The sequence below is a fragment of the Loxodonta africana genome, chromosome 14, assembly GCF_030014295.1.
Source record: "Loxodonta africana isolate mLoxAfr1 chromosome 14, mLoxAfr1.hap2, whole genome shotgun sequence".
NCBI lineage: Eukaryota > Metazoa > Chordata > Mammalia > Proboscidea > Elephantidae > Loxodonta > Loxodonta africana.
The window spans coordinates 36,178,487-36,250,575 of record NC_087355.1 but is presented as its reverse complement, the minus strand read 5'-3'; the positions used below and the strand labels follow the sequence as shown (position 1 = coordinate 36,250,575).

General features: G+C 37.2%; 1 protein-coding gene across 2 annotated transcripts; it reads right to left on the bottom strand.

Annotated features, from left to right (window-relative positions):
• Positions 1 to 26,308: 26,308 nt before the first annotated feature.
• LRRCC1 (leucine rich repeat and coiled-coil centrosomal protein 1) lies at positions 26,309 to 65,242 on the bottom strand. 2 transcript variants are annotated; one of them, XM_010588379.3, is made up of 19 exons: positions 65,057 to 65,242; positions 62,101 to 62,306; positions 61,753 to 61,818; positions 56,995 to 57,162; positions 54,157 to 54,332; positions 53,854 to 54,063; positions 47,258 to 47,451; positions 45,917 to 46,064; positions 44,372 to 44,520; positions 39,690 to 39,894; positions 39,007 to 39,146; positions 37,904 to 38,105; positions 37,176 to 37,361; positions 36,268 to 36,442; positions 35,090 to 35,253; positions 30,896 to 31,104; positions 30,671 to 30,808; positions 29,085 to 29,220; positions 26,309 to 26,504 (listed from the first exon to the last, which is right to left on the bottom strand). In XM_010588379.3, the coding sequence occupies exons 1-19, from the start codon at positions 65,143 to 65,145 to the stop codon at positions 26,382 to 26,384; spliced, it is 3,084 nt and encodes a 1,027-aa protein (XP_010586681.2). In that variant the 5' UTR covers positions 65,146 to 65,242; the 3' UTR covers positions 26,309 to 26,381. The 2 variants fall into 2 exon arrangements, with proteins under 2 accessions (XP_010586681.2, XP_064123950.1); XM_064267880.1 differs by lacking the exons at positions 47,258 to 47,451; positions 53,854 to 54,063; positions 54,157 to 54,332; ... (2 more) ...; positions 62,101 to 62,306; positions 65,057 to 65,242 and adding an exon at positions 46,820 to 47,177.
• Positions 65,243 to 72,089: the final 6,847 nt, after the last annotated feature.

Below are 72,089 nucleotides of genomic sequence, written 5' to 3'. Positions count from 1 at the left end.
TTAAAGATAACTATCTTGGTAATTTGGGGTAGATTTTTTTTACTTTAGTTTTTAAAGGTTTTCTAGAGACCAGTTATAATACTTTTAATGACATTAATAGGTCATTTGAAAGTTTGTTTTTTACTTTTTTGTGTGTTTTTCACAGTGACTTTTTCATCTGTTTAAATTAGCTGGAATTTGCAGCCATTTCAGCTAACCTTAAAAATCTTATGTCTGTATAAGGAGTTAAAAATCACTTACACCAGTGCTTCCCAAGCTTTAAAGGGGGAGAAAAGATTGCCTTCGTTGTTTATTTAAAATGCAGATTATTGAGCCTAAATCTCGGAAATCATTTCAGCATTTGACCTAAGAATTTGACCTGGGAGCCTGCATTTCCCCACACAGCTTCAGGTAATTCCCAAGTGTGAAGTCACTCTTTGAGAAACAATGAATTACACATAATAAAAAAAAAAAAAAGAAAGAAAGAAAAATACATGCTTTACCCTAAAAACCACTGATAATGCAAGATCTTTTTTTAATATTGCTGAATTTTTATGGCTTTGTAGCTTAATTTATGCTAATGAAATTATTTAAGAAGTTTGATTTAAAAAAAAAAAACAAACTACCAATAATCTTTTAAGAAAATACATTGGTCCATGTATTGTAATCTCAAAGCCCCAGTTCTGCAGTGGTTGTTAAAGCGATAGACTGCTAACCAAAAGTTTGACTGTTTGAAACCACCATTGGCTCAGCAGGAGAAAGATGTGACAGTCTGCTTACGTAAAGATTTACAGTTTGGGAAATCCTATGGGTTTGCCATGAGTTGGAATCAAATCGATGGTAGTGTGTTGGTGGATTGATTGTGATATGTTAATTTGACTTCAATTTCTTCATCCTTTTGGCTATAAAGAAGACAACTATGAAAAGGCTATCAATTGACCACACCAGTCTTTTTGCCATTTCTGCAAAGGCCTAAGAATTCTTTCCATCAAAAGTCAGGGCTTATATACCAACAAGATGTAGGTAAGATTTTTTGGACTATAAGTAACCCAATTCAGTAAAATTTAAGGAGCTGTGGTGGTGCAGTGGTTAAGTGCTCAGCCACAGTGGCTAAGTGCTCAGCTAGGCTGCTGAAAGTTCAGCGATTCAAACCCACCAGCCACTCTGTGGGAGAAAAACGTGGCAGTCAGCTTCCATAAAGATGGGGTCACCATGAGTCAGAGTCAACTTGAGGGCAACTAGCAACAACAATGGAGTAATAAATGCATGATAGTAATCTTTGGTTAAATTCAGTTTAATTACACTGAATTAATTAGATACTACTGTATATATAATATATATAGTGGTTAAGTGCAATGGCTGCTAACCAAAAGGTCGGCAGTTCAAATCTCCAGGCGCTCCTCGGAAACTCTATGGGGCAGTTCTACTCTGTCCTATCGGGTCACTATGAGTCAGAATCAACTTGACGGCAGTGTGTTTTTTGTTGTTATCTATTATATCATTTATATGTTCCTGTTTATATTTTATCATTATGCATTTTGGAAGTGCAGCTGCTTAGCCAGCTCAGGACTAGGAGGGGAGGATGTAAATATCTTGAAACTGATAGAATAATTTATTAGTCCATGGAGTGTCCAATATTGGTAGAATTTTACATATGTGATTTTTACAGATGTCTAGGATTGATTTAAAATATGTACAATTGTGGCAAGACTTCATCTCACTTTCTTTGGACATATTATCAAGAGGGACCAGTCTCTGGAGAAGGACATCATGATTGTTAAAGTAGAGGGTCAGCGAAAAAGAAGAAGACCCTCAACAAGATGGATTGTCACAGTGAATGCAACAGTGGGCTCGAGCATAACAAGAGTTGTGAGGATGGTGCAGGACCAGGCAGTGTTTCATCCTGTTGGACATAGGTTCGCTATGAGTAGGAACTGATGCGATGGCATCTAACAACAACATAGTAGTAAAATATTTAAGAAAATCCAGCCAAATTTTATTTTGTTTCCTGATGATGATGCAATGGCTTTTAAATGTATTAGCATATTTAATGGCTGTGATCATTTGGAACTTTTAATTCTCAGGTCTCCTTTGAGTTAACAAACTTTCATCAAAAGCCTACCTCCCTTAGCTTTATTACCCCATTGTTTTGATCTGTTCTGAATTAGTGAAAATACAATTTGGCTTTCTATTTTTCCCTTCCAAACTTAACAACACACAAACATTTACCTTCTTCATTTTCTAGATAAAAAATATCTTAGTTTAAAAGGTGTTTTTCAAGCATTATTAATTCTCTTATTAGGAGAACATCATTCTTTGCCCATCCACAACCATAGGGTTTCCAAGGAGCGGCCGGTGGATTCGAACTACCGACCTTTTGGTTAGCAGTTGAGTTCCTAACCACTGCACCACAAGGGCTCCACAGAAAGAGTACATATATAGAAAAGATGGTATGATATTAAAAGAAACAAGTAATTGCCTCTAAAGCATCTTGAAGAGGGGTGTTGAGAATTCTAATTTTCATCTTCATTAATTTATTGTTTTTGATATATGTGGAGTCTGAACTGCAGTAGATGTAGAAACCATACATATCCAAATATAAAAACAAGAAACCCAAGTTTGCTGTAATAAAAACTTATCTAACTAGTATGAACTGGAAGCTTCCATCTACTTAAGACATGAACAGTCCTCTTTCTACTCTTGTAGGTAGAAAAGGGAAGGCAAATTTTGGTCAGACATTTACTGAAGCTGCATATCATTTTAACATTCTTGAAAAACCAAGTTGCTCGGCAACACTCCCACTGAAAACACTGGAGTGTTTCCACTGATAACGCCTTGGCTTTGAAATTTTAGCAAGGTAAAAACACTTATCATTAAACCGCCAAAGCATAAGATGACAGCTTGTCAAGATAATGAGCCATCTCGTCAAGATCTCCTAATCACCATACAGTGCTTCAGTTAAGAACAAAAACTTATACATAGTACACTCGGATGCAAAGCCTTTGGCAAATAAGACCCTATGTCAACTGAATGCTGAAAATATTTCAGTTTATCACCAAGAGAGAGTGATTCTAAGTCAAAAACTGTGCAGTCAAGAGATTATATCTTGCCAACACCATTGAACGCAAATCCCTGTGAAGTGCTAGGAAACCTATTTCTGAGAGTGAAAAAAAAAAGTTATCTGAGAATTGTCTGACCTTAACAAATGAAACATTTTATCTTGCTCTACTGTAATAAATAAACTACCTTCTTTTAAGAATATATTTATTTATATAATTGTATACTATAAAATACTTAAAAATTAAGACATTTATTTAGCAAGAATTCAGACTCATCAGTGGATATCTTCCAACTAAACTATGTTAGCTATATCCATTGCCAAGTGAAATAATACTTGCTCTTAGAATCTGAAAAACATACAGTGCAAAATAAAAAGATAGAAGCCAAACATATTATTACTGGAGTCTTTCCTCTGTCCCAGATCATCCAATAATTTGTCTTTTCTAAAGTGTGGTACACAGACCACTACTGGTATACAGGATGATTTTAGCTGATACATGGTAAAATGTTTTAATGTTTGCATGACTAATTTAACATGAATTAGAAAAAAAAGAAACATAAGAACAATTAAGCAGTCAATTTCATTTACATTGCTTTAAGTTGCAGCTAAATGAGGTATTTGATTTTGAAAGGTAAGTCAATTTTATGAAAATTAATAAATGAATAGCTTGGGTGGTATGAAGATACAGCAAAAACCATGAAGATGTTAATGAAGATGTTGTACAGATTTTTAATTACATCACGTTATTCAATGGCCATGATCAGTTGAAGTTTGGTAAACATTTATTTTTGTTATGAAAGGAATAAAAAAAAACATTTTATTCCTTTTTGCATCACAAAGAATTTGCTCTTAAAGTTCAGAATCATTTTGAGGGTTATATCAGCAAAAAGAGCAAGTATACAAATTTCATGATTTCAATAAAGTTTACAAAATAATTGGTGATGCATGACAGCATAACACTGAAAATAAGAAAGGCTTTCCAAGATTTGAAACTACAAACCAAGGCGCTCTTTACCACTGTTCAGAAGAAAATATGTGCCAATCAAGAAGCCCTCCAAAAGAGGTTTAAAAACAATGAAGTGATAAAGACAGATCCTCAAAGTCTCCCATCATGTGCTTATTTTTAATGAGCCATACCCTAAGAAAACAATCTAGAAGCAAGACAGGTGTATTATGAACAAATAGAGCACTATGTAGAGAAAAGTGAAAAATTGGCTACCAAAAATAAGACAATCCATTGAAAGCTATGGCAGGTACAAATATAAACTATGTTTGCAAAATAATGGGGCCTGGGGAGGGGTGGTGGAAGGAATCATACAACCATGAAAACCAAAACAAAACCACAGCCATTGAAACTCATAGCTACCCTATAGGGCTCCCCATAGAGTTTCCAAGGAGCACCTGGTAGATTCAAACTGCTGACCTTTTAGTTAGCAGCCATAGCTCTTAACCTCTGTGCCATCAGGGCTTACGCAGCCATGAAGTGTGTAAAAAGTATCTACTCTAGGCAATATTGCCAGGTTGTAATTGAAATCCTAAAAAGATTCAAAGACTTTTATGATATTAAACATAAGCCCCGAATTCTGAAGATTTGTAGAAGCAGCCATTTCTTTAGATTTAAATAAAAGAATATTCCAAGAGTTGGATTAAATGGGGGGAAAAAGTTAATTTCATTTATAAATCTCATGCTTACTTAGATCTATGTATATATTAGCAGTCTACAGAACCACCAAACCCGTTACCATCCAGTCGATTCTGACTCATAGTGACCCTATAGGACAGAGTAGACCTGCCCCATTAGGTTTCCAAGGAGAGCCGGTGGATTGAAACCGCCGACCTTTTGGTTAACAGCCGTAGCTTTTAACTACTATGCCACCAGGGTTTCCATGCACTTCTCAAAGAAGGCTAAATTCAGTCTATTTACAGATGTAACAGCTATACATCGTTTGAAAAAGAAACTGCGGTGGAGTCAATTCTGACTTATAGTAGAACTGCCCCATAGGTCTTCCAAGGCTATAATCTTTGCAGAAGCCGACTGCCTCATCTTTCTCCCGTGGAGTGACTGGTGGTTTCAAACCACTGACCCTTTGGTTAGCACTGCACCACCAGGGCTCTCTAGATTTCATTTAGCCCTTCCAAACCCTAGTAGGAGCCTGGTGGAAAACTCACAATTGCTCCCTGAGAAAGCCCAGTGCAGTAAGCGGAAAGACACTGATGCAGCACTGATGCTGTGAGAAAAGAATGTTTTGACTTAGAGATCCTCGGATCAGACACTACTGACTAATCCTCCTGTAATTCACTCTCAGTGTGTTTATCAAACCACAGAGAGGGTGCCTGCTATCAGAAAGTTTCTTATCATCTCTGCAAAGCCTGAGAATATTCTGAACAAGACCCTGAGGTAAGGGGCTGGGAAGTTTTTTTGGTGTAGCTTTTGTTCTGTGATTCTATGTAATAGGTGTTTGTATGCTTGGTTCAACAGATATTTGAAGGGACTGAGAGTAGGGTGAGAGATTTTATAAGGGCTCTAGGAAGAACAAGGATTAACTGACGTGAAGTAATTAGGGCAAACTGACTTCTACACCACGCTAGGGCAATAAATGTTAGAAATACCAGCCTGAATGGGCCATAACAAAAGGGCATAGTCAGACCTGAGACACTCTGAAACATTTGTCTTAGATATACTCCAGAGCAGGCACTTGGATGGACAAAAACAGTGGTAACACCCACATAATGGAATGTGTAATTAAGTATATTAATAAATGTGTTCATCTGCTATCTCCTTTTATCATTGTGTTTCGAGCCACAGTATTGGGCACATTAAATGAGGTCCCTTTCGCTCCCTCTCCCCACCAGTATTGTTAATGAGCAACAATACCATATCCCAAAAGGAAGTAAAGAAATGGAGGAGGTAATTGGGGACTGCCATTTGTATTTGCCATTCTATCCCTTTTAACCTTTGGGTGTGGCCAGCCCGTGAATCATTAGTTAGATGAGATATCAAGATTTACTGATAAAAATTCACCAATTGAATCAAGGCACCCTGGTGGTGCAGTGGTTAAGTGCTAAACTGCTAACCGAAAGAGCATTTTGAACCCGCCAGCAGCTCAGAAGGAGAAAGATGTGAAAGTAAAGATTTATACCTTGAAAACCCTATGGGGCAGTTCTACTCTGTCCTATAGGGTTGCTATGAGCGGGAATCGACTGCACAGCAGTGGGTTTTGTTTTTTGTGTGTGTGTGTAAACCTCGGCAACTTTAGTCTCCTGCCCCTACAAAATATGGGTTTTTACTCTTTGTCGCAGGCCTATTTACTGGGACTTATAATGATGATGAGATCAAACTATGGACATTACTTTTATCCCCTGCATTGATGAGGAGCCCTGGTGGTGCAGTGGTTAAGAGCCGGGCTGCTAACTGGAAGGTTAGCAAATCCTTTAGCCACTTCTTGGAAACGCTATGGGACAGTTCTACTCTGTCCTATAGGATTGCTATGAGTCAGAATGGATTCAGGGGCAATGGGTTTGGTTTATTTAAAAGCTAAAAACAACCCAAAACCCATTGCCGTTGAGTCGATTCTGATCCATAGTGACCCTATAGGACAGAGTAAAACTGCACCATAAGGTTTCCAAAGAGCAACTGGTAGATTTGAACTGCCGACCCTTTGGTTAGCAGCCATAGCACTTAACTGCTCTGCCACCAGGGTTTAAAAGTTACTAGGGTTTAATTAAGAGGAATAAGAAGGGTAACAGTTTCTCTTTATTCACTAATAAGTCAAAAAAAAAGTGGGGGGGATTGCGATGGTTAATTTTATCTGTCAGCTAGGCTACGGTGTCCAGTTGTTTGGTCAAACACCTGTCTAGTTGCTGTTATGAAGTACTTAAATATGAAGTACTTACATGCGATTAAATCAGTTGGCTCTAAGTAATACAGATTAACTTCTGTAATGTGGGTGGTCCTCAACCAAATATTTGAAGGCCTTAAAAGCAAAAGAAAGTTGCCTTGAGGTGTGTTCTGCCTCTACTCTATATATAGGTATTTTGCCAGAATACTCTTTTTTTTTTAATAATTTTTATTGAGCTTTAAGTGAACGTTTACAAATCAAGTCAGTCTGTCACACATAAGCTTATATAGACCTTACTCCATACTCCCACTTACTCTCCCCCTAATGAGTCAGCCCTTCCAGTCTCACCTTTCGTGACAATTTTGCCAGTTTCTAACCCTCTCTCTACCCTCCTATCTCCCCTCCAGACAGGAGATGCCAACACAGTCTCAAGTGTCCACCTGATACAAGTAGCTCACTCTTCATCAGCATCTCTCTCCTACCCACTGTCCAGTCCCTTTCATGTCTGATGAGTTGTCTTCGGGAATGGTTCCTGTCCTGGGCCAACAGAAGGTTTGGGGACCATGACCGCCGGGATTCCTCTAGTCTCAGTCAGACCATTAAGTCTGGTCTTTTTGTGAGAATTTGGGGTCTGCATCCCACTGATCTCCTGCTCCCTCAGGGGTTCTCTGTTGTGCTCCCTGTCAGGGCAGTCATCAGTTGTGGCCGGGCACCAACTAGTTCTTCTGGTCTCAGGATGATGTAAGTCTCTGGTTCATGTGGCCCTTTCTGTCTCTTGGGCTCATAGTTATCGTGTGACCTTGGTGTTCTTCATTCTCCTTTGATCCAGGTGGGTTGAGACCAATCGATGCATCATAGATGGCTGCCTGTTAGCATTTAACCCCAGATGCCACATTTCAAAGTGGGATGCAGAATGTTTTCATAATAATTTTGCCAATTGACTTAGAAGTCCCCTTAAGCCATAGTCCCCAAACCCCCACTCTTGCTCCGCTGACCTTTGAAGCATTCAGTTTATCCCAGAAACTTCTTTGCTTTTGGTCCAGTCCAGTTGAGCTGACCTTCCGTGTATTGAGTATTGTCCTTCCCTTTACCTAAAGTAGTTCTTATCTACTAATCAGTAAATAACACTTTCTCACCCTCCCTCCCTCCCCCCCTCATAACCACAAAAGTATGTGTTCTTCTCAGTTTATACTATTTCTCAAGATCTTATAATAGTGGCCTTATACAATATTTGTCCTTTTGCCTCTGACTAATTTCGCTCAGCATCACGCCTTCCAGGTTCCTCCATGTTATGAAATGTTTCACAGATTCCTCACTGTTCTTTATCGACGCGTAGTATTCCATTGTGTGAATATACCACAATTTATTTAACCATTCATCTGTTGATGGACACCTTGGTTGCTTCCAGCTTTTTGCTATTGTAAACAGAGCTGCAATAAACATGGGTGTGCATATATCTGTTCGTGTGAAGGATCTTATTTCTCTAGGGGTTTATTCCAAGGAGTGGGATTTCTGTGTTATATGGTAGTTCTATTTCTAACTTTTTAAGAAAACGCTAGATAGATTTCCAAAGTGGTTGTACCATTTGACATTCCCACCAGCAGTGTATAAGAGTTCCAATCTCTCCGCAGCCTCTCCAACATTTATTATTTTGTGTTTTTTGGATTAATGCCAGCCTTGTTGGAGTGAGATGGAATCTCATCGTAGTTTTAATTTGCATTTCTCTAATGGCTAATGATCGAGAGCATTTTCTCATGTATCTGTTAGCTGCTTGAATATCTTCTTTAGTGAAGTGCGTGTTCATATCCTTTGCCCACTTCTTGATTGGGTTGTTTGTCTTTTTGTGGTTGAGTTTTAACAGAATCATATAGATTTTAGAGATCAGGCACTGGTTGGAGATGTCATAGCTGAAAATTCTTTCCCAGTCTGTGGGTGGTCTTTTTACTCTTTTGGTGACGTCTTTAGATGAGCATAGGTGTTTGATTTTTAGGAGCTCCCAGTTATCTGGTTTCTCTTTGTCATTTTTGGTAATGTTTTGTATTCTGTTTATGCCTTGTATTAGGGCTCCTAATGTTGTCCCTATTTTTTCGTCCATGATCTTTATCATTTTAGTCTTTCTGTTTAGGTCTTTGATCCACTTGGAGTTAGTTTTTGTGCATGGTGTGAGGTATGGGTCCTGTTTCATTTTTTTGCAAATGGAAATCCAGTTATGCCAGCACCATTTGTTAAAAAGACTGTCTTTTCCTCAATTAACTGACACTGGGCCTTTGTCAAATATCAGCTGCTCATATGTGGATGGATTTATATCTGGGTTCTCAATTCTGTTCCATTGGTGTATGTGCCTGTTGTTGTACCAGTACCAGGCTGTTTTGACTACTGTGGCTGTATAATAGGTTCTAAAATCAGGTAGAGTGAGGCCTCCCACTGCTTCTTTTTCAGTAATACTTTACTTATCTGAGGCTTCTTTCCCTTCCATATGAAGTTGGTGATTTGTTTCTCCATCACATTAAAAAATGTCATTGGAATTTGGATCGGAAGTATGCATAGATGGCTTTTGGTAGAATAGACATTTTTACTATGTTAAGTCTTCCTATCCATGAGCAAGGTATGTTTTTCCACTTAAGTATATCCTTTTTAATTTCTTGTAGTAGAGCTTTGTAGTTTTCTTTGTATAGGTCTTTTACATCCTTGGTAAGATTTATTCCTAAGTATTTTATCTTCTTGGGGGCTACTGTGAATGGTATTGATTTGGTTATTTCCTCCTCGATGTTCTTTTTGTTGATGTAGAGGAATCCAAGTGATTTTTTTATGTTTATCTTATAACCTGAGACTCTGCCAAACTCTTATTTTAGTTTCAGTAGTTTTCTGGAGGATTCCTTAGGGTTTTCTGTGTATAAGATCATGCCATCTGCAAATAGAGATAATTTTACTTCCTCCTTGCCAATCCAGATGCCCTTTATTTCTTTGTCTAGCCTAATTGCTCTGGCTAGGACCTCTAGCACAATGTTGAATAACAGCGGTGATAAAGGGCATCCTGTCTGGTTCCCGTTCTCAAGGGAAATGCTTTCAGGCTCTCTCCATTTAGAATGATGTTGGCTGTTGGCTTTGCTTAGATGCCCTTTATTATGTTGAGGAATTTTCCTTCAATTCCTATTTTGCTGAGAGTTTTTATCATAAATGGGTGTTGGACTTTGTCAAATGCCTTTTCTGCATCAATTGATAAGATCATGTGGTTTTTGTTTTTTGTTTTATTTATATGGTGGATTACATTAATGGTTTTTCTAATATTAAACTAGCCTTGCATACCTGGTATAAATCCCACTTGGTCGTGGTGAATTATTTTTTTGATATGTTGTTGAATTCTATTGGCTAGAATTTTGTTGAGAATTTTTGCATCTATGTTCATGAGGAATATAGGTCTGTAAATTTCTTTTTTTGTTATGTCTTTACCTGGTTTTGGTATCAGTGATATGGTGGCTTCATAGAATGAGCTAGGCAGTATTCCGTCATTTTCTATGCTTTGAAATACCTTTAGTAGTAGGCCAGAATATTCTTAATATTCACTTTTCCCATTGCCTGACCTATGGATTTAGGGACACAATCCTACAGGAGTCTCCATCTTGTCACCTGATCTACTAATTTTGGACTTGCCAGCCTCTCACAATTGTGTGAGCCAATTCCTTGAAGTTAATCTCTCTCTCTCACTTATTATAATGTGTATTTCTTGTAGACAGCATATAGATGGATCTCAACTTTTTTTTTCTAATCTAGTCTGACAATCTCTGCCATTGACTGGCATGTTTAGATCAGGGGCAGCAAAATTCTTCTGCAAGGGGCCAGTTAGTATATATTTTAGGCTTTGCAGGGCAGTCTCTATTGCAACCACTTAACTTTGCTGTTGTAGCACGAAAGCCATCATAGATAATATGTAAATGATGGGTGTGTTCCAATAAAACTTTATTTACAAAAATAGGTGATAGGTGAAATTTGGCTGCAGACTGCAGTTGCCAACCCCTTTTTTAGACCATTCACATTTAATGTAATTATTAACGTTATTGGATTTGCATCTGGTATTTTGCATCTTTTGTACGCCTCAGATGTTTATATTCGTTTGTTCCTCCTTGTTATGGATTGAATTGCCTTTCCTAAGAAATTATGTTGAAGTCCAAAACCCCATACCTCGATATATGACCTTTTTTGGAAATAGGGATTTTCTTCTGTTACATTAAGGAGGCCATGCAGATTAGGGTGAGTTTTAAACCTAATTCCTTCTGAGTAGTGTCTTATAAAAAGGGAAAACAGATAGCAGGGACAGATACACAGGGGGAGATGCCATGTGAAGAAGAAGGCAGATTAGTCTACAAACCCAGGAATGTCAAGACATGCTGGCAGATACTAGAAGCCAAAAAAGACAAGGAACTTTTCCAAAGCCAACGCCCTAAATTCGGACTTCTAGTCTTCAGAACTATGCAAAAATAAATTGCTGGTCTTTAAAGCCAACATCTTGTGGTATTTTGTTGTTGTTGTTTTTATAATAGCACTAGCGAACTAAGATACTCCTTCACACACTTCTTTTATCTAAAATAGTTTTAGTGTACAATTTAATTCCACTGTTAATTGTTTTAATAACAACTTCATGGAGATATACTTCATAAACCATATAATCCACCTATTTAAAGTATACAATTATTTGTTTTTTAATATATTCATCACCCCAAAAAGATATCCTATATATATTAGCAGTTACTCCCTATTTCTCTTTAAACCTTAAGTCACTGGCGTCTACTCATCTTTCTATTCCCATGGATTTGCCTATTCTGGATATTTCATATAAATGGAATCATGCAATATGTGGTCTTTAGTTACCGGTTTCTTTCACTTAGCATGTTTGAAGGTTCATTCATGTTGTAGCATGTATCAGTGTTTTGTTTATTTTATTGGTGAATAATATTCCATTGTATGGGTATACTTCATTTTATTTATCTATTCATCAGTTGAGGACTTTTGGGTTGTTTCCACTTTTTGGCTATTATGAATAATATTGTTATGAAATTTTTTTCACGAGTTTTTCTGTCGACAAAGTTTTCATTTTTATTGGGCATGTACCTAGGAGTGAAACTCCTGGGCCATATGTTAACTCTATGTTTAACCTTTTCAGAAATTATCAGGCTGTTTTCCAAAATGGTTGAACAATTTTACATTCCCATCAGCAGCATATGAGTATTTTGATTTCTCCATTCTCACCAATACTTACCGTTGTTTGTCTTTTTTTTTTTTTTAATTTTATTGTGCTTTAGGTGAAAGTTAAATGTATCTCATTCAAAAAGTTATAAACAAATTGTTTTGTGTCATTGGTTGCAATTCCTGCAATGTGTCAGCACTCTCCCTCTTTCCACCCCAGCTTCCCTGTGTGCATTCATCCAGTTTTCCTGTCCCTTCCTGTTTCCTCATCTTTGCTTTTTGGCAGGTGTTGCGCATTTCATCTCTCATACTTGATTGAACTAAGAAGCATGTTCCTCACCTGTGTTATTGGTTTTTCTTTTTTTAGTAAACAAACAAACAAACAAAAACCTGTTGCCATCTAGTTGATTCCAACTCATAGGAACCCTATAGGACAGAGTAGAACCGCCCGATGGGGTTTCCAAGGTGCAGCTGGTGGATTCGAGCTGCCAACCTTTTTGGCTAGCAGACACAGCTCTTAACCACTGTCCCACGAGGGCTCACAGGCCTGTCTAATCTTTGGCTAAAAGGTAGACTTTGTGAGTGGCTTCAGTTCTGAGTTAGCAGGGTGTCTGGAGGCCGTAGTTTTGGGGGTTCCTCCAGTCTCTGTCAGACCATTATGTCTTTTTTTGTGTATGTGAACTTGAATTTTGTTCTACGTTTTTCTCTCACTCTGTCTAGGACCCTCTATTGTGATCCCTGTCAGAACAATTGGTGGCAATAGCCAGGCACCATCTAGTTCTTCTGGGCTCTGGCTGGTGGAGGCTATGGTTATTGTGGTCGTTTGTCTTTTTTAATATAGCCATCCTACTGGATGTGAAATGGTATCTCATTGTAGTTTTGATTTGCATTTCTGTCATGACTAATGATGTTGAGCATTTTTCATATACTTATTGGCCATTTGTATATCTTATCTGGAGACATGCCTATTCAGAACCTTTGCCATTTTTTTAAAATTGGGTTACTTGTCTTTTTATTGTTGAGTTGTAAGGGTTCTTTATTTTCTTGATACAAGTCCCTTATCAGACATAGAATTTGCAAAAATTTTCTCTCATTCTGCAGATGTCTTTTTACTTTCTTGATGGTGTCCTTTGAAGCTCAAAAGTCTTTAACTTTGTTGAATTTCCTTTTATCTATTTTTTCTTTGGCTGCTTCTGCTTTTGGTGTCATATCTAAGAAATCATTGCCTAACCCAAGGTCACAAGGATTTATATGTATGTTTTCTAAGAGATTTATGGTATAGATATTTAATAATTATAGATATTTGATCTATTCTGGGATAATTTTTATATATGGCATGAAGTATGTATACAACTTCATTCTTTTGCATGTGGACATTCAGTTTTTTCAGCAGCATTTGTTGAAGAGATTATTCTTTCCTTATTAAAGTGTCTTGACAGCCTAATCAAACAATAAGTGGCCATTGATTTATGGGTTTACTTCTGGACTCTCAATTCTATTTCATTGATCTATATATCTGCGCTTATACTAGTACCACACTGTCTTGATTACTGTAGCTTTGTAGTAAGTTTCTAAATCAAGAAGTATGAGTCCTCCAACTTTGTTCTTCTTTTTTTCAAGATTGTTCTGATTATTCTGAGTACCTTGAACTTCCATATGAATTTTAAAACCAGTTTGTCAATTTCTGCAAAGCCTGTTGGTATTTGGATAGAGATTTCATTGAATCTGTACATCAGTTTGGGAAGTATTGCTATCTTAACGATATTAAGGCTTTTGATCCATGAACATGGAATGTCAGTGTCTTTTCATTCATTTAAATCAGTTGCCGACAAGTTGACTTTGACTTACGGTGACCCCATATGTGTCAGAGTAGAATTGTGCTCCATAGGGTCTTCTTTCTTCTTTTTTATTTAATTTTATTTTTGGTGAAAATATACACAGCAAACCCTGCTCCTATTCCACAGTTTGTAGGCATAAGGATCAGTGACATTAGTTACACTCTTCACATTGTGTCAATATTTTCATTGTTACTGTTCTAATTGTTTCATGTCCATTTCCTTAATTTCCCTGACCCAGACTTTCTCATCTATGCTTTAAAATAGCTGTTGACTCTCTGGTCTTATGTACATATATATATTTTTAAATGCTTTACTCAAGGGTCACAGTCTTTATTCTTTGGGCTAAACTGTTGCTTGGTTTAAAGGTGACTTCAGAGGATAGTTTCAATTTAAAGTTTGAAAAGCAAGTCAAGGCCATGGTCCTGGGGACTCCTTCAGTCTCAATAGGTCCAGAAAGTCTGAATTCTTTAAGAATTTGAAGTTCTGGTGTACATTTTTCCCTCTTTTTATCAGGATTCATCTATTGTGTTCCTGATCAGAACATTCAGTAGTGGTTGCTGGGACCATCTAGTTCTTCTGGTCTCAAGGTAGAGGAGGCAGTGGTTCATGTAGACTATTAGCTCTGTATTCCAGTTCTTTCTCTGATTTTTGGGTTTCCTTTTTTCTCTTTTGTTCCAGATAAATAAAGACCAATAGTTTTATCTTAGATGGCTACTCATAAGCTTTTAAGACCCCAGACACTACTCACCATACTGGGAAGTAGGACATAAATTTTAAGAACTATTATGCCAATTGACTGCATTGTCCCATGAGACCATGACCCTAAGCCTCTCCAAACAAGTGAATCAATTCCATGTGGTGATTGGTTTTGTCTAATTAGTATCAGCATCTATAGCCCCACCCCCTTTTTTGGTTGTCATTGTTTGAAAACCATACATAGCCTAGCATTTGCCCATTCACCCCTTTTCTCTAGGTACAGTTTATAGACATCAGTTACATCAATCATGCCGTGCAAGCTTCACCCATATCCAGTGTTACCTTTCCCATTTCTATAAACAAAAAGTTACTCTGCCTAAGGAGTACTTCTCCCCCCGCCCTGGTAACCACTAATGAACATTAGTTTCTGTATATTTATGTCATTTAATATAAATGAGAACATACAATATTTGTTTTTTTGAGAATGACTTATTTTGCTTGACATAATGTCCTCTAGGTTCATCTATGTTGTGAGATGTTTCGGGGACCTAATTTTTCTTTATCATTGAGTAGTAATCCAGATTTTACTTATCCATTCATCCACTGATGGGCACTTAGATTGTTTCCATCTTTTTGCTGTTGTGAATAGTACTGTAACAAACATAAGTGTGCATCATAGTATTTTCATTGGCTGAATTTTCCAGAAGTAAATAGCCAGGTCTTTCTTCTGAGGGTCTGTGATTGTACTCAAACCTCCATCCTTTCAGCTAGCAGCTGAGCATGTTAACCATTTGCACTGCACAGGGACTCCTTCATTTATTTAGATCTTTAATTTCTTTTAACAATTTTTATAGTTTTAAGAGTGTAAGTGTGGCACCTGTTTTGTTAAATTTATCCTTATTTTATTATCTTTGATGCTATTACTAATGGAATTGTTTTCTTAATTTCATTTTCAGATTGTTCAATTTTCAAATACAGTAGATTTTTGTATATTGATCTCTTATCCTGCAACTTGCTGATCTTGCTTATTAGTTCTAATAGGTTTTTAGTGAAAGATACAGCTTCTCAGATTATTTACTTTAAATCTTAAAAAGGAAAGATATCACTTTGATGAGTAGGGTATGCCTGCCCCAAGCCATAGTATTTCCAACTCTCTCATATGCATGCAGAATCTAGACAACGAGAAAGGAGACTGAAGAAGAACTGATACATTTAAATTGTGGTGTTGCCAAAGAATACTGAATATACCATGGAATTCCAGAAGAACAAACAAACCAGTCTTGGAGAAAGTACAGCCAGAACACTCCTTAGAAGTGAGGATGGTGAGGCTTTGTCTTGCTTACTCTGGACATATCATCAGAAGTGACCAATTGCTGGAGAAGGACATCGTGCTAGATAAAGTAGAAGGTCAGTGAAAAAGGAGGAGACCTTCAAGGAGATGGATTGACACAGTAGCTGCAACAAACGGCTCAAACATACCAGTAATTGTGAGGATGGCACAGGAGCAGGCGATGCTCAATTCTATTATACATAAGGTTGCTATGAGTCAAAGCCAACTCAATGATAACTAACAACAATGGTGAAAGGTAGGTTATTGATCTGAGATATTTCTCCTTTAATGTAGTCATTCATAGCTATAAATTTCCCTCTAACAACTGTTTTAGCTGCATCCCATAAGTTTTGGTATATTGTCTTCATTTTTATTCAGTTGAATGAATTTTCTAATTTCCTTTGTGGTTTCCACTTAAATTGTTTATTTAGGACTGTATTGTTTAGTTTCCACATATTCGTGAATTCCCAAGTTCCTCTGTTTTTTTTTTTTTTTTTAATTTCACTCCATGGTGCTCAGAGAACATACTTTTTATTATTTCAATCCTTTTTAATTGAGGCATGTTTTATGGTCTAGCATATGATTTATTCTGTAGAATGTTCTGTATGCACTTGGGAAGAATGTGACAGTACCTGCTGTTGTTGGGCGGAGTTTCATAGATGTCTATTAGAACTAATGAGTTTATAGTGTTGAAGTCTTTTATTTTCTTGCTGATCATCTGCCTTGTTCTCATTACTGAGAGGTGAATACTGAAGTCTCTTTGTTGTTGTTATTAGGTGCCACCAAGTTGGTTCCTACTCACTGGGGCCCTAGGTACAACAGAACAAAACATTTCCCAGTACTGCACCATCCGCACAATCATTATACTTGAGCCCATTGTTGCAGGCACTATGTCAATCCATCAAGTTGAGGTTCTATTATTGTTAAATTACCTATTTATCCTGTCAAGTCTTTACTTTTTACTTTATGTATTTTGGTGCTCTGTTGTTAGATATATATGCTAATAATCGCTATAGTGTCCTGAAGGATTGACGCTTTTATCACTATATTTCTAATAAAAACTTTTTGTGGGGGTTTAAAGTTTATTTTGTCTGATACTAGTGTTGTCATGTAAACTTTTGTATGGTTGCTGTTTGATTGCTATGTCTTTTTCCATTCTTTTACTTTCAGCCTACAACCACTCCTCACTTATCAATATGGTTCTGTTCCAAAGACCAAGTAGTTAGGCAAAAATTGGTGTTATGTGAAAATGAAGGATGATCACATCAGATCACAGGATGGAGGATGACTACATCATTACACAACTGCCAAATCACATCATTACATGACTGCCAAACCAAGCTGATACACAAGCTTAACCATCACAGCATTACTCTCACCCCCACACCCTGGCATTCTTTACTCCAGCTATTCATCATTAATGTGCAAAATTGTAGAATAGTAGATTTTTTACTATTGTCCTAAATATGAAATATAGGATGAGATAGTCATATTTACTATTGTCATAAATATGAAATGTAGGATAAGGAGTAGGTGTATTTGCATATTTGAATGTAAAGTGTCTCCTGTGGATAACACATAGTTGGATCATGTTTTTGTATCTAGTCTATCTCTTTTGACTGTTTTAATGTATTCACATTGAACTTCTACCATTATATTTTTTGTTTTCTATATTCCTTGTATCTTTTTCCCCCTCTTTCTCCTTTCTTTTGTGTTAAGTGAATATTTTCTAGTGTAGCATTTTAATTCCTTTATTTTTTCACTATATTTTAGGAATTATTTTCTGAGTGATTTATTCTAGGGTTTATCACATGTATCCTTTCAGAATATACAACAGATTTATACTAAATCTCAGTGAGATACAGAAATGTTCCTGTTTCTCTTCTTTTTTTCTATTATTGCTGTACACATTATATCTACATGTTACAAGCCTAACTATACAGTGTTATAGTTACTATTTTATGTAATTTTATGTCTATTAAAGAGTTTGAGAAAAGGAGGGCAAATATACATAGAGTTTGTTACATTAACCTTTATATTTACCATTTCTCATTCTTTTTGTTGGTTTCTGTGGCTTCAAGGTACCGTATCTTGCCATTTCCTTATGTCCCTGGATGGCATAAACAGTTTGCGCTTGAGTACTAAGCAAAAGGTTGGCTGTTCAAACCCACCCAGTGGCACCATGAAAGAAAGGCCTGAGGATCTGCTTCCATAAAGATTACAGCCAAGAAAACCCAATGGAGCTCAGTTCTACTCTGTAATACATGGAGTTGCCATGAGTTGGAATCAACTTGACAGGAATGAGTTTGGTCTTTTTGTTTTGGTCATTTTTTTACTCCAATACGACTTTGCTCCCACTTACCTCCTTTTAATATATACTGTAAAATATATTCTATTTCTATATTTTATAGTCCCAATAATAAAATCATATACATATTGTTTTATATAATTACTTTTTAAATCATCTAAGACAAGAAAGGGAAAGAAATATGCATTTATACCCTCTTTTATGATTACATAATTACCTTTACCAGTGCTCTTTCTTTTTTCACATAGATTCAAGCTACTCTCTGGGGTTGCTTTTATTCTGAAGTGAACCAAGCCTAAATAACTTCCTTTAGCATCTTGTAAGGTGGGTCTCCACAGTTTTCACAATTGTTGTTTACCTGGGAATGCCATTATTTTGCCTTTCTTTTTTGAAAGATAGTTTTGCTGGATATAAGATTCTTGGTTGACAATTTTTTTCTTTGAGTGCTTTGAATATCACCTCACAGCCTTTTTGCCTGCATGGTTACTGAGAAATCAGCTGTTATTCTTTTTTTTTTTTAATATTTTTTCTTTTTTTTTGTGCTTGTGTGTTTGTGTGCTTTAGGTGAAAGTTTACAGAGCAAATTAGTTTCTCATTAAATAATTAGTGCACATATTGTTTTGTGACGTTGATTGGCAACCCTGCAACATGTCAACATTCTCCCCTTCTCAGCCTCGTGTTCCTCACTTCCATTCATTCAGCTTTCCTGGTTCCTCCTGGCTTCTCATCCTTGCCCCTGGGCTGCTGTGCCCATTTGGTCTGCTATACATGGTTCAACTCTGTGTGTTATTGTTTTATAAGCCTGTCTAATCTTTGACTGAAGGGTGAACCTCAGGGGTGACTTCAGTGCTGAGCTAAAAATGTGTCCAGGGGCCATACTCTCAGGAATTTCTCTAGTTTCTGTCAGATCAGTAAATCTGGTCTTTTGTGTGTGTGTGTGAATTAGAATTTTGTTCTACGTTTTTCTCCAGCTCTGTCCAGGACCCTCTATTGTGATCCCTGTCAGAACAGTTGGTGGTGGCAGCTGGACACCATCTAGTTGTGCTGGGCTCAGCCTGGTGGAAGCTGTGGTAGTGGTGGCCTATTAGTCCTTTAGACTGATCTTTCCCTTGTGTTTCTTAGGTTTTCTTTATTCTGCCTTGCTCCAGATGGGGTGGGACCAGTGAAGTATCTTAGATGGTTGCTCACAAGCTATTAAGATCCCAGAAGCTACTCACCAAAGTAGGATGTAGAACATTTTCTTTAAAAACTTTGTTATGTCAATTGAGCTAGATGTCCCCTGAGACCATGGTCCCTAGCCCTCAGCCCAGTAACTTGGTCCTACAGAGAGTTTGAATGAGTCTATGAAGCTTCCATAACTTTGCCTTGGTCAAATGGTGCTCACTTCCCCAGTATAGTGTATTGTCTTAACCTTCACGAAAGTTACCACTTATCTATTGTCTAGTGTTTTTCCCTCCTCTCCCTCATAACCATCAAAGATCGTTTCTTTCTATGTGTAAATCTTTTCATGAGTTTTTATAATAGTGGTCTCATACAGTGTTTGTCCTTTTGTGATTGACTTATTTCACTCAGCATAATGCCCTCCAGATTATCCGTGTTGTGAGATGTTTCCCAGATTGATCATTGTTCTTTTATTTTTGGATAGTATTCCACTATGTATATGTACCATAGCTTGTTTATCTATTCACTTGTTGATGGGCACTTAGGCTGTTTCCATCTTTTTGCTATTGTGAATAATGATGTGATGAAAATGGATGTGCACATGTCTATTCAAGTGATGGCTCTTATTTCTCTAGGATATATTCCAAAGAGTGTGATTGCTGGATTATATGGTCTTTTACTTCTAGTTTTTTAAGGAAGCACCATATTATTTTCCAAAATGGCTGTACCATTTTGCATTCCCACCAACAGTGCAGAAGAGTTCTAATCTCCCTGTAGCCTCTTCAACATTTATGACAGTAATGTCAGGGTGAGATAGTATCTCATTGTAGTTTTGATTTAGATTTCTCTAATGGCTAGTGATCACAAGCATTTCCTCATGTGTCTGTTAGCTGCCTGAATATCTTCTTTGGTGAAGTGTCTGTTCATATTCTTTGCCCATTTTTTAACTGGATTATTTGTATATTTGTGTTAGAGGTGTTGGATTTTCCTATAGATTTTAGAAATTAGGCCTTTGTCAGATATGTCATAGCCAAAATTTCTTTCCCAGTGTGTAGGTTCTCTTTTTAGTCTTTTGGTAAAGTCTTTTGAAGAGTTAGCTGTTAACTCTTATTGAGGATCCTTCATACATGACAGTTGCTTCTCTCTTGCTTTCAAGATTCTCTCATCTTTTTCTTTTGACAATTTGATGATAAAGTGTCCTGGTGTAGATCTCTTTGAGTTTATCTTGTTTGGAGTTTGTTGAGCTTCTTGGGTATGTAGGTTAATGTTTTCATCAAATTTGGGAATTTTAGAGCCATTATTTCTTCTGTTTTAATAAATTAATTTTCTCCTTTCTTTTCTCCTCCTGGTACTTTCATTCCACATATGTTGGTGTGCTTAACGAAATGTATCTTTCTCTGAGGTTCTGTTCAATTTTCTTCATTACATTTCCTTTCTGTTCTTGTATTACATAATCTATATCAACCTAGCTTCAGTTTCACTGATTTTCTTCTGCTAGTTCAAATGTGCTCTAGAACCCCTTTGACAAGTTTTTGTTTCAGTTATTCCACTTTTCGACTCCAGAATTTCCATTTGAAAAACAATAGCTATGTCCATTGATGTTTACTACTTGATGAGCATTGTCATCATAGCTTCCTTTACTTCTTTAATCATGTTTCCTTTAGTTTTTTGGACACATTTATGATGCTACTTTGGAATCTTTGTTTAATCATCATCTGAACCCTCTCACAGGCAGTTTTTACTGTCTGCTTTTTTCCCGTGTATGGGTCACACATTTCTTTGCATATTTTGTGATTTTTTGTAAAAACTGGACTTTTTAAGGAATATATTGTGACAGCTCTGGATACCGATTCCCCTCCCCTATCTCTGAAGCTTGTTTTTGTGTTTTTTGCTGGTTTGTTTAGTGGCTTGGCAAGTCTATTTCCACACAAGTGCAACGCCTCTAATGTCTCTCCTCTGAGGGCAGTGCCTTGAGAAATGGGGTCATATTGGGATGACTCTAGTTTTAGCAGGGATCTGTCTTCCCTGGTTTCAGTTGAACTGTCTTTCTTGTTTGACATCACACCCAGTTGTTAGGCTCCACTAATTGCCAGCTGCTTTGTTTTTGACAATACCCTGTGACACAAATTGCTCCAGTCTCATTCAGTTAAATTCAGGGTATAGTTTTTCAGGTTAGTCTTTGAGTTTCCTGACTCCATAAGGGCTCTTTGCTGTCTGGTAAACTAGCTGGCTGACAGTTTAGATTGTTGCTGTTATGGAGCTACAGTGCTCCTCTTGTTTTTCACCAAAAAATCTCCATTACCCTTGAGGATCCCCTTAGGCTTGCACTTCCCAACATTCTGTTTGAAAGAAAGCCAGTTCCTCTGAGGAGAGCTTCAGAGTTCTCCACTCTCTCCAACTCTGGTCCAAAATCTCTGAGCCAGAGGGCTGGTGACCCCGGTCTCTGGGAACATCTAGCTTAATTGGCGTAACACAGTTTATAAAGAAAATGTTCTACATCCTACTTTGGTGAGTAGTGTCTGGGTCTTAATAGCTTGTGAACAGCCATCTAAGATACTCCACTGGTCCCACCCCATCTGGAGCAAGGCAGAATGAAGAAAACTAAAGACACAAGGGAAAGGACTAATGGACCACAACTACTACAGCCTCTACCAGACTGAGCCCAGCATAAGTAGATGGTGCCCAGCTGCCACCACCGACTGCTCTGACAGGGATCACAATAGAGGGTCCTGGACAGAGCTGGAGAAAAAAATAGAAAATTCTAACTCACAAAAAAAGACCAGATTTATTGGTCTGGCAAACAGAAACTTGAGAAACACCTGAAGAGTATGGCCCCCAAACACTCTTTTAACTCAGTGCTGAGGTCACTTCTGAGGTTCACCCTTCAGCCAAAGATTAGCCAGGCCCATAAAACAAACAATACACATAGCTTAACCATGTATACCCTGTGTACAAGACTAAATGGGCACATTAGCCCAGAGGCAATGACCAGAAGGCAGGAGGGAACAGGAAGCTGGACGAACGGAAATGGGTAACTTAAGGTTGAGAAAGGGAGTGTGTTGACATGTCATGGGGTTGGCAACTGTCTTGGTTATCTAGTGCTGCTATAATAGAAGTAATACAAGCAGATGGTTTTAACAAAGAGAAACTTATTCTCTCACAGTCTAGGAGGCTAGAAGTCTGAATTCAGAGTGCTGGCGCAAGGCGAAGGCTTTCCCTGTGGCCTCTGGGGAAAAGGTCCTTGTATTCAATCTTCCCTTGGTCTAGGAGCTTCTCTGTGCCGTGACCCCAGGTCCAAAGAACACACTCTGCTCCTGCCACTACTTTCTTGTGGTATGAGGTCCCCATTTCTCTGCTTGCTTCTTTTATATCTCAAAAGAGACTGGTTAAAGACACAATCCAATCTTGTAGATTGAGCCCTGCTTCATTGACATAACTGCCTCTAATCCAATCTCATCAACATCATAGAGATAAAATTTACAACACATAAGAAAATCACATCAGATGTCAAAATGGTGGACAATCACACAATACTGGGAATCATGGCACAGAGAAGTTGACAGATATTTTGTGGGGGGACACAATTCAATCTATGATAGTAACCAATGTCACAGAACAATGTGTGTTGTTTAATTACAAACGAGTTTGCTTTGTAAACCTTCATCTAAAGCGCACACGCAGTCTCTGAGCCACTACTCAAGGCAGTCAGGAGGGACAGTAACCTCTGCTCTTCTAGGATTGCCTTTCTCAGTGTGGAACGTCTGCCTTATAAGCAAACTGGGGCAGGGGCAATTAGATTCCCAATATTTTTTGTCTCGCATACCTAGGTAAGAGTTTCTGCCCTATGAGTGGGGACTGGGTAGAGGAAATCCCCTCTCTTGGCTCCACTCACCAGAAATTTAACCTCTGCAACTCGAGTTGGAGGGGATGAGAAACGCTGGAAGCCTGCCCCTCCTAGTGAGATACTGTATCCCTTTGTTAAAAGCTGGGAAGAGAGGAAACCCCGTATTCTTGGCCATACTCACCTAGAGTGCAGCTTCCATTACGCTGAGCTGGGGGTGGCAGATTGGGTCATGACAAGTGTCGCAGGCTCTCGTTTTGCTTACAATACTTACATTTTCTTGAATAAATGTTGTTTTCATTTGATATATGCCCTTAAGACAATTTCCAGAGATTTTAAATGGTTTTTTATTATGTGCTTTTTACCTTTCATGGTTGTTTCACTGAGGAATGGATCTGCAGAGCTCTTTATACTGCCATTCCAGAAGAACTTCCTCTGTTCATTTTTTTTTGTGTGTGTGGTGAATATATATATAACAACATACCCCAATTCAATGATGTCTACGTGTACAATTCAGTTAATTCAGTGACATTGGTTGCATACTTCAAGTTGTACAACCAATCTCACTATCCTTTACCAAATCATTCCACCACCAGTGACATAAACTCAATGCCTTCTAAGCAAAACCCCTCTCCCCCCCCCCCCCGTAAGCACTAATAATCTTCGTTTTCTACATTCAGTATTTACTTATTTCATGTAAGTGAAACCATACGGTATTTGTCCTTTTGCGACTGACTTATTTTGCTCATCATGATGTTTGCAAGGTTCATCCATGGTGTACCATGCATCAGGACCTCATTTCTCTTTATGGCTGAGTAATATTCCTCTGTGTGTATATACCACATTTTGTTTATTCAATCACCTGTTGATGAACATTTTTGTTGTTTCCACCTTTCGGCTGTTGTGAAAATTGCTGCAATGAACATCGTGTACAGGTTCCTGTTTGCATTCCTGCCTTCACTTCTTCTAAGTATATACCTAGGATTGGGATTGCTGAGTCATATGGTAGCTGTATGTTCTACTTTTTGAAGAACCGCCAAACTGTTTTCCACAGAGGCTGTACCATTTTACATTCCCGCCAGCAATGGATGAAAGTTATGGTTTCACTATAACCTTGTCAACACTTACTGTTTTTCCTTTTGTGATCATTGCCATTCTAAAACGGGTGCTTCTGCATATTTTTTAATTTTTATTGTGCTTTAAGTGAAAAGTTTACAAATTCAGACTCTCATACAAAAATTTATAAACACCTTGCTATATACCCTTAATTGCTCTCCACTTAATGAGACAACACATTCCTTCCCTCCATTTCTTTTCACGTCCATTCAGCCAGCTTCTGACCCTCTATACCCTCTCATCTCCCCTTCAGACAGGAGATGCCAACATAGTCTCATGTGTCTACTTGATCCAAGAAGCTCGTTCTTTACCAGTATCATTATCTATCCTATTGTCTAGTCCAATCCCTGTCTGAAGAGTTGGCTTTAGGAATGGTTCCTGTCTTGGGCTAACAGAAGGTCTGGGGACCATGACCTCTGGGGTCATTCTAGTCTCAGACCATTAAATCCGGTCTTTTTATGAGAATTTGGGGTCTGCATCCCACTGCCCTCCTGCTCCCTCAGGTGTCCTTTGTTGTGTTCCCTGTCAGGACAGTCCTTGGTTGTAGCCAGGCACCATCTAGTTCTTCTGGTCTCAGGCTGATATAGTCTCTAGTTTATGCGGTCCTTTCTCTAGGGCTCATAATTACCTTGTGTCTTTAGTGTTCTTCATTCTCCTTTGCTCTGGATGGGCTGAGACCAACTGGTGCATTTTAGATTGCTCCTTGCTAGCATTTAAGACCCCAGATGCCACTCTCCAAAGTGGGATGCAGAGTTTTCTTAATAGATTTATTATGCCAATTGACTTAGATTTCCCCTGAAACCATGGTCCCAAACCGACGCCTCTGTTCATTTTTTATGATTTTTTTTTTATTTTGTTGGTGGTGGTTCTAAGGATTTCACTCTGTATCTTAATTTATGGTAGTTGTTTTACATTAATACTAAAAAAAAAAAAAAAAAAATTTAGTCCAGTAAAATACAGAAACTTTATTCCATTATAGAGCTGTATTTCCTTCCTCCAGCTTTATACTATTTTTGTCATACATTTTGTTGTAAATTTATCAACAGTATTATAATTGCTTTATATAACCTGTCTTCTACTTGAAAGAAAAAAAAAACACATGTATACAGTGTTCTATATTTATCTACATATTTACTATTTCTAATACTCTTTGTTTCTTCCAGTGAATCTAAGTTACTGTCTGCTGTCATTTCTGTTCAGCATTTAGGGCTCTTGTTAGCATTTTCTTTAAGGAAGGTTGGCTAGCAATAAATTTTCTGTCTTTGTTTACCTGAAAATGTTTTTATTTTGTGTTTAAAGAATAGTTTTGGTGGATGCAGAATTACTGGTTGATAGTTTCTAGCACCTCAAGTATGTCATTCCCTGCCTTCTGGCTGTTAATTATATTGTTTCTTTTCATGTGATGAATCATTTTGTTCTTGCTCCTTTCAAGATCTTCTCTTTAGGCAACAACATTTATAAAACTTTAAATGTAATGTTTAATGAAAGAGATCGTTATGAGTGATGTGGAAAAGGCTACTACATATACTTTAAGAATGCCATGTCTTTTATCATAAAGATCTCAAATACTTTTTGGCTACACTTATGTTCTAAGCACTTTAAAAGAAGAGAGCTACGTCAACTAAAGGACAACCAATAAATATACTTCGTTCTTCAACAACACAATAAAGAAACAACAGTGATTAAAATACTTTCCCTCATATAGTCAAAATACTAATCTTAATTTTCATTTACGTATTTATGGGCAAATGTGTAATTACCAAGTAATGCATAGCGCGAAAACAAGAAAAAGTGTCTTAAGTCTAGTTATTTTGAAAGATTTTTTTTCTAATACACATAATGATCAACAATTTATTATAAAAACCTGTATATACAATTAATAAATACCTGATCAAAAGTCTTTTAAAATATATCCAGAATGAAGTGTAAAAGAGACATTTCAAAGTCATAGCAGTTGCTACTGTTACAATATTTAATCATTTTTACAATAGGTTTGCTGGTCCATTTCAATAAGGTTTGTTCTCAAAACCATCAAAATTCTTGCTGAATTTCACTTAGAGCAGAAGCAAGTTGCTTAATTTTTTCTTCCATTGCTCTTCTGTTTCTGGTTGTTTCTTCCAGAAGCCCACGCATTTCTTCTTCAACTTGGTAAACCTAAATCGACATGCAAATTTCCATTTTAATTTCTTAAAGAATACGTGTTTTAAAAACGCATGCTGAAAGAAAAAGTGAAACATTTATTCTTACGCATTTTTCGAACTGTGGCATTCATTTAAAGCAAAGAAGTTTTAGTAAAACATAACTTGTTCAAAATACAGAATGTTTAATAGTATATGATTAATATATATTATCTATTTGGAGCTCAGAAGATTCTTATGAGAAATGTATGGCAATTTATTTTAACTCTATTTTAGAGCTTAGACAATCAAGGTACAGCAAAGGTTAGTATCTGTTCAAGGTTGTACAGCTTGTTATTAGTGCTGCGAGAATAGAAATCCAGTTTCTTCCCACTGTTTTATGTTGCTTGTGAATGTTGAGTCATGAGTTCAACATAAACACTCGTTCCTTACAGACTTTCAAAACTGAAATATCCTCCCACCCCAAAGAAATTCTCTCTTGAATGTAGTAGCTTCCATCTCTGCTGCATTTCTACACTTGCTGTTGGTGGTTATAAATTACCATCTTTTTGAGAGATCATTTTATCTTTTATCCATAACCTACATTTTTCTTGGATTCTCTGTATTTGGTGTTAACAATAACACTCCTGATACTACTACCAATATGACAATCCTTTTGTTTACTTTTTCTAATCCCTAATACAGACTTCCTAATCTTTATTTTTTTTTAGAGAACTAATCTTTCTCCTAATTTAAATTATCACGTCTATATATTTTTTTTTTATGTGATACCTTTTTTCCCTTTACACCAGATTATGACATTTAAACTCTGGTGCCATTTCTCCAACTCTCTCAACAGACACCCTCCTCTGCTGTTACTTCATATTGACCGGAGGTGCACAATGGAACTCAGTATTTTCCCTTTAGCGAAGGGCCTAATTTTATACTTTATTTAGTAGTAGCTGATATATGCTTGTTAAGCACTCAGTAAATTTTAGATAAAAAATCTGAAACACCTGCTGACTTGAAATAAAGAACCAGACATAGCTCCTTATTCACTGATTATTTCCAAAGAACTTATTCCCTTTTTGTCTTTACATAAACTCCCAAGGAGGCTAATGCTGCTTAATCATACAACTTTCATTGCAATTTCTATGTTATTGTTGTTATGCCATCTAGAAGACTCCAACTCATAGTGACTCCATGTGACAGAGGAGAACTGCCTCATAGGATTTGCAGGCTATAATCTTTAGGGAGGCCTGGTGGCACAGGTTAATCACTTGGCTGCTAACCAAAAGGTCGGTAGTTCGAACCCACCAGCTACTCCCTGGCAAAAAGGTGGTAGTTTGGTTCAGTAAAGATTACAGCCTTGGAAAACCTATGGGGCAGTTCTACTCTGCACTATAGGGCTGTCATGAGTCAGAATCGACTTGACAGCAATGGTGTTTTTTTTTTTTTTTTTTGGTTTAATCTTTACGGGAGCACATCACCAGGTCTCTTCTCCTGCACAGCCACTGGGTGAGTCTGAACCACCAATCTTTTGCTTCACAGCTGATTGCTTAACTGCTGTGCCACCAGGAATATTAATCTGCCTTTCCATTGTTGAACTTTTTTCAGTTGCTGGTTTCTAAATCTCCACTGTCTTACAGATGCCTTAGTTTCTTATTACCACTTCAAAATCAGGGAAAAATGGAAATTCACAACTGTTACAGCTAGCACATTTCAGCAGAAATCACATCAGAATCGTCTGTGGAGGTTTAAAATTACCTGGGTCTGATGCCAAACTTAGTGACTGAGTCTGAGGGTGAAGCTTGTGAATGTATATTATTATTAAAAAACTCTGTAGGTTATTCTGATATCTGTCTCTGACTTAGAACTACCCTAAATTCATTCCTTTGTCAATGATTTCAAAATGATAAAGTTGACAGTCTTCAATATTAATAACAAAGTACTCTTCAAAAACTTCTCAAGGTAGCAATGGATTGTGTTTATTAACAAATTCACATTCTCATCCTGCCTGCAGTAACCAAAGGGGCTTCCACCCATGAGACTGGTTAGGGATATGAGCAATTTTTATCCAGAGATTATGAAGCAAGCGCACAACAGGGTCAAACGTGATATTCTGATTACATTAGAATTATGTACAACTAACCTAAGTATTACCAACATCTTTACCTGGTTTCATGATAATTTTGGCAACCTTCTTCGTATCTACAGGCAGTCCCCAGGTTATAAGCGAGAGCTGTTCTAACTGTGCCTTTAAGTCAAATTTCTAAGTCGGTAACAGGTGCATACGGTTCTTATTTAGCCTTTGGTGCAAGAAAAGCTCTAAGTCTTTTCAGTGATTTAAAAGCTGCCCTGCAGCAAGTGAAGGTGATTGTGATGAAGACTTTGTTGTGAGTAGGGACTAGTTCAACAGCTTCAAAGCGAGGGCAAATTTACGTAACGTTAAAGGGCAAGTCTGGGCTGTCCATAAGTCAGATGTTGCTAACGTGGGGGCTGTCTTTATTTGATCATTCAATCATGCGGTCTTTTTCTTCAAAATTCTCAAAGATTCTATTTATTATAAATTTAATCCTGATTATCAAAACCAAAAGGCTACCCTTACTTATGTTACCTTTTCATTTGCAGACTCAATGCATTTCTGCTTTTCACTTGACAGTTGTAACATTTCAGCTTGATGAGCTACAACAATTGCATCAACTTGCTTTTTAAAGGCATCATCCATACTCTTAAGCTTTTCTAGTGCATTCCTTAAAAACAAGCAAACAAAACCATATGTGTGTATAAATTAGGATTTTTTTTTTCTTCTCAGATGGCAGCTCTTATATTCATACTTTAGTAGAAACATAATTCAATATTAAGAAAATAGCAAAGGGCTACCACAGGGTAGCTAAAGATAAAAGGAGTTCATCACCCAGAAGAATCTGTTAGACAGAAGCAGGACCAAGGCAAAGGAAACATCACTGGAAGCTTATTACGTTTTCATCCTTGGAAAATGAAGAGTGTCCTGTTGCCTCATTTGAGACTAAGGGTATAATTTTTAAGTGCCTTCATAGGTGATGACTAACAATCTTTTTTTCTCCATGTACTTGTAATGTGATAATAATTTGAGAAGTGTATATTGGGTGGACTTAAGTTTATGAACACGTATGTCTGACTTCCCTATTAACAAAATTCTATGTTAATAAACACATTAAATAGGACTCACAAAATTTTAGTGCTAAACTTATCTTAGAGGCAAAAATCCAATTCCTTTGTTTTGATTTGTTCTCTACATGTGAACTGATCATTAATGTATACTACCTATTATTCAAGGTGGCTTGGTTTTAGAAAATAATTGAACAGGTCTAGTTATCTAATTTATAAGCTAAAACCTGTATGTCACCTACAGTATTTTATGGAAACTATATTTGTATACAATACCAGCCAGGTACACATTTCCTTTCCCCTCTTTAGAGCTAGATCTTATCCTCAGCTTGTCCTGTTGTGCAGGCCAACAGCTATCTAGACATGCTCTAGCTTTGTCAGGGGCTAACTGTTCCTGGGAGTCAAGTGGCTTTCTCCTCTAAGCTCTACATAGAACATTCAAAAATATATTAGCTGTTTCCATTCAGAGAAAGTTTGAAAACAACAATAGTAGTAGTAATAAAAATAAAATACTCACATGGCACTTACTGTACTTTTACACAAATAACACGTGCCTTCTAAGTCTGTTTGCCAATCATGCCCTCCCCCTGTGAGGTATTTTCATAAATGCTGCTATGACATTTTCTACATGTTGCTGTAAAAAAAAATCAGCACAGTGTGCTTACAAAAATACCGTGCGGTAGGAGGGCACAGTCAGCAAACAATGTAGGAGCATGTTATTTGCATAAAAATATCATATATGGCCATATAACTCTCTCTCTACACAGACACATACATAAACACACAGTTTAAACCTCACATCAAACATTTAAGGTAGGAACTATCATTATCATTTTATAGATGAGGATTTAAAACATAGAGAGATTAATTTGTTAAATGATATCTTTGAGGCTGAGGCAATTTAATTTCTCATGCATGGAAATAAAACATTTGGCAAGTAACTACGTCCTACATATTTTTAGCCCTTTCTTCATTCTTTATACATACCTCATCCATCCTAATTCAGTGTTTATGTTTGAAGATATCTTACATCCTTTAGGATGTTATACTTACTTTTGTATTTCTATACTTTTGTCTCTTTCTTCTTTAAGTTTCCTTTCCTTGTTTTCAAATTTTTCTTTCACTTCTTTTACTTGTGTTTCAAGATGACTTAGAAGTTCTCCTTTATCATGCCACTTCTGATTAAGTGTACTAACATGAGAAGAAATAATTTTAAAAATAAAATTGGTTATAAGAAATAAGTGAGCTACATTTTATTTCTTAATAGGAAACTGATACCTGTAAGCATTTCTAATTTCTTCAAGTTCTTCTTCCTTTTCTTTTAACTGCTGTTTTAGTTTTCCTCTTCTTTCATTATGTTTTTCTAATTTCTCAATTACATCATCCAGTTGTGAAGATTTTTCCTCAAGTTGTTCTTGAGTGCATTTCTGTATTTCAGAGATCTTCTCTTGTAATGTTTTGATGTCCTCATCTCTTTCTTGTAAACACTTCAAGGAAAAAATCAGTACTTTATTAACCCTAAATGTCTCATTTTCTAGTTTATTATATATGGTTTAATATTATTATAAAAACTACAAATTAAAAAATAAACTGCCCAATGAGTGCCTTACAAAAAAATTTACAGAACATTTTTAATCACAATCAGAAACATCACCACTACTATGTATTAAGTGTAATTTGGAATGATCAAATCTTTGTCTTATTTATATTTTTTATTTCAGTAAAGTCAGTAATTGTCAGTCACAGAGGTAGATATGAGAGGAGGGAAAAGAAAGCAGCACGAAAATCTGAAGAGGTGTGTTTAAAGTTTGAAAAACATTCGGCATTCTAATTTTGCATTTGAAAGATATCTGTGTTTTCATGACAGAAACACAACGAAAATTTTAGGCAGCTGATTATGATACATCAAAGACTGATGTCCGCTGTGCACATACTGTACAAATTATACTATTTCTAATGTGTTAAGCAGATGTGTTTTTACGTTATGGTGAGTAAATGTTTTAAATTCAAAATAAAGTTTGATTTCATCACTATTAAAATGTAACAGCCTTACATTCCTGAAAACTTATTTTATCTTCTGTATTACAAGTTAGAGTTTATCCTATATTTATATAATAGAAATAAGAGGAAACGCAAAGAAAGACCAAAACTGTCTTATAAAAAACAAAACAAAACAAAAAACAAGTCTTATCTTCTGTATTACAAGTTAGAGTTTATCCTATATTTATATAATAGAAATAAGAGGAAATGCAAAAAAAGACCAAAACTGTCTTATAAAAAACAAAACAAAACAAAAAACAAGTCTTAGGCATTATTAAATGTTTGCACATGTTAGAATCCATATGGGTTATTTCAAAGAACACTTGTTTGTTTTAAGGGGGTGTAAAAAAAAAAAATTTTTTTTTTTTAATCTGGAAGTCTACAACAGCCCTGCTACACACCAGTACTAAAAACATCAGTCATAACTCTGCAAGTCAAACTAGATGAAATTGGTAGTTCTTATTTTTTACCCTGTTCCTCTCACCAGTCTCCACTGGTTTTTCTTCTTTTTCGCTTTTGGTAAATAGAAAATGGAAACAAACAAATACTGGACAAAGCTAATTTAAGTATGAATTCATAAGTATTTCAAAGAATGTAGTCCAATTCCTCAGTGCATTATATATCTAAAAATTCTAAGCAAAGATGTCAGGTTGTCTTCTAGTCTTGACCAACATTCACATAAAAGTCACGACTTGTTTATTTTCTTCAAGTGATTCTCTGAAGCTCCCGAGACTGAGCAGTCCTAACACATATTATCAGGAATCCATAAAGGGTATAAAAAGATTCTTATGAAATAACCATATTAATAAAAAATAATGAACATCACAGAACCGGACAAATCTTGTGATACTATACGGAAAAGTAAAAAAAAACTAAAATAATAAATTCTGTTTCTAATTTCTATAGTCAGACGCTAAAGATAGACTCTACTTAGTTGAAAACATCAAACTCCAAATTTTACAGATCAGGTCATTAACTCTTTAAATATTAGTTATGATGAATTTCAGGTGCCCTGGTGGCACCGTGGTTAAAGCACCTGGCTGCTAACTGAAAGGCCGGCAGTTTGAACTCCCGCTACCCCGTGGGAGAAGGATGTGCAGCCTGCTTCCATGCAGATCACAGCCTTGGAAGCCCTACGCGGCACCTCTACTCTGTCCTGTGGGGCTGCTCTGAGTTGGGATCGACTTGATGGCAACGGGTATGGTTTGGTTTTGATAAATACTGATCAAAGAAATTGTGTCCAACTATCTTTGTATCCAAAGGGTCAGCAGTTTGAATCCACCAGGCGCTCCTTGGAAACTCTATGGGGCAGTTCTACCCTGTCCTATAGGGTCACTATGAGTCGGAAATGAGTCGACGGCACTGGGTTTGGGTTTTTTTTGTTTTTTATCTTTGTACGTTACGCAATTAGTTGGAAACTACCATCAATCTCATGATATCTTTGAGGCTGAGGCAATTTTCTTTAAAGTAAATGTACTAAGTTGCAAATCAAAGTTTTTAAGATATGCACTTGCAGTGTTTCATCAATATTGGGTTGAAAATCAAAGCATTTTTTTACATCCAAAATCAAAGACCAAAACCCATCTGTTTTTCTGGATCCACTGTCATTTAGTACTAGTCATTTCCTTCCCAAATTACTCAGAGATTGTTAAGAGGGCGGCAATCTTACCGTAGAAGTTGTCAGTGATGCCCAAAACATTGTATTTATATCTCTGAATATCATGTTTTGCTCTGTATTTTTTTTTTAGGTTTTTTTTTAATTTGCATTTTTTCTAAAACTCTGGCAAATCTATACGTAACACAGTAGCCACCACTTGGACACTCTTCATGTGTACCATTCAGTGACACTGATTATGTTCATCATTGCTTAACCGTCACTGCCATCTACTTCTATCACCAGGGAAGCGCCGTGTTCCCGAAGCAGTGAGTCCCCTTCTCCCCTCGGCTAGAGTTTAAAACAACAACAAAAGGCTTATTGCTAAAAAATTTCAGTAATAACTTTGAGCGCAGCTTTGCACGTATGATAGTTATCTTGGACATTCTGAAGATACTGAAAGTAAAGCTTTGAGCGGGTGAGCACCAGCGGAACCAGCTGTTGTGACACACAGCACTTACAGTTTAAATCTAGCGATAGATATAGCAAGAGTAACAAATATGTTTATTTTTTGAACTTGATAAGCTCTCAGAGTTTCTTGAAAATGATTTAAAAAAAAAAAAAAGAATCCAATCTTATCCAGTTATAGTTATTCTGAAGGGTGAGTGCCTAACTTGATGGCTGAATATCCTAACCGGAAGTTTCTTAAAAACTCTTAGTTATCTTCACATCTTAAGAGACAATATTTAAGAGAAAGCTTTGGAATTCAAATTTGATTCGGTGCCCAAGGTAACTTTCAGAAGATTTCTTTGGAGAACTCTCAGGTAAGATCCTTTGAAACAAGTGGTCCTGTTAGTTTTCAGTTTTAAGATAGGCTACACTGAAGAAGGGAAACCCTGGTGGTGTAGTGGTTAAGTGCCATGTCTGCTAACCAAAAGGCTGGCAGTTCAAATCTGCCAGGTGCTCCTTGGAAACTCTATGGGGCAGTTCTACTCTGTCCTCTAGGGTCACTATGAGTCAGAATCGACTCAATGGCAGTGGGTTTAGTTTTTTTTTTTTGGTTATATTAAAGAAGAAGGTAAAAACAGGTTCCCTTGGAAGAAAGTATCAATCTTTTACAACCTCTTCAACATGAAATGGTAGGTTTTGTCACAATTTTGAGAAATGATTCAGCAACACTGGAAGATAATAAAAAATGCTGTAAAAGGGTTGTTGTTCAGTGCCACTGAGTCCTTTTCCACTCATAGCGACCCCATGTGACAGAGTACAACTCTCCCGTAGGGTTTTCATGGCTATAATCTTTACAGAAGTAGATCGTCAGGTTGAACCACCAACCTTGAGGTTAACAGCCAAGTGCACCACTAAGGCTTCTTTTTAAAATGACGTTTTAAAAAATGTCAACTTTTTTATGATTCCTAATCCTGTATTGATACTCAGTATTTCTATTTCAAATGGCAATATAAATTTGAAGTAAAATTCATTTCAAGCTAATAAATATCATACCCAAAAAATCCGTTGCTGCTGAATCGATTCCGACCCATAGCGACTCTACAGTACAGAGTAGAACTGCCCTATAGAGTTTCCAAGGAGTGCCTGGTAGATTCGAACTGCCGACCTTTTGGTCAGCAGCCGTTAACACTTAACCACTATGCCACCAGGATTTCCAAATATCATATAGCACTTTGAAAAGAGGCAAACATTGTAAAAGAAATCCATACTATTGTATCCTAAATTCCACAAGAGTTAGGAATCATTGAGACAAATACTTTTGGGTACTTTGACCCATTGATTTCCAAACCACCATATGCTCTTTTTCCAAAATAAAATGTCGAACTTACGCCTTTCAATTTTCTAATGGTTTCAGTTTGGTCTTCTATGATTTTACTCTTAATTCTTAAAGCATCACAATCACGTTCATTTGCCTTTCGCAGAGATTCATTCTCTCTACATAAACCTTCAATTTTGGCCTCTAAATTTCCATGATTTTGGGCCATAGCAGCTCCTAAGAAACAAACATCATCAGTAGTAGACTTAACAGACTTTGGAGGCTTTGTATTTTATGAAAATCCAGTTTAACAATGCGTAACAATAAAAACAAAAACTGAAATAAAGAAACAAAATATATAATACTATAATTGAAGAGAAAGAACAAAAAGGCCTGTTTAAGATCTGTGGCAATTTATCTAAAATCATGAATAAAGAGAAGACCAGATAACTCAGACATATAATAATTAATTGGTTATGTTATGGCATTCAACAAACAAAATCATATTAAAAATTTCTACATGGAATGGAAAAATGAGCAATGCTACATTAGGGCCAACATCTAGCTACTTGTGATTTTTAAGGTATCTAGGCTACAGCTGCTAACCAAAGGGCTGGCAGTTCGAATCCACCAGGCGCTCCTTGGAAACTCTAAGGGGCAGTTCTATTCTGTCCTATAGGGTCGCTATGAGTCGGAATAGACTCGACGGCACTGGGTTTGCTTTTTGTTTTTTTGAGGAATACCATAAAATAGTGTACATCTCTTGCTTCATGGTGATTGGAAAAGGAATGAGGTTGAGGATTTCCTATACCTAAAGTATTTTTATTCCTACACTATTTTACATTACTGCATGCAAAGTAGGTTACATGTCACAAATATGTGAATAAAAAAAAGGAATGCTGCATACTATACAAAGAATTTAAAACCATTGCATAAAAAATATTTCCAACAACTTATTTAACTGTAGCATTGTAAAGGTATACTTGTTGAAAAAGTGGCCAAATTATTTTGGGAAGAAAACAAAAATAAAAAAATTAGGAATATAACTTTTTGATTGCCGTAATAAATTATTTTCCACTAAGAGGCACTTCACTCCTCTTTGGCTAGCAAACGTCTACTTATCCTTTCAGATGAAGAGTTGCCTTTCTTGGCTTCTGTAAGCAGAGTTAAGCCCTTCCTTCTCTGTCCAATACCCAAATTTGTTGGCTTCTAAGAATGGGCTATTTCCCCTTGAAAATGTGAGAATTTTACCCTGTTGTGCCAGCTCATGTCCCCATACTTTTCTTTCTGTTCTTAAGCCATGAATTAGTGATTCCTTGGCTGCTAGCTCGGAAATAAGTTGGACTTTTTCTTGCTTGAGAAGTTCAATTTGAATACTCTTCTGCTTGTCATCTTCAATCAAAAGTTCAAGAGTGTTCAGTTGATTCTGTATATCCCCCCAAAAATTGAAAATAATGTGAGTTATGTAAATTTTTTTGCATCTTGAAAAAAAAATGTTATTTAAACAAAGTAAATGTTCCCAAATTTTACATCATAAAAAGTTTTAATTTTATTAACTAAAGATAAATGTAGACCATGGAATAAAAAGTCAAATTTTAACAGGATCTTTCTTCAAAACTTATGCCAGTATCTTAAAAGAGCAACTACAACCTGTAATATCCCAGATTTCTTGCCAAGCATTTATACCAATAGTTTAAATGCCTCTTTCAGGAAGTAAATTATCTTGGGCAAAATAGCACTAATGTTTAAAATGGAGACAACAGCAATAAAGAAGTTAAAACTATTATAGTTCTGTATAGCTAAAAACAGTAACCGTAATCATACAATTAACATCAGCAATTCAAGTAGTATTTCTCAAACTTAAATCAAGAGTATCACCTTCACAATTTTTGCTGTATTACTGTAAAACTGAAAGCTACTTACCTAATATATCTCTTAAAATTAATTTGCTGATTTTACTTAAGCACTATTTTAGTGTTAGCAATGTATCTGTGAAGTCATAGGTTTACTCTCCTAGTTACATTACTTATGTACACCATGATAAATAACTAGTATCACTTATCACTTAAAAGTTCATTTTGTGTGCTCCTAAAATCATAACACACTTAAGAAAATGATACACAAAGTTAAAAAGGAAATACAATATTACTGTGCCTTACCTGTAAGTTTGCTGCTGTTTCCTGTTTTGATTTGGAAACTTCTGCAAGTTTTGTTTTCTGTTCCTTTACCATAGAGGTCAGGTCTTTAATTAAAGAGGAAGATTCATTTTCTTTTCGCTGAGCCCAAACAAGAGCATGCTTGCTCTTTGCTAATTCAGTTGCGACATTTTCAAAACCATCTTTAACCTACATTTCAAAATTGCATTATAAGTAACAGTTCTCCAAATATTTAGAAAATCTGTTTCGGGAAAAAGTTTACTTCTTTCCATTTTAGAATCAATTTTAGCACAAGAGTAAAAGTCAGGGATAATTCACTCCATCCTGCCATTGTAACACAAAAGTAGCCATAGATAATATGTGAACAAATGTGCATGCCAGTTTTCCAACAAAATTTTATTAAAAAAAAAAAAACAACAGGAAGTGGGCCAGATTTGGCCTAGAGGGCCTTAACTTACCAGCCCCTGCTCTATAGTAATAGCAGATAATTCAGGTTCCCAATTCCTATTCCAGTGCTCTCTTTACTTCACCATATATGATCTTAGGTTTTACAATGGTACTAATGTATAGCTAATCCATTTATGTTAGGAACTAAGGTTGTAAGAATGTAGGTAATTTGCTAAAGTCGTATAGCCAATATGTAAATACAGCCCAGATTCTAAAATATAGTCCTCTCATCAAATGGTATCTTGCTGATTGTTTTCAATAAAGAGCTAGATGCCAATTCTTACATCTTTGAATCTTCTGGCTTCGACAGTTAACGCGATACGGAATTCATCTTCTAAATCCATATACTGCTGGACTAACGTATTGATTTTCTCTTGATATTCTTTTATATCTTGCTCATGCTTGCTCTCTTGTTTGGCTATTTCTTTAGCTAAGGCATCCTGGAAGTCAGCTTCACTAAAAAACGCCCTTGTTTCAAGTTCTTTCCTGGAATAAGAAACAAATAAAAATCACAGGATGCCGTCACCTGAAAAGAAAAATTTTAAAGGTTTTTAAATAGTTCTTAAATATTCCATATTCACTATCATGAATCTAAGATCAGCTCCCCACTTTCAGCACAGAAATTAGGCACAGGATGGCAGATAGAATAAGAAAGGGTTTTATTTGATTCTGTATTCAGTGCTGATGGGGATAAGTGGAGTATGTAAAAGCTTCACTGAGATAGTTCAGATCATTCTATGGCTTCTGAAATTCTTTACATGTATTTGCAGAAGTCAGGATCTGCTTTACATCATCTACTTTGGCTCAGTCTTTGGCATACAATAAGTATAGTCTGATTTGGACTGATAGTTGGTTAATACAAAAAGTCAGTTAAAGTGTGAACTTATTTACCAATCTTTTAATACAAGGCCAATGTTTTCTATTATGTGAGCTCATTCTCAGAAGTCCTCCACTCTTTGCATAAATCAAACCCATAATACAAAACTTACTATTTCTAGTTTTGGTTTCTTTAAAATGGAACCTAGACATTTGTGAAGCAAACTAAGTCCAAAATTCCAGATTTTGTGTGATTATTTCCCTCTAATTTCCAATAGTTGTCTCACTCACACATATTATGACAACAAAAACAAAAACAAAAAACACTGACAATATAGGCACCACCTATCTGTCTTCAGGATACTAGTTCTTTTTTTGAACTAGCTACTAGTTCTTGCTATAAGACTGATTAAATGTGTACATGAACATGGCATTTTCTATGAGCTAGTTCTGCCAGACTTCACACCACTGCCCAGTCACAATCTATTTTTAGGTTTTAGAGAAAAAAAGTAGTAGCCTTCTTTTTCTACTTTTTAAATGTCAGTATTTTTCTGATATATTTTTCATTTACCTGTGTTCTTGTTCTTTCAGTGCAAAAAGTTCATGAAGCTGTTGCAACTTTTCCTTTTCTTGACGAAGAGAATTTCTAAGTAAGTTTATTTCTCTATCGGCAGCTGCAGCTTTGAGCTCCACCTCTTGAATAAGTCTTACCTGAGTAAAACATATGCAATTACAATTATTTTAATGCCAGTTTCCAAAAGAAAAGTGCCTTATATAAATAAAAGGAACTATTGACTAAATTGATTTTCAAAGTTTACCAATTTAATGATACTATACGGTCACACACGAACTACAACTTTATAGCCATTAAACACACCAGCTTTAACTATTGCTTAGTTGCATCAGAGATAAAAAAAAAAAAAAAAAACATCAGATACCCAGTGAAAATTTCCATTCCGAAAGCATGAAATTAAATTCCTTCAAGCACTCCAAGGAGACTTAAAAATTAGCTCTCAGAATACAAGCCTAACAACCTGCACTGTTTCTACCAACTCTTCTTGTAATTGCTTTGTGCAAGCACCAGTAGCTTTAATTTAGAAATCATTCAACAAGGTAAATTGTTATATATTTACATTAATTTTTACACGTAGCCCAGCATCTTTTTGGTTTACTATAATGGTATAATTCATTTCAAGACAGAAGCTATGAATTTGTGTTAATCCATGTGACTAATATATTAAAATAGAGAAATACCTGTGCCGTCTGCTGATAAAATTTTTGCCTCTCCAATTTTTCTAATGCTTTTTCCAGCGTTCTTAAGTCTTTAACATGACCCTCTTGTTGATCTCTGGCTTTAAGTAATTCAACAGTTAGTTTTTTAATTTCACTTTGAAGTGTGTGAACCATAACTTCCAGTTGTACTTTGGAATTTCTCTCTTTATAAATAACTTCCTTTAGCCTAAAGCAGAAATAAAATGTAGCTTTAAGTAACTGTCCATAAAAAAATGATAAAAATTATAATTTATGTTAAAGCTTACATTAAAGATTTGAAGTATGTTTCAAACTCTCAGAGTAAAAAATGATTGAGAAACAAAGTAATATACCTTTCCCCATCCCTGAAACTAATGATGACAAAAGGGAAAAACAGTCTACATAAATTAATGAAACTTTACCTAATGTGAACTTCATTATTCAACAGCAAAGCTCTACTAAACACATAATTTATTTCAGGCATTGTGCTAAGTGTGGGCTTAAAAACAAACAAGATGAATAAGATTTAGTCTGTACCTTCAAGAAGCTCAATATCTAGCACAGGGATCAGACACATGTATTTATAAAGCCATGTGACAGAAGTGCTATATGAAAAGCTACCTTGGAGTCAACTTTGACATGTACTGGTCCTAGCTCTGTTATTAGCTAAAAACCCTTTGATTACAACGTAAAAGTCTTAACTAGGTTAATAGGGAGAATTTATTGGCTCACAAAACCAAACTCAGAAAAGGATGGTACAGTGCAATGGGTTTCTTATATACGGCCTTTCTGGCCCTGGGCTGCAGCCTGCCCTGTGACTGGTCTATTTTACTTACCTTGCAGGGACTGGTTGGTTTACCTATGTGTAAAACCATCCAATATGACAGTGCAACTTGTAGTTCACTGAGGAGACTGGTTGGTTTGTGGTCCTGCTGGAGGACCACACCTTGAAACTGACAAGGAGTTTGCTTATATAAGCAGATAACCCCACAGAGGTTTGGAGAGGGGAAAAAGGGAACCTCAAGACCAAGAGCCTGGAGTAGAATGGCTTGGACTCATGGTTCCTGCATGAGGAACTTTCTAAAAAAGCTGTAATATGGGCCAAGGGCTATAATGCTGAAAATGGCAAGAGGCCTGGAAGGTACCCAGAGGAAAAGTCAGCTGTGACAGGCCCAGAAGGGGGCCAGCGGCTGAAAAGGGCCTGAACGGTAGAGAGCTGTCTGCAACTCCTGATCAAGAAGTGCACTAGCTTGGAGTACTTTTGCTCCAAGGACTACCCTGTGAGAAAGCTGTCCTGATGGATGAATGGCATCCAGTCTCCTGAGTTGTATCCTATTACTCCCAAGTTGCATTCTATTCCAAGTCGTCTTCCGATAAACCATTTAACTGTAAGTATAGCGTGTGAGTTCCATGAGATGTCACAGCAAATTACTGAAGCCAGTGGGGGAAAGAAAAGTGCTGAGGGGAGGGAGAGTGTCAGAGATGATGGACTGGCACAGCAGCTAGGAGAAGGTGGAAATCTGGGACATATGCAACCTCTGCCTCATAGGAACTAGCCTGTGCTGATTCTCATTCATGAAATTATGTGTTTATATGGGGTGGCACAATTCTGAACGACCATGGAAACCAAGGACATGAACACAACCAGGCCCCTCAGTCTCTGGTTCTCTGCATGATGGCTTCAGTTTTTCCTACTGCAGGCTTCTTTATGTGTGTCAAGGGAAGTATCGGTGGTGGGGTGGGGGGAAGGCACAAACATCACTGGGCTCACATTCTAATTGCTCAGGGAGCTAAACAGGAAAGGCTACCTTTCTCTGCCTCAACACAGGAGAGTTCTAGGGAAGGCTCTGATAAGTACAGTTTGGTTCACATGCCCACTGCATGAACTGATCACTGTGGGCTAAGGCATTATGATTTTCTCAGCTTGGGACAGGTGCTCACCCCCGGATCAAATATCATAGGCAGAGAGGCAGTTTATAGTGGAACACAAGTCCAGTGTTTGGAAAGGGGGGATGGAATAGCAAAGACACAGCCACCCGAAGGAATTATTGAGGTAGGCAACAACTCTAATGTACATCTACTGTAATTTCTAAGCCGTATTTGAAAAAATTTTATATATCTATCAACGTATATATTATAGTCATTTCTCCAATTTTTGTCCTTACCATCTCTTCCTTGCCTTTGACAGTTATCTCCAAACCAGTCTTCCTGTGTTTACTCTCTCAAACTCCACTTTGGTATGCTGTATCAAAGAGTTTTGCATTTTATTCTGTGGATTATATAGGAGATGGGGGCAGAAAAGCTATGGATGAGGAGAACTAAAGCAATTATCTAAGCAAGAGATAAGGGACACAAAAAGATAAAGATAACCATTTTGGGGTACAGAGGAAACAGTTTCAACATATTTTAAGAAGTAGAATGAAGAAGATAACAACACTAACTGGCTGCAGGACATGAGAAAGAGAAAGGAAGGAACAAAAACGACCTCTAGATTTCTACCTTTGATAGCTGACTGCATAGGACAAGACACTATTTATAGGACCAGAAATACAAGAAAGGAGCAGGACCAGTCTATCTGGAGACAACCTATAACTTGAGATTCTTATGAGCACTGTAGGCAAAAAGAACCCTGGTGATGCAGTGGTTAAAGTGCTCAGCTGCTAACCAAAAGGCTGGCAGTTCAAACTCATCAGCTGCTCCATGGGAGAAAGATGTGGCAGTCTGCTTCCATAAAGACTAACAGCCTTGGAAATCCTATGGGGCAGCTCTACTCTGTCCTATAGGGTTGCTGGGAGTCAGAATCGACTTGACGGCAGTGGATCTTTTTTTTTTTTTATTGTAGGCAAGGCATTTTTAATAGACTATTAGGAAGTCTGGATAACAGATTTGGGAGCTTACGGGTTAGGTATTAAAACTATAGTAAATAAGATCCATTTTTTGAGATAACAAATACTCATAGAATGCTACCTAGGTACTAGATCCTGTGCTAGGTGTTAAGGCCACAGAGTCCCTACCAAGGCACGTAACAGAACATGAGGACTCATGAGAATCTAATCCCAAACAAACATTCGGGTTTAGATAAAAGTGGAATCCAAAAGGAATAAGGCTCAATTTTCAAAAGAACAATGAAAATGTAACATGGGAAAGTACATAGTAAAGTTAGAAATGAAGTGTGCACAAAGCCTTCCAATTTAAACAGAATCTAGCTGACAGTCCAGACACAGCCTCCTCTAGTATTTCACTAAATAATACCCACAATACAGAATAAAACAAAAATTTATATGACTAAAAACGAGAGATGACATAATGCCAAAATCAGGGAGGAAATTTAATTATACAGCAAATGGAACTAAATTAAAGCAACTCATAGAACACTCAGACTTTGCCTCATGAAACTGCATCTTTCTTAAAAAAGGAAGACATCCTCTCTCTTCCACCATCTGTCTGTAACTCAGAGTCACAAGGTCTCTATAAATCTATCGCTACAACAATCTTGGCTACCTACCGTAAGAGTGCTGTTTTTCTGAGGTGGACAGAATACTGTTAATATATTCATCCTGTCCTTTCCCCTCACCCAGCATCTGCTTCTACCAACTCAGAGACAGTTTTTCCAAGACACAAATACAGCAGGAAGATGGTGGGCAGTGGCGTAGGATGAGTGACAGCATAATACACCACAGTCTGCGTAATTAAACGGTTCTCAATTAATACATGTTCAGTATTGTAGCTTTCCTTGTCTTCATGGGTATAGGGTATGACACAGTTAGGTAGTGGGGTAGAAGATACCACCTAAGCATCATTAAACCTGTGGGTAAAACACCTAAAAGAAACTGGCAACTGGGCTGAGAGCTTACTATTCAATTAAGATCATCATAGGAAGGAAATTATTCACTGCACCATGGGGTAGCAAACGGAAGCAACAGCAACTTCCCAAACCCTGTTTGTCAGCAAACATCAAGGCTAAAAATCTAGTGTACATTCAAGGATAAGAAGAGATTAAAACAACAGGAATCTTATGGAAAAATCTCATCACCCCTTGAGTAAAAGCATAATTCAGAAATAATTAGCTACAGGAAATAGAAGAAAAAAATTACTTTAATTTCTGAAAATGGTACGGTATTCTCACAGGATGGAATAAGATAGATCTGTATTAAAGAACGCGATTAAAAAAAAAAAAGAAAAGAAAAAACTGGAGATGAAATGGCTGAGTTGGAAAAAAATGAAAATACTAGAAAAAACTGGGGTTATCGACTTGACAGCAATGGGTTTGGTTTTTTTTGGTGATCTGATACTAAAGTCCACTGTAGAAGACAAATATGTGACAGAGACTGACTATGGCCTACAAAGCCTAAAATATCTACCACCTGAGCCTGTATAGAAAGTTGGCCAATCTCTGCTCTAGTCTCTTGTGGTTCTTATAATACTTATTTGCGTCTATTTCTGACACCTCTCAGCTTAAGGTAAACAGATGGAGGGCTCAAATAAATGTAATCTGAATTCCTAGTTTATATAAAAAGCTAATAAAGCACTAACTCTCTTAGCCAAGTCAGTTTAAATTAAAAAAACCCACATATATTGTATTTTATTATACTACAGCTAGTTTAAACTTAGGCAAGTTTAAACTTTCAGTTCCAAGTTTAAACTTTCAGTTCCAATCTTCATACTGAGGCATACCTTTCCCTTACCTATCTGTGGTAAGCAGAGCCAAGCTATGAACATCTTTCTTTTCTTTTGCATTCTTGTGCAGTTCACTGATATAATCAATAAGTTTCTTTTCAGTTTGTTGAGCTTTCCATCTCTTCTCTCTCTCTTGATCGAGTTGTTCAACAAGGGACTGAAAGAAAAGTGTTATGTGAACTTAGGAAAGTTCCCTAAACTTTCAATCCTCAATTTTCTCATTTGTAATATAGAAATAACAGTACCTATTTCAAAAGGCTGTTGTGAGAAACAAATCAATGTGAGAAAAACATATAAAACAGTGCCTGACACATAATAAATTCAATAAATGTTAGCTGCTATCATTGTTGTTGTCATAACTATTTCTCTCAATATTAATGCTTCCACATTTGAGAACGAGAGGAAACCCATATGCATGAAAGGTGTGAATATTTTAAACGGTAATTCTATTATTTGAAAAATAGTACACATTAAAATCAGGTATGACCAGTACCTGAACAAGTAATATATGGGCAAGTTAGTGAAAAGTATAAAGTAACAAACTTGTACTAAAAATTACCACAACATGAGAATAGTTAAGGCAAACACTGAAGAATTTTAAAGTTGGCTGCCTCTTGATCTGGAGTTCATGGGCCCAATACTGGGAATCAAGATAGTCCATGAAAACATTAAAATTATATACAAATTTTGTGTGTGTGTAGAAGTAGATTTCCCCGAGGACAGGACTCACAGAGCTCCTTAGATGTTTAAAGTGGTCTGAAATACAAAAAAGTTAGGAACCACTACTTTAAGAAATAAAAAACCAAAACCAAACCCAGTGCCGTCGAGTCGATTCCGACTCATAGCGACCTTATAAGACAGAGTACAACTGCCCCATAGAGTTTCCAAGGAGCGCCTGGCAGATTCAAACTGCTGACCCTTTGGTTAGCAGCCGTAGCACTTAATCACTACACCACAAGGGTTTCCTTTAAGAAACAAGGATTTGAAAATTTAGAACATACACCTTTACCTTTAAAGGTGAAAAGGGCCCCAGATATTATCTAGCACCATCATTTTTTTCCCCCGAAATGAGAAAAAGACAAAAAAAGTTAAGTGACTAGTCAAAGGTCACTGAACTTCCCATTATAATTAGCTTCTCATTTGTAGAAATTTTCATTTCTGAATTATCAAAAAAACTAGTGAAATCTAAGGTTTTGTTGTATTTAGATTTTAATTATAACCTAAAATAGAGCTAATCGTGGGAGAAAAATTTGAGTTTTATTTAAATTAAAAAAACAAGTTTTTTTTTTACAAGTATGTAACAAAATGATTTCATCTAAACCTAATTTTGAATAAATGCATAACTTCCAGTCCTTTAAAAATTATACAAAACAGTAACATAGCACAAAATCTGGAAATACGAGGGAAAAATAACTCATTCATTCACATTATTTCAATAAAATGACAATCAATATTTTTTCACTCATAAAAACATGCATGATTTCTCTCGGAATAACTTTGTATTTAAAACTAAATCATTCACATCCATTTTTTCTTAATCTCCTAACTCATACCCGGTAAGTGATGTCTTCTGAGCTACTTCTGTCTACTTTAATTATTTCATTCCTCTGTCCTTCTGATTCTGCTAATGTATCACAGTTCGCTAAAGATGATCTTACATATAATTCTTTAAAGTAAGGTTGTCTCATTTTACGATTACAACTGCAAAGAATAAAACAGGAAAGAACGGTATTCATATTAGTTTTCTCAAACATTGACATTTGTAGACATATATGTTAACAGCTTTAAAAATGGAGTCCTCAAAATAAAAAACAACAGTAACTTGAATAGATAACTATCCTAAAAACGTTCAATTTTCAACATACATAAGGTAGGGAAGAAATCCTGGTTATAGTCATAATACATTTAAAAAGTATTTTCAATATTTGGGAAACCGTGGTGGCACAGTAGTTAAGAGCTATGGCTGTTAACCAAAAGGTCAGCAGTTTGCATCCACCAGGCGCTCCTCAGAAACCCTACAGGGCAGTTCTACTCCATCCTATGGGGTCACTATAAGTTGGAATCAACTCAATGGTCATTGGTTTTTATCAATACTTGGGACCATGATAAGATGACACCAAGAACTTAGAAAACCGGTAAATATAAAATTACCTTTTGAGAGTTAAAAGCTTAAAACTGACACATAATGGACCAGAGTGGATAGGTTGTGTCACTAGCCAGAGACCAAAGGATTCCAGGGTAATATGCCCTGACCATGAATGAATGAACTGAATGATTAAATGTATATATAAGAGTAAATGAGCAGCTAGGGAAGAATTAAAATAAAAGCATACTTTTTGAAAAAGGAGGATTACAAAGGCAAAAAGCTGAACTGTACCTATCCCAGGGTATAGTCTATTCTGAACCACTGTCATGGTGACCTCTATTATGAAAACACAAGCATCAGGCTATCTTACCCTGATGCTTTGAAGATGATCATCTTATATTCACCTTTGATCATAAGCTCGGGAAGTATTATCTAATTAGGATTCATCTTCTCATCTAGATCTGCCCACAGAGAGAGAAAAGGTTGGTCATGTAGACTAAGGAATATCTGGATTCTATGACAGCTTTATTTCCCACTGTATATGAATTCAATGGAATTTTGGTTTTATATGTTATTTTCACAATTTAGGTAGTGAAAATCTATCACAGAGAAATGTGTCCTCTCGTATAAATTTATATGAATGTACTGACCAAATCTAAGCCAGAAAGACTAAAAAGTCAAATCTTTGATCTTAGTAAAGTGACATATATCACCATGAGTTAGCTTTTTGAAAGAAGCCATAATATTACTTCTGACTGTAGGCCTTATCTGAATTTCTGAAATGACAATAAAAAAAAAAAATAGATACCTTATAAAAGGGCTGTTTTTACTGTGGTGCTTAATAGTTTGAGTAGTTTTGGAATAATACGGGATTTTTGATCTTCGAGAAATTTTTCTATTGATTTCTTTTCTGTTTCCACAGTCACTTTCGGAAGTCACATCTGTCTCTCTTTTTGGTCTTAAGTCTTTTTCAGGAACATTATCTATTAAAGACTTAGACGTCTAGAATAAGACAAACAAACAAACAAACCCAAAGTCTGTTAAAAGCTCAAGTTAATATAAAAAAAAAGCTTTAAAATTTGAAATTTCCTAAAGTATTATGACTTGTTACAAGATTAAGGGTTTACAAAACTAGATATGTTTGAAATTAAAGACAGGAGAATTCAGCTTCTGGTATGGGCAAGTAAGCTCCTATCAGGTTGACCATCCCACAGAAAATAACTATAAATGCTGGAAAAAATAGAAACCAAACCAAACATAAATGCTGGAAAAAATAGAAACCAAACATAAATGCTGGAAAAAACAGAAAGCAAACCAAACATAAATGTTGGAAAAAATAGAAAGCAAACCAAACCAAACAAAAAGTACCTGAAGGCCCTAAAAAAGTAAACAAAAGCAGGCTTAACCTAGAGGGGAGCTGACACTTGGAAAAATGGACTACAATGAGATATTTTTGTTTTTATGGTTTTTAATCCAAGGGTATATTTCAATTGGCATCAAGTAGGGGGGTCTAAAACACAGAAAAACCAGACTTTCAGGTCTGTAGGACTAAAGGAAAATACGAGTGTAGACTGCTAGTAGCCCACTAAAGGATAAAAGATATGAACTGAGATTTGAAGTGCTGCCTAACAGACAAATTTATAGTTTGAATCAAAGCAAGTTAAATTCTTGCTAAAACAAAAATATCAACTCTTTGGAGGAATATGAGAACCAAAAATCTCCACCACATTTAAAATGTCTAGGATACAATTCAAAATTACTCACCATATGAACCAAAAAAATACAGCCTATTCTCAAGAGAAAAGGCAATCAATGGAAAACAAACCTGGTATGTCCCAAATGGTGAAACGAGCAGCCAAGAACTTCAATACAGTGATACCATGCTCAATGAGATAAAACAATATGCTTGTCATAAATGAAAAGATAAAAAACACTCAGCAAAGAAATAAAAACTATAAAAGATGGATCTATAACTGTAAACTATGTCTGACGTAAAAATTGACTGGCTTAACAGCAGAGTAAGGTGATACAGGAAAGAGTAAATTAATTTGAAGGCAGTTCAATGGAAATTATTCAACATGAAGAATATAGAAAAAAATTTATAAAAATGAACAGAATCTCAGGGAATTGTGTAACAATATTAAAAAGTCTAACATACTATAATTGGTGGTGAAATCCCAAGCAGGATAAGAGGGCAAACTTAACTGATGAATATTTTGTGTGTTCCTATTGCTCCAACCAGCTGTTCTGTTTCTCTCCCTCTCCTTAGGCATCTGTTTTCCCAAGACACAATATTGAAATTAGGCCAACTGATAACCCTACAACGGCCTCTAAGTGTTCACGTGAAAGGGAGAGACTCACATCTCTTAAATTTAGTGAGGAAGGCACGTAAAAGGCCAAGATAGGCTGAAAGCCAGCCTCTTGCACCAGTTAGCCAAGTTGTGAATTCAAAGGAAAAATTCTTGAAGAAAATTCGAAGTGTTACTCCAGTGAACACACATGAATGGCAAAAAAGTCAAACAGCCTTATTGCTGATACGGAGGTTTTAGAGGTCTGCATAGAACATCAAACCAGCTACAACAGTCCCTTAAGCCAAAGTCTAATCCAAAGCAAGGCCATGACTCTCTTTATGAAGCCTCAGAGTGGTGAGGAAGTTGCAGAAGAAGTTTGAAGTTAGCAGAGGAAAGCAGCTGTCTCCGTGAACATAAAGGTGCAAAAGGAAGCAGCAAGTACTGATGTAGCAGCTGCAGGGCTGTCCAGAAGGTCCGGGTAACTGATGAAGGTGGCTACGCTGAGCAACGGATTTTCCATGTAGACACACAGCTTATATTTGAAGAAGGTGTCATCTAGGATTTTCATAGCTAGAGAGACGTCAATGCCTGGCTTCAAAGGACAGTCTGACTCTCTTGTTAGAGCCTAATGCAGCTGATGACTTTAAATTGAAGTTAACGCTCATTTCCCATTCTGAAAATCCTAGGGCCCTTAAGAATTATGCTAAATCTACTGTGCCTGTGCTCTATAAATGGAACAGCAAAGCCTGGATGAGGGCACCTCTGTTTATAGCATGGTTTACTGAATATTTTCAGCCTACTGTTGAGACCTACTGCTCAGAAAAGAAGATTCCTTTCAAAATGTTACTGCTCATTGACAACGCACCTGTATCACCCAAGAATTCTGATAGAGATGCACAAGGAAATTAATGTTTTCATGCCTGCTAACACAACATCCATTCTGCAGCCCATGGATTAAGGAGTAATTCTGACTTTTAAGTCTTATTACTTAAGAAATACATTCGGTAAGGCTATATCTGCTATAGATGATAATTCCTCTGATGGATCTGGGCAAAGTAAATTGAAAACTTTCTGGAAAGGATTCACCATTCTACATGCCATCAAGAACATTCGCGATTCATGGGAGGAAGTCAAAATACCAACATTAACAGGAGATTGGAAGAAGCTGATTCCAACGCTCAAAGATGACTTTGAAGGGTTCAATACTTCAGTGGAGGAAGTAACTGCCATATGGGATGGAAACAGCCAGAGAATTAGAAGTGGAGTTTAAGATATGACTGCATTGCTTCTTATGGATGAGCAAAGAAAGTGGTTTCTTAAGATGGAATCTACTCCTGGTGAAGATACTGTGAACACTGTTGAAATGACAACAAAGGACTTAGAATATTACACAAACTAAGTTGATAAAGTAGTAGCAGGGTTTCAGAGGATTGACCGCAATTTTGAAAGAAGTTCTACTGTAAGTAAAAGGCTATCAAACAACATCCCATGCTACAGAGAAATCTTCCATGAAAGGAAGAGTCAATCAATGTGGCAAACTTCATTGTTGTCTTAGTTTTAGAAACTGCCACAGCCACCCCAAACTATAGCAACCACCACCCAAATGAGTCAGCAGCCATCAACATCAAAGCAAGACCATCTGCCATCAAAAAAATTTCAACTTGTTGAAGGCTCAGATGATGGTTTGCATTTTTTTAGCAATAAAATATTTTTTAATTGAGACATAATGCTACTGTGCACTTAATAGACTACAGTATAATAAACTTAACTTTTATATACACTGGGAAACCAAAAAATTTGTGACTTGCTTTACTGCAATATTCGCTTTACTGCGGTGGTCTGGAATGGAATCCACAATATCTCTGAGGTATGCCTATATTATATAAGTCTATTTATATGCAATGTCTAGAAAGGCAAATCCATAGACAGAAAGTAGACTAGTGGTTGCCTACAGCTGTGGGGTTTACAGGGAAATGGACAGTGGCTGTTAAGGAGTATGCACTTTTTTTTTTTTTAATTTATTTTTATTGTGCTTTAAGTGAAAGTTTACAAATCAAGTCAATCTCTCATACAAAACCTTATATACACCTTGCTATAGACTCCTAGCTGTTCTTCTCCTAATGAGACAGTACGCTCCTTCTCTCCACCCTGTATTTCTGTATTTATTCAGCCAGTTTCTGTCCCCCTCAGACTTTACATCTCCCCTCTAGACAGGAACTGAAGTTTCTTTTTGGGGTGATGAAAATGTTTTCAAACGTTGACTATGGTAATGGATGTACAACTTTGTGAATACAGGGTGTCCCTGACTTATGGTGGGGTTCCATTCCAATAGCTACTCTGTCATAAGGGGCTCTGATGGAAGTCAAATAGTTCATTTTTTAGGTTTCACTATTTTTGCCTTTTATTATCAGTACACTTATAAATCTGATCTTTATTTGTCTTTAGGGGTTGAAAACATTATATCTGAGAATGATAACATCAGCGAATTATGCACTGTAACGCTATATCTAATACATATTACTAGTGATAGGACATACCAAAAAAAAAAGAACAATCTTAAGTGTGGTTTGTCGTAACTCGAATATGTCCTGCCTGTATACTAAAAAAACATTGAGTTCTACACTATAAATGGATGAACTGTATGACAAGGGAATTATAACTCAATAGGACTGTCATAAAAAAAGTAAACCGAGTGTGAGAGACTGACTTGATATGTAAACTTTCACTTAAAGGACAATAAAAATTAAAAAAAAAAAAAGTAAATTGACTGAAAAAGATTTCTCAAGTAAACTGTAGGCATAAGAAGACTACCTCGTTGACTCCGTTGCAGTCAAGTCATTCCGACTCATAGCGACCCTATAAGAATAGAAAATATCAAATAGGTTTTAAATCAAAGAGGTCCCAGAGGTCCAAAGGTAAACATGGACATACAGTAAAAAGATCAGTCCATCAGGAAGACAAAGCAGAGCTTGTGTATGTGCTTAATAACAGAGCTTCAAAACATGAGAAGGGCCGAGAGAATTAAAGGAGAAAGAGGCAAATCCACAATCAGAGCTGGGGACTTAACACCTCTCGCTCAGCAACTGATAGAACCAGACAAAACAAAGAACAAAATAAAAACAAAACCCCAGCATCAGCAACGGACAGAACCAGACAAAAAAATCAGTAAAGGCATGGATCATCTGAAAATGCTATCAACTGTCCTGACCTAACAACTGCAGAATGCACTTTCCAAGCGCTTAAAATATATTCACTGAGACAGATATACGCCGGGCCATAAAATACATATCAAAGAATTTAAAAAGAATGATATGATTTAGAATTATGTTTTCTGAGCAAAAGGGAAGACAGAAATAGCAGTAACATATCTAAGAAAACCACAAATATTTAAAAATTTAAAAAGATATTTCTAAATAATCCTTGGATCAAGGAAGATATCACAAGGAAAACTGGAAAATATTTCTAACTGAAGACAGCAAATTTTGTGGCTATTAGAGGGGTATTTGTTGCTTTAAATTATTGTATTCGAACCAAAACCAAACCAAACCCAGTGCTGTCTAGTTGATTCCGACTCATAGCAACCCTACAGGACAGAGTAGAACTGCCCCATAGAGTTTCCAAGGTGCGCCTGGTGCATTCAAACTGCTGACCCTTTGGTGAGCAGCCATGGCATTTAACCACCACGCCACCATGGTTTCCATTGTACTAGAAAAAAATAGACACGTTTAAAATTATGACCTAAGCACTTACAATAAGAAACTAGAAAATGAAGGGCAAAGTAAATTTAAAGAAATAATAAATAGCAAAAAGCAACAATATAGAAAACATCCCAGAATGTTTCTTGCTGGGGGGCAGGGGGAAGAGAAGAGATGGAGGTAGGGGAAGATTAATGTCGGAAGGGGCATGAGGTGATAGTCATGTTAGATATCTTCACAGAAATTTGGGTAAACAGGTGTACGTGTTGTCAATTCAGGGAATACAACCTATATTTTGCATCAAAAGAAAAATAAATACTGAACTCTAGATAATGATATGCATGCTTAAGTATTTAGGGAGAAGTGTATTGATGTCTGCAAAATTTTGAAATGTGTCATAAACTAATCTGATGGATAGATAGAGACATAATGAAATAAATGTAGCAAAATGTTAATGGCAGAACCTAGGTAGTGGGTATACTACCTAGTATCAAGTGGGTATACTAACTGGTATCAAGAAATTCTTTCAACTTTGCTGTAAGTTTTAAAACTGTTATAAAAACGTTGGTGGAAAAGTAAAATTAAAGGCAAAAAAGCCTTTCACAGAGATGGAGTTCCCCAAATCAGTGGAATAATTATGGAAAGCACTGCGGAACAAGAAAAAGGAATAACCTAATGAAGATCTGAAGATGGACAACGGTAGAACTGATAAATGAGACAAAGAATTGGTTTGTGAGAAACTCCTAAGGATCTTGGTAGAACTGTAAACCTTTACATGTCAACTTAGTAGCAGGCATCAAAAGGATGTAAACATTACCTTTCTTTACTTCTATTTCTAGAATTTATTCTAAAAGAACAATCATGTATGTGAACAAAGATTTAGTTTCAAATCTTTATGGTAGCACAAAGTACAAAAAAAAACCCCTCAAAGTCCAGTAACTGTACTATATTTTTAGGCAAGTAGTACACACCTACGTTTGTTTGCCAAACATGCCCTCCCCCACCTTGAGGTATCTTTTTAAATGCTGCCACACCAATTTTTCAGAACATGTTGCTGTAAAAAAAAATTGGCAAAGCATGCTTACGAAAATACCTCACGGGAGGAGGATACCATTGGTATACAAATGTAGAAGGCATGTTATTTGTGTGGAAATAAGGAATTAAATTAGTGGTCATTAAAACTGCTATAAGGAGTATTTATTAACATGAAAGGAAAATGAGTGAAAAACGTGTTACCTTTGTCTGTTACTATAACAGGGTCCTATTTCTCTAAAAGGAAAAAAAATACACACAAACCCATGCATTGAATATAAACTGTTTCTAGTTGGTCAGCTCATACATAATTTCTATTTTACATTTTCTTAAATATTTTTCTTGGATAAACATGTCAATTTTGGAAAAGTAGGAAAAATAGTTACTTCAGTAAGAAGCTGTGAAATTTGATCATCTATTTTCTGAAGTTTCATCTCATTCTGAAAATCGTTTTCTTGATTAATTTTCTCTGGCTCAGAAGATGGACACACAGAATCAATGGATGTCAAAGCAGTATCTGTTGGCGTGCATCCACATTGATCCAAGGGTACTAACTGATCGATGTTTGTTGGTACCACCGGCGTACTATCGACCGTCTATGACACAGAAACAAAGCAAAGTCCTTTTAATTACATTTATTAATTAACATTTGCAGGCAACTTTTATATTAGGAAAAAAAAAAAACATACCTCTTCTTCACTTATATTTAGGGGACAATCAGAAGAAACTAAATTATCCAAAAGACCTTCTAAGCATTGTAGGTGGGATAAATTTATTTCTGACAAGTTTACTGGTTCACCAAATATGTTCTTGCAATCCAGGATCCTAAGCTGTGGCAAAGTCTGGAGAATAATTGCTCTGTACCCTTGGAAACAGATCAGTCAAAATGAAAACTTGAACATCAAAAAAGAGATCAATTATTTCTGAGCAAACTAAATTTATCAACTACCAGATATATCACCTGAATGATAAAATGAGTCCCAGAATGCAACTCATACACTTGTAATAAAAGCTACTTATTCCTTCTTCTGCATGAATCATTAAATACAAAATAAACGAAACACTCCCCTACTTTTCACAAAAAGAAAAAAATAAAGTTTTTTTTTTTTAAGCCCCTCCTAATTATCTCCTTTTATTTAATTTTTCATAAAATGGCTTTAAAGCTATAAATACATGAATCCAGTAGCAATTTGTTCTGGACAGGAAGCAAAAACATCTTTTGTTAATTTTTAACATTTTTTATAGTATAGTACGGAAACCCTGGTGGTGCAGTGCTTACGTGCTACGGCTGCTAACCAAAGGGTCGGCAGTTCAAATCTACCAGGCACTCCTTGGAAACTCTATGGGGCAGTTCTACTCTGTCCTGTGGGGTCGCTATCAGTCGGAATCGACTCGACGGCACTGGGTTTGGTTTGGGTTTTTTTGGTATAGTATAGTACAAAACCACAAGTCAAGATGATATGGATAACAGAGAGCCAGAATTTCCGGCATTAGTAAAATGAAACATCCCCCTATCTCCCTTAAACCCGATACAACTAATATTAAGACAGGAAATCTATCAAGTATTAAAGAATAATATGTTTATGACTTTATTTTCCCTTAGAACAAATAAACTTAAGAACTATCTGAGAAATTAGCATTAATTTGGTTTTGGAGGTAACAGGAAGACTTTAATTTTAAAATTTAAACTGTAAAATTTAACTACAGAATTTGAGATAAGTGAGTTTAGAAATGGCAGTCTGGTCCGCTTTAACTTTGTCAACTTCAATGATTCTGAATTTCTGAATTAGATCAAATGGCATTTCAGTAGCATTATCTATACATTTGAGGTTTTTTTTTTTAATTTACTTATTAATAATGTAATACACTTATGTGGTATAAAATTCAAAAGGTATACAGTAAAGTTTTCCTAATATTTCCTGATTCCTCAGCTACCTAGTTCCCTCTCTTGGAGTTAACCAGTATTATCAGTTTCTTGTATATCCTTCCAAGTAGTTCTTGTACATGCTCAGCAAATATGTATATGTTATTCTTTTCACACAAATGGTGGACTATTATATACAATGCTTCTCAACTTGCTTGCTTTTCTTTCTTATAAAGTATGGGCAATAATGCCTATCAGTAAATAAACAGATTCTATGCTTTTTTATGGCTGCACAGTATTATAAGAATACACCATGTAATTTTTTTTTCATCTTAACCATTTTTAAGTGTACAACTTGGTGACATTAATTACATTCGCCACATTGGGCAATCAATACCATTACTTGCAAAAATTTCCATCATTCTAAACTGAAGCTTAGTGCCCCTTATACAATAATTTCCCATTTCCCCAGTACCTGGTAATCACTAATAAACTTTGGTCTCTGCATCCTGTTCTGGATATTCACGTGAGACCACATGTTATTTGTCCTTTTGTGTATGACTTATTTTACTTAGCATGTGTCACGGATTGAATTATGTCCCCCCAAAAATGTGCATAACAGTTTGGCTGGGCCATGATTCCTGGTATTGTGTGATTTTCCTATATGCTGTAAATCCTGCCTCTATGAAGTTAATGAGAGAGGATGGGTGGCAGTTGTGTTAGTGAAGCAGGACTCAATCTACAAGACTGGATTGTGTCTTGAGCCCATCTCTTGACATATAAAAGAAAGAGGCAAGCAGGGAAACAGGGGGCCTCATACCATCAAGAAAGCAGCACCGGGAGCAAAGGGCATCTTTTGGACCCAGGGTCCCTGCGCCTGAGAAGCTCCTCGCCCAGGGAAAGATTGAGAACAAGGACCTTCCTCCAGAGCTGACAGAGAGAGAAAGCCTTTCCCTGGAGCTGACAACCTGAATTTGGACTTTTAGCCTACTTTACTGTGAAGAAATAAATTTCTCTTTGTTAAAGCCATCCACTTGTGGTATTTTTGTTATAGTGCACTAGATGACAATGACAGCATGTTTTCAAGGTCCATTCATGTTGTGCCGTGTATCAAAACTTCACTTCTTTTTATGGCTGAGTAATATTCCATTGTGTATACATAGCATATTTTGTTTATCCATTCATCTGTTGACGGACTCTTGGGTTGATTCCATCTATTGGCTTCTGTAATTAGCTGCAATGAACACTGGAGTACATGTATCTATTCGAGTCCCTGCTTTCAAGTCTTTTTAGGGTATACCAAGGAATGGAATTGCTGGGTCACATGGTAATTCTATGTTTAACTTTTTGAAGAACTGCCAAACTGTTTTCCACATTCCCACTAACAATGCACAATGGTGATATAATTCTGAAGCATTCACTTATCAAAAATAAAACCGTCTAAAAAGGAAAAATACTGGCCTGTTAGTTCTGTGTTCTTCTTTTAATAGCAACCTAATTTGTCTTAATAATTTATTTGTAATTATGTTTTTCTAAATATGTAATACAAATACGTTGCAAACCTTAGGACTAAAATGAAAGGAGGTCAAAAACACTAATTTTCGTACGTGAAGAACCCTGTAATATTAACCATTATAAAAAGCGTTAAATTAATTGTTCATACCTGGTATATGACAGATGGGATTATCATCTCCATTCTTCTCCAAAACAAGATTAGTCAGGAAATGCAATCCTATCATACATTGAAGTAAGTGATGGATGCTGTCTATACAATTACTGTGGAGGTCAATATGTCTAAGTTTATGCTTAATTCCATGAAGGGGGATCAACCCTGCAATAGGAAAAAAAAATTCTTGGTATGCCACAGCAGTAATTTTTCATACTGCTAGTTAAAAATAAATGTTACACATGTTATATTTTGAGACACGAAGGAGCAGTATTAATACAACCTGGTTCTGAACAACAACAGTCATAATGAATATGTTATCAGTAAAGCCATGAAGAAATGCAGGTTCAGCATCTCTTTGAGGCTTCAGTCCTAGAGGTTTCTGAGCTCTGGTTCTCTTCAAACGAAACAAATGGACTTTCCCAGGCCAAAGCATGCATTTAGGAGAACATGCATAAAGCAATGGCTTTAAGCAAGCTCTCTCAAGACATCATTACTGACTAACAGACACATGCAAACACTGCAGTACCCTTCAATTCTGTTTGTCTGAGCACAAAATACAAATAGCACTCATTTCATTTAGTTCCTTGATAGTATTCCTTGCATGAGGTTATCTAGAGCACCATAATGTCAGGAAGTAGATTTGTAGCCAATGCTATTGGTGCCTGGCACCAACCACATTTCCTTGGCCTACCTGATTTCGGCTGCAGCTGTGGTGGATATGTGCCACGTATGGCCAATCTGGCCCCCAAGCTCTTGCAGTTTCTGTATTCTTCTACCTTAAACTTTCTTCAAAATTGAGCGAGCTTGTTGAGCAAAGGTGCAGACTGCAAGTGTGAGGGAGTTAAGGCCTCCAGGGGCTCTCCTCAACCAAAGGAGAATCGTCAGTGTATGAGTGGCCCACCCTCTTTTCTTTAGGAAGGGCTGTTCTGAGATGCATCCACACTGCTCCTCGGAGGGTTGAATTTTACAGTTTTGCTTAGTTTGGTACTCCCCATCTATAAATTCAATTTTACTCACCTTTTTTCAGTTCTTTTAATATGCCTTACTTTAACCTGACTGGAATACCCTTCTCCCTTCACTGTTTGTTGCCTGGCTAATTCTACTCATCTTCTGTCATATCCACAAAGAAGTCTCCTCTGATCACCCTCTGTGTTGTTAGGTGCTGCTGAGTCAATTTCGACTCATGATGACTCTGTGACAGAGAACTGCCCCACAGGATTTACTAGGCTGTGATCTTTACGGGAAACCCTGGTGGCATAGGGGTAGGCGGTAAGCGATAGAGCTGCTTACCAAAAGGTTGGCAGTTCAAATCCACAGGTGCTCCTTGGAAACTCTATGGGGCAGTTCTACTCTGTCCTACAGGGTTGCTATGAGTTGGAATTGACTTGATGGCAGTGGACTTGGGGCTTATCTTTATGGGGGCAGATCCCAGGTTTTTCTCCTGTGGAGCTGCTGAGTGGGTTCAAGGCGCCAGCCTTTTGGTTAGCTGCTACGCACTTAACTGTTGTGCCACCAGGGCTCCTTGGCCACTCTCTACAAGGCCAGATTTCCTGTCATGTCTTCTCACAGTACTCAGCATTTCTCCTTAATTACCCACCACATTTGTAAGTCCTTGCTCTGTGCCTGGTTCTTCTTTCTATGCTTCAGCTTTTTATTTTAGAGTGCCAAAGGGTTCATTCCTGGGCCCCCTTCTCTATCTACATATTCTCCAGAATTTCCCATAATTTCATGGCTATAAATACCATTGATGTGCTGTTAACAGCCAAATCTACCATTTCAACCATGACCCCTCCCCCTCTAACTGCAGATTATATACATCCATATATATAGGAATTAACTCAATGGCACATAACAATATACACACATACACAGTAACTCTGCTTTGATGTCCAACCGGGTTCTTAAATTTAAGATAGACAAATCAACCAGAATCCTTGATTCTCGTGCCCTCATCTCTAAACCTACTCCTGCCCTATTCTTGCCCATATCAGTAAACAGTACAATAACTCACCCTGTTATTCCAGAGGAAACTCAGTTATCTGGGATTCTTCTTTTCCTCATTCTAATCCATCAGCAAGTCTTACAAACTCTACCTGCAAAACCTACTGACTCCTTTGTAAGATCTCCACTCTAGTCCAAGTCTCTACCGTCCCTAATCTAGACCACTGGAATAGCTTCTTAACTGGTCACCTGACTTCCACTCTTTCCCACCTATACTCCTCAATAAGTGGTCAAAGTGATCTTTCGGAAACATAAATTATATCCTGTCACTCTCTTGTTTAAAACCCTACTGTGGCTTCCTACTGCACTCAGACTAAAATATAAACTCCTTACCCTGCTTATGAAGCCCTGTGATTTGGCCTCTGCCTACTTTTCCATCTCTTTTTTTAGCATAATAACGCCTCATTTGCTATGTTCTAGCCACGCTACTCTTCCTCTGTTCCTTTATACTAAGCTTGATTCTGCCTTAGCATTAGTGCATACTCTTATCATAAAGGTTGCTATTTATTTACTGAAGTGTTTCTGAACATATAAAATAGTATCATAGTAAGAATTATCTATTAGAACTTATTTGGTTGCCTCTTTTTTTCCTTCCTACTCCTTATCACTTTCTGATAACAAGCCAGGTTTATCGAGATTTTTATTTCCATATGCTCAAATTCACCTTTTTAAGATGTAGAGTTCTAGGTGTTTTAACACATATAATCGTGTAACCACCACTACAACTGAGGCACAACACATTTCCCTCACTCCCCAAAATTCCACTGTGGCTTTTGTAATGAATCTTTTCTCCCCATCTCCAATCTCTGGCAACCACTGATTTGGTTTCTGTTCTTTTAGCTTTGCCTTTGTCAGAATGTCATTATGTGTCTGTTTCCTTTCACTCAGTACAATTCTTTTTAGATTTATCCATGTTGCTGCATGTAGCAACAGTTCATCCATTTTTATTGCCAAGCAGTACTCCATTGTATAGACATATCTCAGAGTGTTTATCCATATATTAGTTTATGGACAAAAGGGATGTTTCCAGTTTTTGGCAATTATGAAAAATCGTAAGTATGATTACATAAAAAGTAGTAATCATATAAACTCTCATGTACAGGTCTTTGTATAGACATGTTTTCATTTCTCTTTGGTAAATAACCTAGGAGTGGGACTGCAGGTGGAGTCCTGGTGGTGCAGTGGGTTAAGCGGTTGGCTGCTAAACGAGGGGCTGGTGGTTCAAACTCACAGGCTGCTCCATGGGAGAAAGATGTGGCAGTCTGCTTCTGTGAAGACTTACAGCATTGGAAACCCTATGGTGCAGTTCTACTCTGTCCTATACAGTTGCTGTGTGTTGAAATCAACTTGAAAGCAATGAGTTTGGTTTTTTGAGTATGGTAAGTATGTGTATAACATAAGAAACTCTCAAACTGTTTTCCGAAGTTGTTGTACCTTTCTGAATTCTACGAGCAATGTAAGCAAGTTCTAGCTGCTCTGAAATCTCACCAGCACTTTGTACTGTCAGTTTTAAAAATTTTAACTATCCTAGAGTAGGTATGAAGTGGTACCTCATTATAGTTTTAATTTGCATTTCCTTCATTATAAAGAATGCTGAATATATTTTCATGTGCTTATTTGCCATTTGTGTATCTTCTTGGTAACACATGTGTTCAAATCTTTTGCTCATTTTTTTGGGAGGCTGACATGATCTTATTTGTTTGCCTCCTTTTCTTCCCCATTAAAATATTAGCCTGTGACACCACAGACCTTATCTGTTTATTTTTATTACTACTGAATAGTGTTTAATACAGTAATCTTCAATACTGAACTAAAGAGGTAACTCAATATTCACATTTTTTCAGATAAGGAAACTATACCCAAAGAGTAAAATATCTTGTCCAACATCATACAGCAGTGCCAGAGCTCGGGTTAAAACTCAATTTTAATACTTTCAAGTCATTGGGGGGAAAAAAAACCCCAGGATTTAAAAAACCAGTATTGTTGCTACTTCGGCTTAAGGGTAGGGACTAGTTCATTTTTTGCACACTACGCACCAGACAGAGTAGTGTTTTCCTAGTGGAGAATAAAAACGAGTAAATAAATAAGACAGTTTCAGATATTTGTGAGGATTATGAAGGCAGAAATGTCTGCTAGTTCTAACAGATAATTCTAGTATTTATGAAACGTGTTCACTTTATCAGTTGTATTATTTCAATAAATTAAAAAAATAGATAAAATTTTGAAATTCTTAGACATGCTATAAACAAAAAGAAAAGTGACTTATCTGATCCTCATTTTATAATAGTCTTTGGGATGCTGTGTACCCACCCTGTTCAATATAGTAGCCACTAGAGACACATGGCTATTAAAATAAAAAATTCAGCTCCTCAGTCGCAACAGCCACATCTCAAATGCTCGACACCCACATCTGGCCACTGGCTGCTGTGTTACACGGTACAGACATAGAAAGTTCTATTTGAACTATTGCTCTCTCTATAATAGTATATTGATTAATTATCTAAGATTAAACGTTTTTCTCCCAAATTGGGCCTTTCTCGTCAGGTTTTCTCTGCTACTAATAACTTTTATCTGTATTCCTCCAGCTAAGCTTTGGCACTGACAAGAAAGAATTATGACAGAAACACACTCTTCAGATGGTATCTTTGGTCAAAAATCAAATTATTAGCGTTTTCCAATATGCTGAGCTGAGTAACTCATCATATGTGAAAGATATTTAGTATTGTAGAAAACATAAGCATATCTACTTACCACTAAGATCACTTATCTGGTTATAGGATAAATTCAGTTTAGTCAGATTAATTAGTCCTTCAAGTCCTAAAACAAAATAAAGACTTTACTGGATTTGAGGAATTAATTACAGAGACATAATACTACGGTATTACTCCAGATTGTTGTGAAGCAAACCCAGAGTCTGATTTACAGTTTTTTTTTTTTTTAATTTTGAAAAAATGCTTAAAAAAATTGATACTTTATCATGAAGGGTACTTCCATACATAATGAATTTTAGAGTCAGTTTTCAAAAGTTTATAATACTTATTCTATTCTTTTGGGGAGAGGCACTTTTATCACAGTATTACGTGAAGATCACTTACTAACCTTCTATTCTTGTGATCAAATTGCAGGACAAACTCAGAGTGCACAGATTAGTCAATGTGCTTAGCCCTTCTATTTGACTTATTCGATTAGATGACAAATCTAAATGTTGTAAATTCCAAATATGATCAATGCCTTTGATTTTGGAGATATTATTGCAGTGAAGATTGATGGTATGAAGGGTTGAATCTAAAGATAATTCTGATATGCTACAAAAGAAAATATGTTATCAAATACAAGTAGAAAATTGTAAAATTATGACCAAATAATTAAAATTAATCAAATAGCATATACATAGCATGTGCTAACTATTCATTCTAGAATAAACTCTTTTTCACTTGTGGTAGCCTTGAGATATACTATACATATATCGTATGAACCAGGATTTTAGACCATTTACACAAACAAGAAACCCGCCTAAGTGAGGTAAGTGAGCCTGGGCATTGCTAGTTCACATGTGCAAAGACATCCACATATAGTGCAAGCAGTACTGCACAGTCAATAATTATAAAGGCTCTGAAATCAGAATGTCCCAGTTCAAATCTGCATTTTACCACTTCTATGCTGTGTTACTTGAGCATATTACTTAACCTCTCTGAGTCTCAGCTTCATCTCAGTTAATCCTCATTTTACAAATGAGAATAATAAAGTTAATGGCTATTAAGCAACATACCCAAATTCTTGCAGTTATTATGAGACACAGCCCAGGTATAAACCCAGAACCCAGGTCATAACCTTACTTTCTTCACTGTCTACAAACGGCTATTTAATCCACAATGCAGTTGAACTCAAAATAAACCACTATTTATTGCTACTTCTAATGCAAAAGTACTTGTCCTCCCTTGTTGGAATTTGGAATACACCTCCCATAAATAGAGCCCATCCCTTCACTCCTTTAATTACTACTATTTATAACTGGAACCTCTCAGGGAGATAGTTCTAGAAGCAGAAACTACACTGCACATAGTTCAGAGCTGCTGAACTGGAGGTGGTCAGGAAAGAGATACACGATGTCACGGCATCTGTGTAGGCACTGTTGTTGTTGGCAGCTGCTGTCAAGTAGATCCTGACTCATGGTGATCCATCTGTGCAGAGGAGAATTGCTCCACAGGGTTTTCAAGGCTGGGACCTTTCAGAAGCAGATCACCAGGCCTGTCTTCCTAGGTGCCTCTGGGTGGGTCTGAACGGTCTACCTTTCAGCTAGTAGTCAAGTGCTTAACCTTCTGCACCACTCAGGCACAGTGCAGGTACTGCAGCAGCTACCATAAAGCTGTAGGAAGGTTAACCCTGGCGGAAGAGAAGTGAGAAGTATAGCAGTCAGGATTTGATTGTGGGCATTTACAAGGCATTCTAGTTTGTTTCCAAAGTAGCACAAGAATCTCTAAATAGTACACTTTACATGTGCCATAAGATCATTTAGCAAGTTCACTCCTTGGTGTTTAGGCTGAAGCACGTAATTCCTGGCAGAAAAAAAATAAAGCATTTCCAAATTTCAAATTAGCAGCTTCTAATTGTGACTAAAGTATTTCTCAATTATCTAGTTTATTGCCATTTACTGAGCTTTTGGTTAAGCACTCGGCTGCTAACTAAAGGGTTGGAGGGTCAAGTCCACCCAGGGCACCTCAGAAGAAAGGCCTGGTGATCTACTTCTGAAAAACTCAGCCACTCTGACACACATGTGGTTGTCACGAGTTAGAAGCAACTCAACTGCAACTGTTTTTTTTTTTTTGGTCTGTTTATTTACTGCTAGATTTTATGTTGCTGACACATGCTTTTAATGACACCACTTATTTTCTAATATATTTCTATTCCTGGAAATTAACATTGTACAGATAACGTGGTATAGTACAAAAAGCAAACTTTGAAATTTGACAGAAATGGGTTTGAATCTGAACTTAAATCAGTCACCAACTGCATGCAGTCAGGCGAGTCAGATTCTCTGAGTCTCAGGTTTGTCACTTATAAAATGAGAAAACGACTACCTTCCAGAATGGTTACGACGATTATAGGTATCGGACATAACGTACATAGATGTCATACGATCAGTGGAAACTATTACTATTAAATATATATATTCCTTTAAAAAATCTTCCCGGGGTCCCATGGCAAATTTTAGATCAGAACCACGACAAGATGCTTTAATTATCAGTAGCGTGGTTCACATTGATTACAACACTCCACAAAGGCATAGTATGTGCAAAGGCACAGAGAAGCCTGTTTATGGACCTTCCTTTAGCTCACTAAGGCTGGCCACAGAATGTATTCGGAGAAATGGTAAGAAAGGAGACTAGAAAAGTAGGTAGGGACCTATCAGCAAGGCAGAACCAAAAGCCTAGTATGATACGCTCAAGTTCGGGCTGCACGACTGAGGAGAATGGAAAACTAAATATGGTTAGCATCTTAAAAGTATACGAACATATGTATTAAAGAGCTCTGAAGAGGAGAAATTAAAACGGGGATAAAGAGAACTCAGGCAAAGCCAACGATGACCAGAGAACCCTTCCATTACGGCTGCCAGAGCTACTACACTGCCACTTTGTCAGGGTAACAAGAGGAACAGAGGACGCACAAGACAGAACTCTTGAACACCAACAATCAAATGGCAAGCAAAAGAGTAAGAATCAGTTAAAAAAAAAAAAAAACCCAAAAAAACAAAAGAGGAGAGGAGTGATCATAGGTCGGCGGAGAATTACGTCCTCAGTCAAGGCTGGGCGAAGTCGTGTCATCTGGAGATGCTGCAACGGAATGAGGGCTCGTTTGATCCTGCACTTACGGAGACCAATTTTGACAGGGTAGCGCGGGAGGAAGCCAGACCGCGTCTGTTTCATCTGGTTAACGCAGCGCCACACCTCCGCTCCGCCGAGGTCACCCGCCGCCCCCATCGCCGCACCGCGGGGCCGGCTCCAAGGCCCAGCCCTGGGGGTGCGCGGGACGCTCCGGGCTGTGGAACGTCCTTTACCTCTGTAGACCTTTGTCCAGGAGGCACAGATCCCCGCAGCTGCTGTCGCCGTCCTCGTTTTCGACTTCCGTCGCCACTGCCGCCTCCATGGCACTGGCGACGGAGAGCCGGGTCTTAACCGGCGACCAGAGCTGGGTCCGAGAGCCCGGACACGCCTCCCGGGTTAGCGAAAGTCCGGCCGGAAGGGGCGGGGCGAGGACGCCCCTCTAACCGACAGCCGGGCACTTTCCCGCCCTGACGGTGCCGCAAAGCGAGAAACCTGATCGTCTCCAACAAGGGCTTTCCGTACTTTTACGGCGTCTGGAGCGCGGTTCTCTAGGCTTGTCGTAAAATGTAGCTTCTTTTTAGGCGTTTGGGGGTTGGGTCATTTTCGTGATTTTTGTACCGACTTGAGTTGTAGTCAACGAATTTTTTCAGGGATTTTCGCAACTGTTGCTCTTTATTCCCCGGCATCCTGCATACTTATAACTTGTTCGTCCATCGTGCTATTGCACCTCACCTTGATGTGTTAAACATTTGGTGGTGCCTTGACTAATACGGTTTCTTTTCTCTGCGATGGGGAGTAAGATAAATCCCATTCTAGTTCATGGAGGAAACCCTGGTGGTCTAGTGGTTAAATGCTACGGTAGCTAACCAAAGGGTTGGCAGTTGGAATCCGCCAGGCGCTCCTTGGAAACTATGGGGCAGTTCTACTCCTGTAGGGTCACTATGAGTCAGAATGGACTCGACGGCAGTGGGTTTGGTATTTTGGGTTTAGTTCATGAAAGCATTCATAGCTCAATGGAAGAAACAGAATTGTCATACAGCAGGAAGAGTGCTAGGAATAGCACAGGGACATCTAAGCCAGTTACAGAATGATGTAGGTATTGGGGAAATTTCCAAAAATGAAGTGATGGGTGACTGAGCAGAGTCATTCTAGGTCAAGAAGAATTCTGGAAATGAAGGGCATTTCGAGTGGAAAAACAATACCTGCATTTTACAAAAGGTTGCGCTATGAGTGGAATCGATGGCAACGGGTTTATTAAATCAAGAATCCTGGAGTGGTGCAAACGGTTAATGCAGTTCTGCCGCTAACCTAAGGGTTGAAGGTTCAAGTCCCTCAGAGCCGCCTTGGAAGAAAGGACTGGTGATCTACTTCTGAGAAAATCAGCCATTGAAAACACTATGTAGTAGGCTCTACTCTGACACATGTGGGGCCCTAGTAGTGGAAGGTTTAAAAAAAATTTTTTAATTTATCAAAGAATCCTCCTGGTTAGATCGCTCCCTGAAGGCACGAGAATATTTAAAGATGAAACTTTAAAGGTGTATTTGAACTCTGAATCTGTCACTTGTCACTGTAATGAACTAAAATCTTCAGGAGTGAGATAACGGTCTAGCTTTGAAGTATTTCCAGACTTAAGTGCCATTAATATCCTATTATTCCTACTATATTCTCTAAAACTCATGGCCACAGTTCTTCACTTTTCACTGTAACGACGCAATGTTTCTTTGCAGTTCCTTTCAACACTAGACGGCTCTTGTTAGGAGCCATCGGGTCAGTTCTGACTCATAGTGACCCTGTACAACATAATGAAACACTGCCCCGTCCTGTGTCATCCTTACAATCATTGTTATGCTTGATCCCATAGTTGCAGCCACAGTGTCAGTCCATCTCATTGAGGGTCTTCCCCTTTTTTCCTGGCCTCCTACTCTACCAAGCCTGATGGCCTTCTCCAGGGATTGGTTCCTCCTGATAATGAAGCCGTCAACTAATAGGTCCTTGACCAGCAGAGAAAGAATTGAAGTCAGTGAGATGTAGGGCTGGAAAAAAAGAAAGGTTTATTCACAGTTTGCAAACTGGGAGGCAGGCAGAGTTGTGACCTAAGGCTGCCAGCTTCCTGAACTAAGGTAGATTTGCTCCTTATGAAGGGAGTGACATACATATGCATGAACAGTAAGGGGAGGATCTTCAGTTTTATGATACTTGCGCTGTCTGCATAATTTTTGTGAATGAGTCTTTGAGCAGGGCTCTAAAAATACTGTGCACATCTCTAAAGTGGCCACAGCTTCCTACTGCCACCCCAGGAAGGTTGTATAGAGGGTGGATTTGGAGTTAGTGGACCTGCGCCTCAGGCCTTCTGCCAGGAAAGGAGAGGAAACCTGGGGAATCAGCCGGTCATGGTGAGGTGTTATAAAGTTGTAACAAAAAAGTTGTAGCAAGAGTAGACTTTTCTGAAAAACAACTATTTTGGGATGGTCAATAAACATCTCATTACTGCCTGTTTTAATAATATGTCCAGAGCATTCTGGCTGTACTTCTTTCAAGACAGATTTATTTGTTCTTCTGGCAGTCCACGGTATATTCAGTATTCTTCGCCAACACCATAATTTAAAGGCATCAATTCTTCTTTTCCTTACACATTGTCCAGCTTTCACATGCATATAAGATGATTGAAAACACCATGGCTTGGGCCAGGTACCCCTTAGTCCTTATAGTGACATCTTAGCTTTTTAATACTTGAAAGAGATCTTTTGCAACAGGTTTGCCCAACGCAATGCATCGTTTGATTTCTTGATTGCTTCTTCTGTGGATGTTTACTGTGGATCTAAGTAAAATGAAATCCTTTGAAACTTCAGTCTTTTCTCCATTTATCATAATGTTGCTTATTGGTACAGTTGTGAGGATTTTTGTTTTCTTTATGTTGAGGTGTAATCCATACTGAGGGCTGTGGTCTTTGTCTTCATCAGTAAGTGCTGAGGTAGAATCTGTTTACTGGCTCCTTGATTCTGGGCTGGCTTGTGACTTTCTGGTCAATAAAATGTGCTGGAAGTAGTGGCGTGCAAGTCCCAAGCCAAGGCCTCAAGACATGTTGCGTGATACTGCTTCCTGTCTTGGAAGACTGCCTAGCTGACATTTGAACAAGATCTGGCTACCATGCTAGAGGACAAGGGAGTGCATGCAGCGGAAGCAGTCATCCCAGGTGAGAAAACAGATGCATGAATGACTCCAGCAGAGACCAGAAGAAATGCCCAGCTTAACACAGCCCAAATTCCCAAATTGAAGAACTGAGAGCTAAGTAAAGGGCATTGTGTTATTCGGTAAATTCTGGGGGAAATTTGTTATGTAGGAAGAGATGACTAATAGCACCATTAATACTATAACTCAATATCATTAAAATAGAGAATATTCCTAATGGGACAAGTATCATAATCTTATCTAAGACCAATGACTGACATTTAAAACAGATTATTATAGGGGTATGTTATGGATTCAATTATGTCTCCCCAAAAATGTGTGTATCAATTTGGCTGGGCTATGATTTCCAGCATTGTGTGGTTGTCCTCCGTTTTGTGATTATAATTTTACGTTAAAAGGATTTGGGTGGGATTGTGACACCACCCTTACCCAGGTCACCTCCCTGATCCAAGGTAAAGGGAGTTTCCCTGGGGTGTGGCCTACACTGTCTTTTATCTCTCAAGAGTTAAGAAGGAGAGCAAAGCAAGCAGAGAGTTGAGGACCTCATACCACCAAGAAAGCAGTGCCAGGAGCAGAGCGCATCCTTTGGACCTGGGATTCTTGCTCGGAGAAGCTCCTAGCCTGGGGAACATTGATTGATGAGGAGGCCAACAGAGAGAGAAAGCCTTCCCTTGGAGACACCCTGAATTTGGACTTACAACCTACTTTAACTGTGAGGAAATAAATTTCTCTTCGTTAAAGCCATCCACTTGTGCTATTTCTGTTACAGCAGCACTAGATAACTAAGACAGGGTATTAAAGGGATTGAATATAGATCTTAGAAGAGAACTTTAGGTCAATGATGCAGGCATATCAGACTGATCTAATTTGTGACCTCTCGTTTTGAAAAAATGCCCATTTCTGGGGGATTGTAGTTACTGGAGTGCCACAGTATCTTAGTTGTATCTCACATCCCCCTGCCCCAGCCACAACACTGTTTGGTACATGGCCATATACCCCTGGTCTATCTGTATATGTAATATTTTTGTAGGTTGTGTTTTTGTTGTTATATTACTTAGTCTTTATCCAGAATATTTAAAAAGTTAGTTGTTCTCAGTAAATGAATTTTCCAGATAACTGGATTTCTACTCTTTCAGCAGTAACTATTTTTCAAACATTAAATTTTGGTGGAATTTCAGAAATATAGTTCATATAGTACCCTGTCTTCTTAAAATGGACTGAACATAATTGAACATTTTCTTAAAGACCTGGTGTCATAAAAAGCTATTACTTGATTCTCTGTGCATGTAATTCTATGGTATTAGGAAAATAATATTTTTTCTGATCATAAATATAACATGCTAATTATGGAAAAGATAAACAGTACAATAAAGGAAATAAAAATTTCTCGTAATCTTACCACTCAGACAGTGCTACTTACTATTAACCTTTTGCTATGTCTCCATTTAGTAATGTTTATGGACGTGTATGTATGTATGATTATGTGTATTAATAAAATTTATTGTGATACATATATTTATTTGTGTATATTCATACTTTACCTGAAGGAGCCCTGGTGATGCAATGGTTAAGCACTTGGCTGCTAATCATAAGCTTGGTGACTTGAACCCACCAGCAGGTCAATGAAATTAAAGCCCTAGCTCCTGTAAAGATTACAGCCTAGGAAACCCTATGGGGCAGCTCTACTTTGTCCTGTAGGGTTACTATGAGTTAGAATCGACTCGACAGCACACAACAACCACATACAATTACTCAAATTATTAATGAGCCCTACTTAGATACAGTGATGCTTTTTTAAAAAATAGTGCTACACTTTTGATTTAGTTCATATGCATTGGTGCACTTTAGAATGATGGTTGAGAACATGGGTTCTGGAGTCAGAAAATCTGGTTTTGAGCCTTATTTTTGTTAATTACTAGTTATGTGACATGGGGCATACTTACTGGAAATGGGAGAAATAATTTTTTGAAGTTCAGAACTTGCAACTTGCTGTTTACATTTACAGTCCATTATTAACAATAACCTGGACAAGAAGCAATTCTTTTATAATGACAAGAACGTGACTGAACCCTAATTTTGCATCTCAGCTCTGTCCATTTGGAGCTGAATGACATTGATTAAATTACTTAGCTTCCCTGAGCTTCATGTATCTCATCTAAAAAAGTGAAAATGCTATTGTTTATTGCAGTTATTTTGAGGATAGGTATTTGGGTGCACCGTAAAATGTGGAAAGCAAAATATTGTTTTCTTGCTTTTTTTTTTTTATGTCTTGTTGCTCCTGTTCCTCCTCACTTCTTCCCTTGTCCTCCACCTCCTCTTTCTCCCTCTCTTTCCAGCTTTTGCTCTTTGACACAATTGACCTTAGCCTTTAATGTGTACTCATTTATTTATAGATTATTTAGATCGTTATTTTTCATTGGGTTCTTTACAAGGACGAAAGGATGAAAAAATTGTGTATATTTTCTTATGGGTGTAGTGAACAAATCTACAGTATGTGGGAGTCCCCATTTATTAGCATATGTAGAAATGACTGCTTCTCCATGGTCTATACACATTCGTAACTGAAGAGATGATTCCCTTCAAGTCAGAGATATTGGATATATTAACCAGTAAGTAAATCCCACCACCAAATCACAGTCACCATGGAAAAGACACTAATCAGAGATTTGGGAATATTCCTTACCAGAGTTTTTTATTTCTCCTAAAAATACAAATAAAGTCATCAGAAAAAGGACATATTAGTGTGGGACTTTTGAAAAATTCTTCCTAATAAAAAGGAGGAAAAAGTATTACTCATGTGTCTGCTGCTGCCTTATCTTCTTGGGCTGATTCTTTGGTCTTATACCAAATTTGCCTGAAAGCTTGGATTTTTTGCCACGTTGAACCAAAAATTCAATTATTCCAAACATTTCATAATTATATGTTTCCAGTGATGGGAGAGAATGTTTAATACACAGCCTTTCTTTCCATCTTACATTATACATATATCTTCTCCCTTTTGTTCCACTAACCAATGGTCTGTCATCATCTCTCCTTTTCCCCAAGCAAGCTCAGCTCTGAGAACACTCCTTTCTCGTTCTTTCTCTCAGGAGCATACCCTGATTTTGTCTCTTCGAAAGATTTTCTGCAGGTTTCTCTGAACATGAGGTTTCTTGAATATATTATTAAAAAGCTCTCATGTTTTCATAATATACTAGGTTCTGAGAAAAACTTCTTTCCTGAGCACATCTACTATATTAAAACAACTACCCAAAAAACCAAACCCACTGTCCTCGAATTGTTTTCGACCGACTCATTGCGATCCTATAGGACAGGGTAGCACTGCCCTATAGGGTTTCCAAGGCTATAAATCTTTACTATGGAAGCAGACTGCTACATCTTTCTCCTGTGTAGGGGCCGGTGGGGTTGAACAGGTGACCTTTCGGTTAGCAGTCAAGTGCTTAACCGCGATGCCACTAGCACTCCTTAAAATGACTACAGGGTCATTAGAAGTGGGAAAAGTAGGAAAGGAGTGCAAAAGCCTATGAGATATGAGTAAAATAGTTATTGGAAAACAATTTAGAGTCCAATCAGGCAGTAAAAACGTTGTTTGAATCCACTCAGGTGATGAAGGAAATTAGCTGCAACCCAGGTCAGAAAACCCAAACCCATTGCCATCGAGTCGATTCGACCCGTAGCAACCTTACAGAACAGGGTAGAACTACCCCATAGGGTTTCCAAGGTGGATTTGAACTGCCGGCCTTTTGGTTAGCAGCCAAACGCTTAACCGCTGGAGCCCACGAAAAACCTGCTGCCGTGGAATCGATTCTGACTCATAGCGACTCTACAGGACAGAGTAGAACTGCCCCATAGAGTTTCCAAGGAGCACCTGGTGGATTCAACTGCAGACCTTTTGGTTAGCAGCCACAGCTCTTAATCACTGCACCACGAGGGTTGGAGCCCGTGTAAGAGTGTGGAATTCTGTCTACCCATGTCATGACTGAGAAGGCAATCAGGAAATGTAGATAAGAAATAAATTTCAGCTGAAGTGTTAGGGTATTGCCAAAGCAACTGTACCACAAAGTCAACCTGTGTATA

What these genes read in the sequence shown, in the direction of transcription:
- LRRCC1 (XM_010588379.3), bottom strand. Translation starts at nt 65,145, where the DNA reads ATGGAGGCGGCAGTGGCGACGGAAGTCGAAAACGAGGACGGCGACAGC. An exon ending in CAGAAGACATCACTTACCGG is followed by an intron (nt 44,521 to 45,916) that starts GTATGAGTTAGG and finishes CTTTTCTTTCAG; the next exon opens with TCCCTTGTTGAACAACTCGA. An exon ending in ACATGAGCTGGCACAACAGG is followed by an intron (nt 35,254 to 36,267) that starts GTAAAATTCTCA and finishes TTTGTTTCTTAG; the next exon opens with GAGCTGCTATGGCCCAAAAT.